This window comes from Barbus barbus, assembly GCF_936440315.1.
Source record: "Barbus barbus genome assembly, chromosome: 16".
NCBI lineage: Eukaryota > Metazoa > Chordata > Actinopteri > Cypriniformes > Cyprinidae > Barbus > Barbus barbus.
In genome coordinates, this window is record NC_136744.1 from 7,183,268 (window position 1) to 7,255,356 (window position 72,089).

The following is a 72,089-nucleotide window of genomic DNA, read 5'->3' on the forward strand; positions in this document are numbered from 1 at the left end:
TCCCTCTATCTTTCCATCTCTCCTCTGTATTTCTCTGCATCAGTGACTGTGCTGACACTAGCTATAAAGGACAAAATCCAAACAAAACTAATGCACACCAGGCAAATTGACCTTCAGTCACTGTGGGTTCAACAGCTATGAATCGTAAAAAATTAGTTCTTCACCCTTTTTTCCCCCACCCTGAGTGGAAAAATGAAAACTGTAAGCTATGCATGACCGTTTTCTATAAACATAAATGAAAGTTCATGCTGCGGAAAAGCCAGACATGAGCTCTGGATATTCACAAGACGCACTTCAGATATTGCTGCTCAGCATATTTCATTATAAACACAGTATGACTCAAGAATGAGCTGGACTCCACATGTTTATTGTTTCAAAATGCAACTTTCAGCATTTGTTCACAAATGCTGAACTGATATCATGATTTGTGGCTTAAAAATGCTAACAGATTTCTCAATAGAGTACATTATTGATAATTAATTAAATTGAAATGCGCTACAAATGCTAATATATAACAAAACAGTCATTTGTGTGCTCTCTAAACAACCCGATCTCATGAAAGTGTGTATAAATAGTACGCCAAATAAAAACGAAAACTCATGGTACTGATACGCAAAAATGGACTTTGGCATGTATATGCTACGCCATGGGTAGGATTAGGGTTGTGGGATTGATAGATGCGTATCATATGTACACGAAAACTGAGTATCATATGCACGCGACTCCATAATGCGAAAGTTGCATATCATATGTACGCAAAAGTCAATTTTTGCGTATCAATACCACGAGTTTTCGTTTTTATTTGGCGTACTATTTATACGTATTTTCATGAGGCCGGACTAATGTTGATAAATTTAGACATTGTGAATGATGCTTGACAAATATGTCTTCTAACCGCCTATTATTGCAAACACACAGATGCTCCACCCTTCCACATGCTTTACTAAAGGTGGTGTAAAATGCAAAGGAAATGTGAATGCAAGGGGTCGATAAACTCCCCAATATTCCACTCAATTACAAAAACGTCCGTGCTTGCAGTCACTCAAAATGAATTTATATGCTAACGTGCGTTTAAAAACACAGTGGGTTTTGGGAACACGGTGTTTGCTCCATTGTCTAGGGAAAACCCCCAAGATTTTGAACTTTTCTTAAGGAGGATTAATGTGTCTCCACCTGCCGAGCGAACCCCCCCGGGGTTAGCAATGCTAATTGGTAAATGTCTTAAATATTAAAGCAACATCTGCAAAGTTGAGTAAAATGCCATTTCCTCTCATGTAACGTAGTTTTTCAATTTTATTCTGTTCGACTAGAGTCTAGAAATACACAGCATTAGTTTTATAGCGGTATATTTGCCTCTGGTAGCTATCTGTAGGCTATGCGTCAAATAGGCTATAGCCTATTATATTATAATATATTGTAAATTTTACCAAATTGAATACTCTTTTTTTTCTGAATCAGTCCATTGTCTAAAAAAACAACAACAACAACAACAAAAGATATAAAAATGCAAATGTAGGCAACGCTTCTTGTGTTGTCGTGGGGGTCCTGATATTAATGAACCATTATCATGCAGGCAGATAACATTGTGTGTCTCTCTGCATGAGTCCAAATGTCATGCATAACATTCATTAACAAAACTAACATTGTCTAAACAGGATTATTTAAGCGTGATAGTGATGCTGGACCTATTTGACAAGTAGGCCTATGAGAGAAGTGTATTGGATATGTTTACTGTATAAACTTAAACATTTCATTATTGATGCACTTATTTAATGCAGTAGCACTAGGTATTTTTTAATATACGTTTATTTTGTCTAAATGTTGAATATATTAAGCATAGTTGTCCTGGTCACGTAGTCAGGCCTACAAGAAATGTTGCTCATGTTGAATTTGAATATACAGTATTGCGTTAAGTCAGGCTTTCGGTACACGTTTACATAGCCAAATATTTCTGTTACAGTGCAAGCAACCCACAACAACCATCGCAAGCGTATTTTCTCCAGTCAAGTTTTTCACATTATATTTAAACTAACATCACTTAATTACATTAGCTTAATTAGTGCTATAAATAAAAGTGGACGCATGGCAACATTGAAAGCGGCCCTGAAGCGGGGCTCCTGCTGATCTGCTCTTATTGCTCCAGTTTCCAGGTTGATTGTATTTGTTAATTAGTTGCTAACAGCATGGTAATGCGTGCTTGATGGATAGCCGTGTGTGTCCCTGGCATTCGGCCCTGTGCTATTCCTGGCCAGTAGTTTTCACAAGCCCTTTCGCTACGAGGAAATATATATATTTTTAAATCATTTACATTTAGTCATTTGGCAGACGCTTTTATCCAAAGCGACTTACAATTGCATTGCAAGTATTATCATTGCATAATAATTATAATTGCAATGTATCATAAAGTCAGCTCTTATCCGAAACCGCTGTAGTTTATGACTGTAGTCTTTGCTGAACTTTCGGTGCCCTTACGAAGTTGTTGATTGATTTTGCCATTTATTTACTCCCAGTCTACAAACACAACAGGCTTAATTTTGGTAGTCATGGAATTCCTTATCTCGCGCGAGTTTAACAAAGCTTACAAGTGCCATGTTTCCATCATTTCTCTCCCCCTTTGCCCGCCCGTGTCTGTTTTTCATTTAAACTTTTACTTCTCCGACCCTAGAGACATAATTATACACATTTTTCTTTCCGAAAGTCAGAGGGACTTGCAAACTGAGCCGAGTCTAATGCGGTGAAAAAACACAATTAAATGCTTGCTTAAAACATTTGGTAAACACACAGACATGCAACTAACTGTATCGCGTGGATTTAGTCATGTATAGGCCTATACTTAAAAGAAACAGACAAGGCAACTTCGAGAAGTTTTAACTGTAAAGCTTTACATATATTAAGCAAAATTAGGTGGTTAGTTAAAACCTGAAGGCCTTAATTAAGAAACTAACAAATAAACAAATGTATACTCTTCTCGAAAAAGTTATTCTGTTGCATCAGTAAGGAGTGTTATAATAGCTCATATATATATATATATATATATATATATATATATATAATACATTTATAAAATATTTCCTTGTCCTCCTGTTCCAAACCTGTGCAACTTTCCTCTTTGTAACAAAAGGATACATTTTGAAGAATGTGTTGCTCACTCTTTTTCATGCATTGTCAACGAATAGGGACTGAAAATGTCCAGATCAACATGAAATATAACTAAAGCAGTCAATAAACCGCATAAGGTTCATTGGGTCTTAATTTTAGTCTGCTCCTTACATAATGCTTCCACGATTTGAAATAACCTAACAAGTGATGCTTCGTTCCTTTTTGAGGCTTGATATCAATCGATCACCATTCATTCTTCGGATGCTTTTCACAGAAGAACGAGCGTCATGCTGATTTGGATCAACCTGAGGGCGAGTAAACGATGACAGAACTTTTATTCGAGGGTGAACTATTCCTTTAAAAGTCTGAACCACAGCTTTTCCATAACAGCAGGGCCGAGCCAGCTGCCAATCAAAGTGACGTCAGTCTGGTTCGAGTCGCGCTGAACGAGGCACAGCGCCGGTGCGCGCTCCGAGACCCCGGTTAACTGCGCGCATACGCAAGTGTCACGATGATCAGCCTTATATGGGGTGGATCTTAAATCATAACTGCAAGATGAAGACGTGAACATACGGCACATCCTTCTGAGCGCAGCATCATAGACTTCTCTCGCGATCCTGAACGCTCCGCGCTGCACAATACTACACTACAGACTGCCTACAGCTGCCAGGCGGCTAGGCGGAGGCTGGAAGGGGGAACGCATCTATTTTTTGCTGATAATAATAAGCAACAAAATGAAGCGGAGAAAGATGGTGGTGGCGGCGGGCTTCTGCCTCTCGTTCCTCATGGGCACGCTGATGAATTTATTGTTTATACCAGGATTTGAGCCACACGGCGAGCGCGTCCATCGCCACCACCACCACCACGAGAACCGGCAGCAACAGCCCGACGCGGACGCTCCTGCCCGGCTTCACGTCGACGAGCTGTCTCCCGTCGAAACAGCGACCGTCGGGCGACTCCCGGAGCTCCAGCGGCAAATACGCGAGCGACTGGACGAGGTTCTGCGGTACCGGCAGAGACGGGCGCACTGGGTCGGCACCGGACCGCTGGAGCGCAGGCGACTCATGGACCTGGAGCAACACGGCGAGGGGGAAACATACAAAGGGATCGGGAAAAACACTAATTACGATCAGTCTCAACCGACTGTATCCATAGCAACAAAATCACACCGAGAGATTACGCGCGAGTCGGTGCTCGGCTGCAGCAGTATTGATAACGTTACCAATGTCCAGTATCTGGGCTCAGGATACACAAAGGCAGTGTATAAGGCGACTCTGAACAGCAGCTTCTCCGTCGCACTGAAATCGGTGGATTTTGGGGGTCACGATATGGAGAATTGTGTGAAGAAATATGGGTCGTCTACAGAATGCTACAAACTCGCATCCTTCAAAATTGTGAAGGAAATGACGCTGATGGAGAGACTGCAGCACCCTAATATTCTCAAGGTAATGCAATTGACTTTATTTTAATAAAGCACAATTATATCACATTAGCTCATTTATAACCACACTTTATATAGCGTGCACACTTTAAATAGTCACAATAATTTATATTAGCTCTACCAAATTTTCAGTTCATTTTACAAGAATTTCTAAACCAGTAATATAGCCCATGAACTCATTACTTAGATTATACTAAAAGGACAAAACTAGTTTAAAATTTTAGTGGATTATTATTATTATTATTATTATTACAGTGTTTATTTACATGAGTAACATTAATATAAACAACATTCATGTAATAGCCTATGGAATTAGGTTGAATTGCTTGCATTTTATCAGTTAATGAGCTCATTAAAGCAATTCTAAAGCAATATCCAAAGACTATAACCCAACAGGCATTTCTAATGTAGGCTAAACTCAGGTGTTTATTACTGTGTGAATCTCAAGTGTGAATATTTACACCTAGAGTATCAAAATCAACACTAGTTCAAGGTGTGTGTTTTAGTAACTAGCCTATCGTTCAATCAATAATGACTAAAAATGGGCTGGTTGTCTGCGTATTTAGTCCCCAATTTTAGGGCGCTCAGAAACCTAAAATGCTTTGCCTTGTGTGTCATTTATTTGACATGAGCGGTTGTGTAGTTGTTGAAGTCGTAATCAGCTCTTGTAAACATAAGCGAACGAGACTCTGAAATTAAAAGCCCTCGTTTATCTTCTGCCTCTGTCTTCAGCTCCGCCAGCCTCAGAAATTAACCAGGCTATGTCCAAAGAAAAATAAATACAATTATACTTACAGACTTACTTAAAAGGTGTATTTGAATTTAATCTATCAATGAATTTAATTAATGAATTTATTCGGTTATCTGAATTTAACCTTTAGAAAATTATTTTGTAGGCCTTTCTAGTTGGGTTAGGGTTAGGGTTGGGTTTAGTGCTTCTACGGACAAAGTGCAGCTAATATGAAGTGGATCAATCAAATTAAGTTTATATGCCCCTGAATTTTTTTTTTACTTTTTTGGGGGTAAAAATGCCCCTGAACAGTTCCAAAAGGTACATTTCACCTTTTAATGAACATGCGTTTTCAGTCCAACCACTGCAGAATCCATAGATTAAAACAGTTTACATGTTAGAATTTAATTTCAAAAGCTGTAACCGTTGAGGTCCTGTTACTGAAGGCTTTATCAGAATCTGTATATAGATTGGGGCCGCCGACCTGATTTCATTCTGTGTGCTCACAGCAGGGGACCAACGGTGCAAGACCCCAGTTAATGAACTCACACAAAAGACACAGTTTATGGGCAAAAGAACATCATCATCATTATATCTCACCACTTACACAAATACATAATTCTCTGAAGAGATCACAGACAGCTGCCACAAATTTGTAATTTTTTAGTTTCTAAAAATTTTAACATAAAACAGAATAAATTCACAAGCAGACATTCTTGGTTTGACTCAACATTCCTATGCTATGTATATATATATATGCATTAGGGAATAACATAATATTTATGTATTTTTTAACTATTGCGTGAAACCAAATTAAATGCGGCCACAGTTAGGTTTTGTTATTTTTATCGTAAGCCTACACCTTTTGCTTGACTTGAATTCAAAGATACGCAATACGGATATGGAAAATATTTCATGTTTAGAACAAAGCATAATTATCATCATTACAAAGCATATTTATTAAGTTTTTATTTTTAAGCTTTTTTCTTATTTGTCAAAGAAAGAAATGATCTTAATTTAAAGAAAGAACCAAAGAAACCTATAAAGTATAAACAAAATTATTTTGGTTTAAATGCAAAGGATTTTCCAGTGTAAAGTTTCTTATATTTGTTTATGATCTATTTATATACTCTCTATTTTACATTTGAAATGAATTTGTAAGGCTTGACATAATAACGCTTGATTTAGTCGTCCATAACAGTGGCATTGTTGGAATAGCCAGTTGACATGTTTTAAAAACTTTAGTTGTTATTAAACAAGCTCAGACAGATTTTTTTCCCATTACATTTGAAGTCTTTTACAAATATCAGTATGTGTAATTGTTGACTTGAATATGGGCGTCAGCTCTAATGTGTGCCTCATTCTGCAGTCAAGTGCCACGTTTCCCTTTAAATTTATCACCGCTAAGAGCTTCAGAGCAGGCGGTTAGCTGCGATCAGGCCCGGATTTTTAAAACTTTATTAAATCAGCAACATTACTACCGCTCTCTATAAGCCTATAATGATGAAACACATACACAGATATTCCTCACATGTAAGTATTAATAAACAACCCATGCAGTCGGCATCTTGCTTGGTTCTTCGCCATCGCACCAGGCCCAGAAGTGTTGCTTTTCATTTGCTTTGGCAGCCGCCACATCAGACAAAAATAAATGGCTCTTATTTTATAAGTTGTGAGGTCAGAGGTGAGAAGATATGATACGGCGGGCTGATTAGCACCAGGCTGGGTTCACCCAGAGTGCACACAGAAACGATCTACACAGGTCTGCCTGCCGTTGGCCTGAAGGAGGGAGGTCAACACTGCAGTGCCGTCTCTGCTTTCCAGGGCAGATTCTGAAGTTTTCAACTAACATGTCTATCAAGCAGATCCCCGTCTTCCTCTTACAAGTGAGGGCAACACCTGTTATATAAACAGTCCTGATTGGTGGTGGTGGTGGTGCTGGAGTGTGTGGACAGGGAGAGTGGGCTTATTCATCTACGTTTGCCTTGTCAGCACTGATGTACACAGGATGAATTTGAAGACACTAGAGAGAAAGATGCAAACGGCATGTGCCTGTTTAATGATCACTGAGCATCTCTAGTTAGTAGTCCAAGTAATAAATTAAAAGAATATTTTGCACAAAAAGGACAGTTTTTTTTGTCATCTTTTAGTTAATTCATGATGTTTCAAACCCATATGACTTTCTCGCTTCTTTTAAAACTCAAAAGGAGATATTGGTCAGAATGTTTGAGCTGCTCTTTTCCATACAACAAAAGTGGATGGTGATGTAAGCCAGTAGTATATATATAAATATATATATATATATTTGCTCTGTTTTGTTTGTCCACAAGGTGGCAACACTGCTGATTTACAGTCGAAAAACAAACGCATGAGACGGAGAAAAAACAATAGACACGCATGTTGTGTGAGAGGTTTAAGAGATACTCGCAACTCTTTTTTAAACGAGTGACAAAGACATGTTTATCAGTCATAACTTATGGAGAGAAATAGTGCAGACGCTGGACACTGATGAAACCTAGTGTGCATATGTCTTTTTGAGCTTTTGCATCAAAACTGAAGCGTAGTTTGGGCTTGGCACTGCCAAACGCTGTCAGTCATAGAGTCATATGGACTAATTTTATAATGCTTTTCTAGAGCATGACAGTAAAAATTACCATCGACTTTCCTTTTGCGATTAAAAAAATCAGCTCAGATATTCTGTCTAACATTTAGTTTTCTGTTTCATGGATGTAAAAGTAATAATATAGGGTTGGAACAACATGAAAGCAAAGAAGTGATGCCAAAATGTTAAGTTTATGTGTGAAAGTTCCCTTGAGTGTTTGTATATAAGGCATTTGAAATGGTGCGTTGGGTAATCTGTAACACAGCTTGGGGGCCTGATTAGGGTGGTCTTGCACTGGGATTATGTTTACATTAGCATGTCATTCTGTTAACTCTTCAGATTCTTAGTCAAGTCCCAAAATACACTCACACACACTCTGCAGGGTAATCAGTAACCTGCTAATGTGAGCATGTAACATGCGAATGTGAAAGCTGGGTGTCCTAAACACAGAGGCCCCCAGGGTCATTTTTAAGATGGGAGTGAGACGGAGAGTTTTAGTGCTAGACGCAATTAAACACGGGTTAATACTTCAACCTCTTAGTTTGTCAGGAAGGAGAAGGTGGCTGGGATCCAGTCAGCAACTATTGCGTATCTACATTTAAAGCGATAGTTCAGCCAAAAATTAAAATTCCCTTATTATTTAATCACCCTTGTGTCATTCTGAAACTTTATGATGTCATTTTTCCGTGGAATACAGAACCAGTGTAGAACTCAAACTGATTTTAACTTGTTCTTTTGTGCAAAAATAACATGATTGGTTGGACATCTTTATGTCATTGTGTGTTTGTGGAATTTCTGAGGTTGGGATTGTTAAAGGCTTGTTAAAGGCTGAGAAAGAGTTCAGAATAGGAGGATTGTGGGAGGAAATGAGTCGAAGAATGAAGAAGGGGATGAATTGTGCTGGAAGAACTCTGAACGCATTCTACATCGCTCTGCCCTCTGTTTATTTTACTAGGCAGGAACAGGTTGATGAGGAAATCAGCTTGTCTCTTTCCATCGTGTGATCGTTTTACTAAAAAGATCCATGTGACTTTCAAAGGGCAGATTCACAGATTGAGGATTCAGAAAATAAATAAATCATGTAAACAGTTCAAGATTAATAAATGTAATTGCGCTTCTGTCATAGTGTTAGTTTATTGGAATTTAGATTAGAGGTGTTAGTCATTTCTACCTTGAAAGATGCCAAACCCGTCAGCATTAACAACTGCTGAGTCACGTGAAGCACACACCAGGCACAGAACCAGGCACTTGAGTGAAAACTTCTGAAGCCTTTGAACACTTTGGCAGCAAGATTTAACAATTTTGCATTTCTCTGTTAGGGCCTTAATAAGTCTCAAATCTGTTTAATGTTCACTGATCAATTTTAGAGGCAAGGGAAAATGAGTCAGAACTTTTTCCAACGGCGTTCCTTCAGAAACTCTGATTAAAACAAGGTGGTAAAGCTCATTCCCTGAACTCACTTTTATTCACTTTTCTCTCCTTGCACACATTTCAGTCTGATCCCAGCTATAACTCAGCACATGGGCCGTCCGGTCAGTGTCAAGACCCTATTACTGAGCAGCTCTTGTTCCCGTGGACAGTCCTGTCCTCACCGTAGACGTTGGCTTTCACTGCCCACCACTATTTCATCTCTGGGCAAACATGGCCGTCTCTGTGGCCATTTTGATTTGTTGCCAGGGTGTCCTCATTAAACGATCGCAGTAGGGTTGCGAGTGAATGTGTGTTAGTATATTAATGGCATCTAACAGAAATGCTTTTGTGAAGGCTATTGAGCATCTGTATGTCGGCACACGTGGCACCACTGAGGAAAATGTTTGAAGAACAAGAGCTGATGAAGATGCTAGTAAAAGTTAGCGTGAAATATAAAATAGCTTACACTTCAGAATAGGGAACACATATTTACTATAAACTAGGAGTTTTCCCTCAATAAACTCCTAATTTGCTGCTCATTAATAGTTAGTAAGGTAGTTGTTGAGTTTAGGTATTGGGTCGGGTTAAGGGATCTAGAATAAGGAACTAATATTAGCCTAGTAAGCACTAATAAATAGCTAATACGCTGGTAATATGCATGCTAATAAGCAACTAGTTAATAGTGAGAATTGGGAAGTGTTACCCATGTTGTTAATCTCAATGTGTATATATTGTGCATGTTTAATTTTTTAATCTCATAATTCTTAATCAAAATTTAATAACTGAATCTTTCAGTGACAACAGATTCTCTGGTGACGTATGCTGGACATTTAGTCCACTTAAAGCTTACTTACAAATTGACAACAATTTCACATTCAGATCTGCCTTCATCTAATCAGCAAACGAAAGACAGAAGCAAGTTTTTGCTCCACATTTTTCTTCTTTTTCGATGATCCACTTCAATTGGATGTGCATCACAATTACGGAAGAAAAGATGTGTCACTAGACTCGCTATTTTTGTTTCATCGTGACTTTAACATTGTATATATATATATATATATATATATATATATATATATATGTATGTATTAAAAGAGTACTCTTTTTTTTGCAAAGAGAAGTTTTTTAACCAAAATGCACTATTTAAAATTCCTAAAATATTATTTTTAATAATTGTTTTTTTTTTTTCGTGCATTTAATTTTGGAAAATGATTTAGATCGTGATTAGAATAAAAGTGTAGCAGAAACAAAAAATGTTTATAAAACTTGAAGACAAAAAGATCACTAAATTCAGATTAGATGTTGTTGTAAAATGCCAATTAATACACAGCTGTAATCATGTTATTAGTGATATTAATTTCTGATTTTAAACAGTCTACAGTTAATGAACCATAAATATGTTATTCTGATTATTAACAACTGCATTTTTTATTGATTTGGTATCTTTTATCATATTGCCATATTGCTGTTGTTTTATAAAAGAAGTAAGCCATGTTGCATTACAGTGATTTTATTCTTTACCACTTACCTGTGGAAAAACCATGGCAACATACAAACTATTGTAGCTCACTGCTTCAATGGCTGCACTTCAGATGCCTCTATCTGATGGTGTAATGGTAATATGATATAAACCATAGTAATGAATGGTGACCATATTGATATACCACTTCAAGGAACACCATGGTATGTGGCAAGAAAAAGAGGGAAATCAAGTCTGCAAAAGTCGCTAATTTTGTTTAGTTTTTTTTCCGGATCAGACTAGGACATAGTCTGTTGGCCACCATCCTTCACTCCTCCCTTAATGATCCCGCTTGCAGACTGCAAAACAAACAAATAAATACTAACTTCACCCATCTCTTTTGTATTGCTTACATGCACAAAAATGAAACAGATCTGGAATTCAGTCAGTGCAGCTGGATGAAAACTTTCAGACCAAAAACTAGCTGAAATGAAAAAAATATTTCTGGTGCCCTTGGTGACATTAGCATCTGTTACAAAGCAGCTCTGGACAGATACAAAGTCTTCGTTGTAAATGAAGCGGACAGGGGAGTTGACCTTTGAGCTTGCGTCAGTCAAAACGGCACCGTGTGGCTAGACAGACAACAGCGTTCCTCCATGTGCAGATCTGTTTTATTTCCAGCAAGCAGCCGTGGAGTCTGCAGCACAAACACACACAGTCGCTCACATTTTAGAGGAATCGTGCTGATAATTGCCATTAGAGTGCATTTAATCTCAGATAGGGTCTTTGCTTTCTCGGAAAGGCTTGCTCTGCACACAGATCTTAGATCAGATTGGTCCGGTTCCTGCTTCATATCAGATGCTAAACTTGTTCAAGATCCTCCCACAGGGACAGCTATAAAGATCCAGAGTTTTTGTCCTAAAGTTGACATAGGTGGAGATAGCCAAATGAGATTGTATCTCGGGGGCTGTCAGAAATCACATTGCTGATTTATACGTTGCACACTACGAGCCAAAACCGTTTCTGAATTTGAGTGTACCGCAGCTTCTAGTGATCACCAATTAAATCTGCTGCCAAGACGAAATGGTTAAAGAGCCAGTAGAACCAGCTTCCAATAGTTATTTTCTAGTGTTTTTTTGTGTGCCACCAACAGACATCTATAGCTTCGGCTGAGATGCCCACATTAATTAAACAAGCAAAAATAATATCAGCACTGCAAAAGAAATGTCAAAAAAAAAATTATCTGCAAAAACATCATTAAATAAATTTATATTGGTCTAATTGTTGGTATATTGCTATATTTTGATATATTTGGTATACTGGCCTTTTGCTTGTTCTTAAATAATAATCTATTAAAAATCAGTTTTTGCTTTTAAAAAAAAAATCCAACTGGGTTCAAATTTATCCGAATTATAGAATTCGGGTCAATTTTAACCCAGTTGGATTTTTTTTCCTAAGCAAAAACTGAATTTTGTTAGATTATATAATATTTATATAATACTCCATCGGCATATTGGCATCTTGTTTTAAGTGTTAATCTAATAAAATTCTGTTTATGCTCAAGACAAAAAAAATCCAATGGGGTAAAATCTTTCTCAGTTCTAATTATTTTATTTTATTAGATTTTATTAGATTATTTGAGTTTATTTTCAGTATTTAACTCAATTAAAATGCTTTTTGCTGTGTGTGTGTAAACCATTAATAAATACATTTATAAATTATTATATTGAAATGAATGCAGCACTTTACATATGAATGTTTTTAGAAACAGAAATTCCTGCTGTTGGTGTTTCTGGAATAAGGCCTAGTGTGCATGGACTTCGCTAGGCAACATAACATCAAGTGTGTCGTCATCTGACAATTTTAGCATTGCCAGTGTACCAGACAGAGGGGTTATGCATTGTTAGCAAATGTGAATGATGCGACTAAATTAAGGAGTAGATGTTTGCACGTACCGATGCAGATTTTGAAGGTTATAATTATGACACAGATGAACATGGAAACTAACTTGTTAACTCACACAACCGAAGCACCCATTTGGCTGTGCAGGAATATAATGGGCCGTTTCTCCGTCCGACCTCCCGACATTATTGGCCGGCGTTTCTCCTTTGATGCTGGTGATGGCTCTCGCGGTACAGCCGATCACACAGCCATAGGTTGTTTTCTTTTTAGATGAAATTTCATGCTGTTTAATTTTAACTAGCTTCTTTGGCTTGAATTAGCTTAGGGAAATGTTTCTGTAAGCAAAGAGCCAAATTCTGCACCGCTAAGAGCCCGTCATGGCAGGCCGAAGGAAACAGCCTGATATCAGCGGCCGTAACATATAGACCTCCCCTACAAAACAAACAAGCACATACCAGCGCAACGTTTCCTGATTACAAGCTGCAGTACGTCTGTCTGTCCGCTCCCATAACGCCTGCTACAATCCCATTTATTTGCTTTGATTTACTGAACATTTTCAATTCTAGCATTTTGTCTCGTGAAATGCTTTAGTCAGCTTGGCTTCTCCAGTCGAATCTGGGGTCAAAAGAGTGCGTGTCAACACAATGCTGTTATCTGATGGATGCTCTCGTGTCTGCGCTTTCTCCTGCAGCTGTACGGCTACTGCTACCAGGATAACAATGATATAAAGGACACGGTGACGGCCATCACAGAGCTGGGCAGCCCTCTGGAGATGATCCAGCTGCTGCAGACGCCCTGGGAGGAGAGGTTCAGGGTGAGTCACTGCTCATATCACACATTCCATCTCGTGCCTGTCTGGAGCTCCAGGGAGAAACACGGGGCTTCAATTAGCCTTATCAACATGAACAACAGCCAACAAATTGAGTCCGTGATTTTTCTAACATTACTGTAATGAAGGAATTAAAGGTTGTCGTCAGTTAAAGATTATTCATGATATTGTAAAATATGATTTACAGTGGGGCTTAAAAGTCTGAAACCATATTAAAAATCAGATTATTTATTTAAACCCAGAAATAAATAAAGTTTTAGAATTTAGAAAAAAATCCATTCATGTTAATTTTTTTTTATTCAAATTTCTTATGCAATGTAATAAAAGAAAATAAATGTTATTGTCAATTAAAGATTATTCATGACATGTAAACTATTGTATACAATAACGCCCAAAAGTTTGTATCCTAATGAACATCTGATTGATTGATTGATTGATTGATTGATTGATTGGTTAGTTATTTATTTATTTAAACCTAGAAATAAACAGAATTTTTAAGAAATTTTGGAACAAAAGTAAACAAAACACCTTGATAATTTTTCAATTTAATGTTTTTTTCCCTACATTCAACGTATTAAATTAATTAAAGCTTATTGAGAATTTTAGATTATTTATGACATTGTAAATAATTATATACAGTGTGGCCCAAAAGTCTGAAACCATACAAAAAATCTGATTGATTGATTGATTGACTAAATGAATGATTGATTTAGACTCAGTAATAAGTAGAAAATTTCAAAAGTTTGAAATCTGAATTTTGAATTTTGAAGAAAAAAACAACAACTTTTTTTCATTCAACTTATTAAAAGAATTAAAGGTTATAGTGAATTAAAGTTTATTTATTACATTGAAAAATATACAGTGGGTCCCCAATGTCTGAAGCTACATTGAAAATCTTATTTATTTATTTATTTATAAATAAATAGAATATTTTAGAATTTTGAAAAAAAAACAACAACAAAACAAAAAACGTTGATTTTTCTACTTTTCATGGACATTATGCTGATAATATAATTTGTGGCAGGAAAAAAATACATTTGAACCCCACTTAATATTATTTGAGAAAGATGAATAAATTGGGAGAGGCCCGAAGATACAGCTCATTTACCACAAATAAACAGAAGAACCAAATTACATTAATTTCATAAAATTACTACCATTTCATAATGCACTATATTCTATGAAGCTGTGGGACAGTGGTTCATGCTTTTGCCTCCTACCCAGTGCTCATGTGGGTAATAAATGTGACATATCCTCCTCTCTCTGCCCCTAATAATTCTTTCAGCAGTGTTTCTCTATAATAAAACACTTTCAAAAAAAAAAAGGTCCACGCTGGTAGAGGACAAAAAAAGCTTGTCTGATGCAGCTCTTCTGGAGAGCTGGCTGTGTGGGACGTCCCACACTCTGCTCTCTCTGAGCTTGCCTGATAGACACGTCTGATCGCTATCGCTGTGGCTGCCTCCCATAATGATTTGCTATGACTTCCTGTGTGCCGAGGATGAAATTGAATGAAGTCCCTATGAGCCCTTCCTCTGATAACAGACAGCTGTTAAAAAAACAACATATGATAATCAGTCAACATGGGCTTTAAATGAGAGATGTGTAATGTGTTAGTAATTTAAATGTATGTATATAAAATTCATATGTTCTAATTATGTGATTACAAGCCAACAGAGACTAAAGCCGTCCCTAGAAGTGTATTTTACTGGCCTGTCACACACTTACACACCCAAACACTGATTCACAAACACAGATCAACTCACTCGCTGCACAAAAGCGAAGGCACTGAGTAAACATTCAAGCTTTGATAGGGAACGCAGCACACTCGTCTACATGTCAACACAGCGCTGTTCAGTTCAGCAGAACAATTCATCACTCTGCTTTTAGTTTCAATAGACTTTCAGCATTACCAATTCCTGTCTGTGGCAGCCTTTCCATTTCCATAACTCATTGCTACCATAGTATTCTGCTAAATATATTTATTAGGCTCATATTTCAGAGTTATATTTCAGTCATACTGAATGAATTTCCAGTCTAGAACAAAGAAACCTTTTTAATGAGAATAAGACAAGTGTCTTTCTGTCCCTGCTGTTGATTTTCTCATGGTTTTGATTGCCTGACCTTCTCCTTTCTAGTGTTTCTATTTTTAGACATTTTATGAATTCCTTTATATAATTTACACAACTGTGGGAAAGTAGCCTACGAGTGTGTGTGTGTACGAATTGTTTCATCAGGTATAGTTCTGATTTATTTCAGTCAATCCTTTGAAAAAAAAAGTGTATATATACAGTTATATAGAATTGACTGTAATTTTCATTTTTGGGTGAACTATCCCTTTAAATAATGTATTCAGTATCCATAATATCTACACTGGAGGTCATATTAAAGATGTAGATGTGAACACAATACCAAGAGACTTTCTAATAATGACGAATGAGCCTATAAGTTGTTCTCATTTGTCAGTGTGGAAAATGAGAAACTGGAAATTTTTCCTCTTCTCTTGCCTCTGCAACATCAATATGAGAGACGTTAATGTATTTTAGACATTCAGTCATATGCTGCATCCGAAATCACTCACTAATTTACTCATTCCCTATTTACTATTTATTGAATGTAACACAGTTCACTATATGGGTACGGGAGAGCAAATATGTGTAAACACTACGGCACATTGTGTATGAGGTTACATAAGTGTTGCGTCCCAAATTAAAAGCTTTTGAATTCCAAAGTGACATTTCAGACTGAAGCATTTCCAAATATCAATAATCGGATTTGCAAATTTTGAGATTTCCTGCATTTCTTTACTGTTCAGACTCCAAACAATGGATTTGAGTAAACGGATTTGAGACAGAACCACCCCAAAATCTGATTTGCTGCCTGTCTGAACAAAACCAAGTAGTTACGTTCATTCCACATGTGTTTATAAATGCTAAAGCATCCTGTCTCTTTAAGACTGTCCTCTACAGCCACACTCCCAGTGCGCTGCTGGGCTCTTTTTCTCTGTATGCATGTGGAACAAAGCAGAAACACCCCAGCAAAATTTGAATTGCGTATGAGGCACTAATAGACTCTGGGGAGACCGTTGAATCCGTTGACTTCCAAACAGCTCATTTAGGTCCAAAGTGATTTCCTCTGCACACTGACGAAGGCTTTTATGCCCTCTAGACAACATGGGCCTGGGAGCGACGACACACCCGTTCACACACCAGCTCAACCAAATGCATTACAAACAAGCAAACATTCACATGCTTGCATTGGTGTACCAATGAAAAAAAAATGCTTGGTACATTTTTGAGGAAACCAAATATGTTGGGGTATTTTAGACAGCCTAGCGTCCCTTACAATGGCTTTCTCCTCAATGGTTTTACCAAATCTGCCCCGCGTTAAGCTAGACAGCAACCCGCACGCAGTCACACAGTGTTATGGGGCTGACCTTTCCCAGTAGTTGCTAATCCGGAGTGTATTAAAAGCAGCTTTTGTCTGTTGTGAAAGGCATGGGCAGTGTCTCCTCCACCCCCCCATCTCCTCTCTGTTTGCTTCTCTTTTATGTTCTCCTCTCCTTCTTTCAGTTGCGTTCACTCCTCTTTGCGTCTCCGTCCTCCTCTTCTTTCCCCGCGGTCGTCTAATACTCTGAACTCTGCCCTTAAGAACGTGGTAGATGTAGGTGTCGCTTGAATGCGAGGTGACACCAGCTGCCAGAGCTTCAGCCTCTGTCCTCGTACCCTCATACACAATAAGAGGTCTAATCCTCAAGGAACACACTTGTGGGCTCGCAGACATGCACTGCACAACGGGCCTTGCACACTCAAGTGGCTGCATTGGTCATGCAAGGAGGTGCTTCAAGTCCCTAAAAGCAGTCGCAGGTTTGCCCGTTTTGACAGGGTAAACCTGGTGGTCTCAAATCCGGAACCAGTTAGAGGCAGGTTAAATGTCCCCACTAGGTACAGTTCTCAAAAAACGGCACCAATTTATTAGCGTCCAATGCAGTGGCTTACATTAAGTTGATGGAAACCCTGTTTCTGTTTTTGTTACACAGTACCACAACTCTAGATGCAACATTTTCTCTGTTCATCTGAAATGAAAAATGTGGTAACACTTTAGTGTAGGGACCAATTCTCACTATTAACTGATTGCTTATCAGCATGCCTATTATTAACGTATTGCCTGTTTATTATTACTTTTTGAAGCACATATACTGCATGACCATATTCTACATCCCTAATCCCACCCAATACTTAAACTTAACAACTACCTTACTATCAATCAATCAATAATAATTTTATTCCGGTCTTCACAAACAAATTTTCTAATAATCAACCCTTTTAACAATTCTAATAGCTTTCATTTGCAACCTATATATTGATTTTAAGTTGGTTTTATATGTGTGACCCCACACCTCCACACAATAAGTAATGTATGGAACTATGAGCGCACAATACAATATATATAAAGTTTTTTCATTCAAAATATGTTTTATTCTATTTAATATTGCAATGGATTTAGACAGTTTTGTTTTTACATGATTAATATGTGATTTCCAACATAATTTATGATCAATTATAACACCCAAACATTTATTTTCATACACTCTATTTCCTCATTATTAATAATTACTTTCACTTTATTGTTACTTTGTCGAGTACTGAATATTATAAACTTTGTTTTACTTAAATTCAGTGAAAGTCTGTTATCATCAAACCATTTTTGAAAACCCTCAATTCTATTTCCACTGTATTCAGAAGCTGTTCCAAACTTTTTCCAGAACAATATAAATTAGTATCATCAGCAAACAAAACCCTTTTTAATACTTTAGACACTTTACCAAATATAATTTATGTACAGTACAAACAATTTATGGCCTAGCACTGAACCTTGCGGCACACCACAAGTAACTTTCATTAAATCTTATTTAACATTATTAATTTGTACAAATTGATGTCTGTCATCGAGGTAACTTTTTATCCAAGCAAAAGCTTTCCCTCTTATACCATATCTCTCCAGTTTCATCATTAATAATCCATAATCGATAGTGTCAAAAGCTTTTTTTTAATCTAGGAACACCCACATGGTATATTCATTATCCATTGAAGAAGAAATCTCTTCTACCAGTTCCATCACAGCCATTGAGGTTGACCTGTTTGTTCTAAAACCATACCGATGATCACGCAATAATTTGTGTTTATAAAATGATCAAGCCTACGCACAAATATTTTCTCTAAAATTTGAGAACTGGGAAAGAAGAGAAATTGATAGGATACTATTAATAAGCAGCAAATTAGGAGTTTATTAAAGCAAAAGTCATAGTTAATGGTTTGTCAATAGCGACAATTGGACCTTAAATTAAAGTGTGATCAAAAATTGTATGTATGATGTGCAATATTTTAATTTACATATAAAGACGAATATTTTTTTATAATATGTATATTTTTTTTAATATGTAATAAAAAAAAAAAAAAGTGTAATTAACCTATAACCGTTACTGCGGGCAGTGATGGCATAATATACAGAATTAATGTATTTCCCTTATTTGTTATTAACTTATGTTACATTAGTTATGATTTTTTATTTAGGTTGCATTTCCCATCATCTAACAGTCACTTAGCATTTACATTAATAATTCAATAACATTGTTAAATGGACTGTAACCTTTTGCAAATCTTAATAAATTTTTATTCTGTATTGTAACGAGGAGGCAGTGTCTTTAAGATCCATGTGCAGCTTTATCATCATCACACAAGAATGGTCATACAAGCATAAGTCAATCACAGGCGTCAGGTACCACGTAGGCAATGCAGAATCATAAACTGAGTTCGGGCTAGAGGTCTGGGCAGGCGGCAGACAGATAACAAAACAGATCAGCAAGGCAGGCAGAGTCAGATTAGGCAGGCAGAGTGCTTTCATAAACGGGTAAACAATCCAGGTCGGCAACAGGAAATTAAACACGGAATAAACGCTCAGAAATGTCTGCATGGCAAGAACAAGACTTTGCAATGAGAGCAAGGGTGGAGCAGATTAAATAGACCAGTCAATGGGGAACACCTGTGCAGGTAATCAGTCTCAGGTACGGGGTGTGAAGGTAAATGAAGTTCGAATGACAGAGTTAATACTCAGGTGAGGGTTCCCTCTGGTGGTGATCGGAGGGAGCCACAGAGGCTGAGTTCGTGACAGAGCCCCTCCCCTGGGAGCGGCTCCTGACACGAAGAGGCAAATGACGCCGGGGTCTTCCACGGGGTCGGACTATCTGGACGGTCTCGATGAAAGTCTGCGGTAAGAGAAGGGTCCTAGATGTCCTCCGCACTGACCCATGATTGTTCCTCCGGGCCGTACCCCTCCCAGTCCACTAGATACTGAAGTATCCTGCCCCAGCGACGAGAGTCCAGAATCTCTCGGACTTGATATGCCTCCTCGCCATCTGTGATCATGGGAGGAGCCCTCTTGTCACCAGCCTCCTCCTGGACCTCCGCTCCTCTCGGACCACCAGCGGGCTTGAGCAGGAAGACATGAAAAGTGGGTGAGATACGGTAATGAGCAGGTAGAGCCAAACGAAAGGAAACAGGAGTTATTTGTCTGAGGATTTTGAATGGACCCACGTACCTGGGACTGAGCTTCTTGCAGGGTATTCAGAGACAAAAGGTCCCGAGTAGACAGCCAGACCCACTGACCAGGTTGATAATTGGGATTGATGCGTCGGCGACGATTGGCTTGTTCAGTGGAACAACGAACTGCTCTCTGGAGATGTGTATGAGCCGCATTCCATGTCGCTGTAACCATGTGTTGACTGCAGAGAGTTCTGAGGGTTCCCCCGACCAGGGGAAGAGAGGAGGTTGGAATCCCAGAGTGCATTGGAAGGGAGTGATTCCAGTAGCAGGTTTGTGGAGTGAGTTGTGCATATTCGGCCCAGAATAGGTAGCGGCTCCAGTCGGACTGGTTTCTATGGCAGTATGAGCGAAGGAATCGAGTGAGTTCCTGATTGAGACGTTCCACCTGGCCATTGGATTGGGGATGATAACCGGAAGTGAGACTTACATTGAGTTTCTGGCAGATTGCGGTCCATACTCGTGAGGTGAATTGGGGACCTCGATCCGAGACCACATCCTCAGGAATACCGTAAAACCTGAAGACGTAATTGCACAGAGACTTGGCGGTCTCGAAGGCTGTGGGCAGTTTGGGTAAAGGGATCAGAGGCAGGCTTTGGAAAAGCGATCAATAACGGTGATGATGGTGGTATGGCCCTGTGAGGCTGGGAGGTCCATTACGAAAGTCGATGGCTGTATGTGACCATGGACGTTGTGGTATGGGTAATGGATGGAGCAGACCAGCGGGCAATTGATGAGGTGATTTGGAGATGTAACAGTTCTTGACGAAGGCGATCGTTTCAGGCTGAATGGAAGGCCACCAAAACCGGTTATTCATTAGTTGAAGTGTGACTGTTATACCTGGATCTCCTGAACTGGGGGTTGAATGGACCAAACTAAGGACTCGTTGTCGTAGAGCTTGGGGCACATATGTGAGGTTAGGTGGAGTCTCGGCTGGTGGAGGTTCAGTGTTGTGGGCGTTAGTGATTTCCGTCATAATATCCCATTGAATGGGTGCGAGGATGGAATGATGAGTTCTTTAGTGAGTTCCTCAATATATAATTTCATGGAATCTGCTTCAGGTTGGGACAGGGGGAAGATTCTCCCCTTGGGCGGTTGTGAACCTGGTTGAAGGTTAATGGCACAATCACCTGTTCTGTAAGGTGGAAGCTGGGTGGCTTTGGTTTTACTGAATGCCTCTGCGAGATCGTGGTATTCGGCAGGGAGTGGTAATTCGTGCGTGCATGTCACTTTTTTGGCTGAGGTAGAAGGGAGGCAATTCTGTCGGCAGGATTCTGACCACTGAGTAATTCGCCTTTCGGACCATGAGATTGAAGGATTGTGTTTCTCTAGCCAGGATAATCCCAGGATGATTGGAGTCTGCGGTGGTGAGAAAACAAATAGTCTGATGGATTCGGTGTGGAGAACTCCAACGCTTAATTGGACGTCTTCGGTGATGAATTGAACCTGGCTAGAACCCAGCGGCCGACCGTCTAGCGCTGCCACTGCCAGATGAGATACACAGGGGACAAGAGGAATGTTGTGAGCTTTGGCAAAACTAGCATCAATGAAAATTCCTGCAGCTTCAGAATCTATTAAAGCCTTAGCCTCCGTAATCTGCCCGTCGAATGTTAGAGTGACTGGTATTTCTAGAACAGTGGATGGATTCAAATTAAAACTCAATACATACATAGATTCCTGCGCATGCATCTCTCTCTCTCCTCCTCACTGAGGTGAGTGAATCCGATCTGCATGGGTTCAGAGTTAGAGAATGGAACTGGAGTGCCGACTGGAGCAGAGGAGAAATGAGGTTGACGTCGGAAACTAATAAGATTGTCAATCCGAATGGCCAGGTCAATGAACTTATCCAAGGTTTTGCCATCATCCCGACATGCTAACTCTGATTGTAGTTCCGTACTCAGACCCTTGCGAAAGTGAAGTTTTAACGGATCGTCTGGCCATCCTGTTTGAGCTGCGAGTGTGCGAAAGGAGAGGGCATAATCCGCTGCCGAACTTCTTCCCTGCTTTAGTGAAATCAGTTGCTCACCCGCCTCCTTCCCACCAGCGGGATGTTCAAACACCTCCTTAAACCGCTGGATAAAGGCAGTGAAAGTGGGAAAGACAGGATGATCATCACTCCATACAGCAGTGGCCCACTCCAGTGCTCTGCCTGTGAGCAGCAAGCAAACAAATGCGATGCGGCTATCATCGGTGGGATATAGCATGGGTTGTTGACTAACAAACATCGAGCATTGCAATAGGAAGCCTTTACACTTCGTGGGTGAGCCATCAAACTTATCTGGGAACGCCAGTCGAGGACTGGTGGATGTAGATGGGGTAAGGGCTTGGAGAGGTGAGCTTGAGGGAGATGTTTGGACTGCGGGTGTCTGGTGACGAAGATCCCGCAATGCCTGTAACATTTCTTCGGTCAACAGCATCAGGTGATTAAGTTGTTGCTGATGCATGGTTAAGATCGTAGCTTGGGCAGTTACCTCAGTGGTGAAATGGTAAAACGCTGCTGGATCGATTTCTGGCGAAGTCTTCTGTAACGAGGAGGCAGTGTCTTTAAGATCCATGTGCAGCTTTATCATCACACAAGAATGGTCATACAAGCATAAGTCAATCACAGGCGTCAGGTACCACGTAGGCAGTGCAGAATCATAAACTGAGTTTGGGCTAGAGGTCTGGGCAGGTGGCAGACAGATAACAAAACAGATCAGCAAGGCAGGCAGAGTCAGATTATGCAGGCAGAGTTCTTTCATAAACGGGTAAACAGTCTAGGTCGGCAACAGGAAATCAAACACGGGATAAACGCTCAGAAATGTCTGCATGGCAAGAACAAGACTTTGCAATGAGAGCAAGGGTGGAGCAGATAAAATAGACCAGTCAATGGGGAACACCTGTGCAGGTAATCAGTCTCAGGTACGGGGTGTGAAGGGAAATGAAGTCCGAATGACAGAGTTAATACTCAGGTGAGGGTTCCCTCTGGTGGTGATCGGAGGGAGCCACAGAGGCTGAGTTCGTGACATGTATAATGTTGTGATGCCTAAATTTACTTTTAAAATTTAAAATGCCATTAGATTTTAATGCTCAATTTTATATTTATTTAGATATAATAATGTAGAACATTTTCATTGGCCTTTTTGTGGATAACATGAAAATAATTATTGTCTTATCGATATAATAATTGTAATATTTGTGCATATACTTTTTATATAGATCCCCGCACATGACATGTGAAAGTAAAAATAAGTTAGTATGGCCACAAATGAGAAGATTTTTTCCCACAACTTATGTACTTGTATTTAAATAGTGGCCACATTAAATTTGTTGCCTCATTTTAATTCAATTGTGGCCGTGTTTTTTTTTTCTTGCATGTCATGTGTGGGTTAGGGTTATTATACACTCTCCATAATATATTCCATAATACAAAACAAAAGATTGCTTTCCATATTGACATTATTGCGTGTCTCTGCAGATCTGTCTGAGTCTGATGAGGCTGCTGCATTATTTGGCCCATTCGCCGCTCGGGTCCGTCACCCTGCTGGACTTCAGGCCGCGGCAGTTCGTACTGGTCGGGGGCGTGTTGAAAGTGACCGACCTGGACGACGCCAGTGTTGAGGAGACGCCTTGCTCCCCATCTTCTCCTTCAGACTGTCTCATGGAGTTCCCTGCCCGCAACTTCACCCTCCCCTGCCACAAGGGCCATTGCGAGGGTGTCAATGAAAAGAGAAACCTCTACAATGCTTACAGGTGTGCATTCATAACCTGAAATCTGTGCCAACTTCTGCTTTATTTGTGAGTTGTTGAAATATATATACTTTTTTTTTTGTTTTTTTCAATTGTGCCAGATTTTTCTTCACGTACTTGTTACCTCACAGTGCCCCCTCAGCACTGAGACCCCTCCTGGACAAAATCGTCAACTCTACAGGTGAGTGTGATTTCATTTAGATTGAAAACTGGGTCATATCAGCTTAAGCTGGCTTTAGTAACTTGTCTAAGGTGGTCTATCAGCCCTAACAGTCAAAACTAGATCCAGCAGATGGTAGTTCAACTGATCAGCCATCTAAGCCAGCTTGGACCAACTAATGACCATAAATGACTAGCTTGGACAAGTTAGAAGCCATGCAAACCCACATACAGTACCACCTGAAGCTTGTTTAACTTCAGGGCTCGACAGTGCTAGCCTTTAATTCACATTTAAATTAAAAATTAATTTCTGTGAACTGTAAAATTTATTTATAAGCATGTATGTGAATAAAGTCCCTGCAGGTAAAAAATAATAATAAAAAATAATAATAATAATTCCAGTTTTATCAAATATAACATCATTAAAAGTCTTAAATATCTTGAATGATATATAACAAACATCTTAAAAGCTGCACATTTTGGGCTTGCTTATAATTAATCCTGCATTATGCATGCATAAAGATGTTTTTCCCCTAGTTATTATTAGTATTTATGTTACACAATAAACTGTGTCTGCTATTTAATTCCATGCAAACTGTAAAAAGAAAGACTAAGCACATTATTTAAAATTTATTATTCTCTCTCGCTCTCTCTCTAGTGTTTATGTAGTTTAAAGTAGATCTATAACTATTTACATAATTATTAAAGACAGTTGAAGCAGTGTAAAGTTTGTAATTGGTGTACTTTGTTTGCATGGAAATGTCTCCTTTAATATGTGATATTAAGGAATAACACATATTAATTGATGCATTTTCATTTCATCCCATTTTTCAACTTTCATGTGCTGCTTGGGAAAAAAAGTAAGTGTCAAGCAATGTTTTTTTTTGCTTGCTCAAACATTCTCTCCCAACATTCCCTCCCAGATGCTTTTTATCTCTGCCCTTAATTCCTTTCCTCATGCGCTCTATCGTCATGTTCATCAGTATAATGGCATGTCAGATAGCGTTTGAAATCTGTTTTTCTAGGACACAACAGTCCGTGAAGCCACGGGTAGCGTGGGTGGCCTGGACTCGATCCCATCTTTCTCTCCCAGTGTCACGAAACTCCCACTTCAGCATCATTATGGAGGATGTTTTCTTAATGACAAACTGTAAAGCGTTATTAGTTGTTAATGCTGTATGAATGTGTTTCAGGGGAGCTGATATGGGGCACAGACGAAACTCTGGTTCACCTCGAAAAAGTGCTGGATGTCTACAGGAATGGACATTACCTCAAGAATAATACACAGACACACAAAACAGGTGAGTGACCTGAACAGATACCAATATACCTTGACCTTTGACATTAAATCAACACACTTGATGACAGCTCAGATGCTCATTCAGAAAGACAGTCTCATACACAGTTCTTACTCTGGTCGGCAGGAAAATTATGCTGCCTTTTAAGACTTTAAGACTTTTACGCATTGGCAGCATCATATATGTTATTCACAGATTAAGCAAATCCAGAATGCACTACAATGAACACACTTTTAATCCAAAACTGCAGACAGAGTTGAGAGAAATGTTTACTATATAGTAAATAGATTTCAGTTAATACTGAGCAATTTTCATTTAATTTGTAAAATTACTTTTTTGTTTTAACATGATTGATTTTCTTTTTTTCTTTTTTTTCTATGTGGTAGCACCAAAATCTATTAAAAATACTGTCTGTGAGAGTTATTTGGATCGGCCTTTTGTGTGTTTCTTACAATGAGCTGTAAATTGACATGAAAAGTCAGCAAAAAGGTTTTCAGATCAAGTTAAGTGCAGTCCACATTCAGAAAACTTAAATATACAAAATTTTTTTTTTTTTTTTTTTTTACTCAGTATTGTTGTCCAGTACAAATATTTGGAATCATTTACTTGATGAGAAAAATTACATTTAGGTATATTTTTCTATTTTAAAAAACAAAAAAGAGGTTTTACTTTAAACAAGAAAAAGTGTCTTATATGGGGTAAGAAACTTCATTAAATATATATATATATATATATATATATATATATATATATATATATATTTTTTTTTTTTTTTTTTTTTTTTTCATAAGAAAATCCTCTGTTTCCCACTTGTAATTGTGGTTGTGTTCATCTGCTCATCTCATAAATACAGTACAATTATTCTGAAATGACTAGACGGCAGCAGAATCCTGGCAGTGAATGGGTTTCCTCAAAGCTCCGTGGTATTAAACAGTTGTTCTGTCAGCATGGAGAGAGAGGGAGATTTTGTGTATGCATGTAAGGACAAATGAGAAGAGATTTAGAAGATTAGAGTTTATATAACTGGTGAGCAGAGGGGCTGCTCATAGGCTTGACGGACAAAACAGCCGTCTCTGCACTGAGAAACACCTCAGCCTCTCTCCTACTTGCTCCACCCCTGTTTTTACCATCTTGTCCCTATTCTGTTTTTCTTTCTTTGCTTTCTCTCCTGCTCTTCTCTATGCTTCATTGGCCGTCTATAGCAGACAAACTTGTTGACTGATGAGAGCTTTAAGCAAGTAAGGGCCATCTTCTCCAGAGCCATTTAACTCTTTCCTCTCTCATCGGTCCCTGTCTTTGCCGTCTATAGTCTAGAAATTCCATTTAAAAGAGTATTGTACTGCACTAAGAAATATCCTGCTTTATACCCCGTTTGAAAAATGCTGTAATCCCATCATTTCTTTGTAGACCAGTTACATTTTTTTTTTTTATTAACGAAAAGCCATTCAGTACTATTAATGAAAATGGTTAGCATTCAATATCAAACTTGGTATTAATAGTTCTGTAATGGAAAAAATGCAAATAACTAATAGTGATGTTACTATAACAATTGTGCTGATATTCACAGTACAACACAATACAAAACTACCCTTATTTATAGTGCATATTTAAAAACAAGAGAAGCTGACCCAAAGTGTTTTACAGTCAGATCAATAAAACAATAAACTGAAACATTTAAATGCAGCATATTATGATATTTGGCTATTTAGATGTGATCAGTTTTAAGTAAATGTGTAAAAACATTCAATTCAATTCAGGTTTATTTGTACAGCACTTTTCACGATACAAATCATTGCAAAGCAGCTCTACAGAAAATAAACCATCGGTTTCACAGACAAGGCTTAAGGCTAGTCCTAGACTAAAATGTAAATCTGAGCGGTTTCATTTGAAATAAATTTGCATTGACTGATCTTAAAACATGTCAGTGCCTTTGTTTTGTCTTAAGATGTACACCAGTAATGTTTTTTTTTCTAAGGCATGTTTATAAAAATTACTTAAATGTCTTAATTGAACTATGGCTTAATCCTGTCTTAGGCTAAGCCCTATCTATGAAACCAGGCCTAAGGTTTCTACATTATATTTAGGAGTAGCGTATCAGTGGTGACTGTTAAGTTGATGTGCATATCATGCAGTTAGTTAATGTCATGTATTCAAACGGACGGTAAAAACTATCAACAGCAATGATTATATTAAAACATAAAAAAATCTGGCATTATATCAGACATTCTTCTCTCTAGTTATTGGTTTTGGCATCAGCCATTAAATAACTCACATTGGTTGACCTCTAATATTCATGCATTTTATCACACTGCATGTGAACAGGCCTTCATAATCTCTTGTCTAGTCCAGTGTGACCGGACACATCTCTGCGGCGCTTGGTGTTGTCTGGATACAGATGAGGCTTCCCTGTGGAATTCACTCCATCACGACACACATTAAAAGCTCAGCATGCCTCTGGCTCACTACATCACCTTCTCTCTCATTTCTCCTGCGTCTTACAGGAACATTCAAAGAAAGCAAGAGCACCATAAAGCATTAATTAGGGTAATAAAGAGTCTAATGGTAGCTCTTATTTACTGGCTTCTAGCTCCTTTTACTTGCCACGTGCGGCCCTCGCTCTCCTCGATCCCACCACGCTCACTCATCAGAAAGACCTCATCGAGGGCAGCTTGCCCAGTGACCTTCATTCAGAACCGAAGAGAAATAGTGAATCACATCAGTAAAGCCCATCCAGCCATATCCCTGAAGAGCCAGAGAAGGAAAATTCAGAGACTCAGAGATTCCAACATTTATAGCCTAGTAGTTGAGACATTTGTAGTGCACCGTTAACTTGTGTCTTTTAAAAGCTGTTCTCCTTTTATCAGACCCATTGTCACAGTCCTGTGAATGAGGTCTTGAGTTTACGTAACATCCTTCTCAGAGAGCGTAAAATCCAAGAAAAACTCTACAAACCATTTGAGATGCTTTCCAGAACCAGCAATGCAGTAATACCATATTGACAGCTCTCCAATTGATATATCCTGTCCACAAAGTGGACTACCCTGGGATCATTTTTCGCAAAAGCGTACGAATACATGACCACATTGTCAGCATTTTTGCCAAAGGCATGCGGTCCATGATAATGTATCCATCGCCATTCCACTTCCAAACTGCACACTGTAAAAGAGCCGCATATGGATTGTGAAAACGCAGACTGGCTACATTTCAGCGCGGTTGACCGGCGGTTGGCGTGTAATCAAAGCCGTCCTTCAATGGTCTGTAACAATAATATTGATGGTGCATTAGCATGAAAAAGAGGAACTTCACACAAAGTACTGTCAACAACTCAGTTTGATGATAGTAGATGAGTATGCGATGCAGGTTTGCTTGCTGGGTCTTGTTACGATGTGCTAGCGAAGGGCTGTGTTCATATACTTTAAAGACAAGTGAAGTTCCTTTAAACTCAATAATGCAGACCATGCTGACTGTTTAAAGGTAAAAAATCCAGAAAATCTGGCTTTTTCTAAGTTTAAGTGCTATAATCAGTTCCCCAGTGCATCTACCAACCCAGAAAACCCTAAAAAAAAATTGTAAGCCTTTCCCTGCAAGCTTGTGAAAAAACGAGCCGCTTAGATTTCGCTTCCCCTGTGACATAGAAAGGGGATCTTATTATAATATTACCACCCCTTAATCTGCATGTTTCCACCCACAGTGCTGCGATTATGTTTTCACAAGCGACAACAGTTCTAACGTCATGGCGAAAGTTCAAGCAAAGCATGCTAACGGTTCTGTCATTGGCACAGATGAACACAGAACTATGTTTAGAGTCCCAGCCTCGGAGACAAGAAAGCAGTGGATTTATTGATTTAGTTACTGTATATTACACTGCTGCCACACAGATCTAATATAAACATGCAATTTCTTTCCCAGCTTTTTACCTTCACAGACATAACGACAGATATATTACTCATGTGTGTTGTAAACATAAACCTGTGTGTATTTGACAGTTTAAGTGCAATAAGACAAGAAAGAGAACTGATGCTTTCTGTGTGCATGCTTCGGATGTGTGCAATTTAAACTAATATGGTTTGAAATGCATAATTTCAGCACGATAGATATGATAATCAAAACCAAACAGATGTTTTTTAGCATAGTATCTGGGGTACTAGCTGTGAAGGCACAGCCCTATTCTGGAAAAGGGGACGGGGAGCAGCAGCAGATTTGCATTGCAAAGAGACATGCACGAAAACAGCGTGATTCTGCTTTCATTCAAAATAGACATTTTAAAAATTATATAATACATTATGTGTGGGCTATTTTGAGCTGAAACTTCACAGACACATTCTGGGGACACCTGAGACTTATATTACATCTTGTAAAAAGGGGCATAATAGGTCTCCTTTAAATGATATTGGCAAAATTCAAGTTGCTTTTATTTCTGTAGAGCTTTATACAATACAGTGTCAAAGCAGTTTCACAGCAGAATCAATTATGGAAAATCAAATATGGAAACAATTCAGATTCTGCTGTAAAAGACAATAGTGTCATTATTTTGCTCAAGTCAGTTAAGTTTTGGTTCAGAAATGTAACCATGTTTAGTGACTTTTTACCAAAGTCTGCCTTTCAGCAAATCAGTTAAGCGTGAACGGCATGTCTTGTTATGAATATTTGTTTTGTTGTATAATGTGCCCCTTCCACACACACTTTTCAGATTGTTCCTACTCGCCCGTTTTCATCAAATCGAGCTGCTCGCAGCTGTTGAATTCATACGGGCTGCAACATATATTCTTTCGTTCATCTGAGAGAGAACAGCTGCCCCTTTTCAGTAATGTAATGTCATACATTCAGTATTACGAACACAATGTTGTGTTAATGTGAATCACGTCTTGTAATGTTGACTTGATTCAACATGACCGAGATGAGAAACAGACAGCTGCAGTTTTTATGACAAAAACCACATTAAATGTCTGGCCATAATAGCTGTTGTGAGGAGAATGTTGGCAGCGTTACAGTGGTCTGTTCCTCACACTTCTCTTCTCATTAGTTACTTTTGACGTGTACTGAACTCCCGACTCTACCGTCCACTTCAGTTTAATATCATACTGTTTCACCAGACGTGACATTATAATGGGCAATCGATTAGGATGTGTCTCTTTAAACCCCACCTATAGTGAAATCTAATTTTGTTTGCAAGTTCTGCTGTACATTATCTAATTTGCGCATATTGGTTATGATTTTGACACAGTATTTTTATGTTTAGTGTGGACAGACAAATTACTGGTCAGGACTTGCTGGTACGAACTATGGAGGCATTAATATATTGAAACAATATAATCATCAAAATTAAATAATTAACAATAACAATATCGTTATTACAGTTAATTATCTTTATTAACTTAAAAAACGGGCATTGTCATTATTGTAATGCTATAATGATATTATGTAATTTTTAAAATAAAATATTTATTTGACATTATTATTATATAACATTTCACAATATTTATTAAAATTATTTAATAACAGTATTTATTATTTTATTTAATTTTTATGTTATATATTATTATCCATTCTTCAACCGTGTATCCTCTGCAGGGTCACAAAGAACCTAAAGCCTATGTAATATTGTATTTATATGATTTTATAATTCTAATAATTCTAATATGTTAATAATATATAATAATATTATAGTTATTTAAATGAAAGAACTTTTACATCATGGTAGTATTAATTAATTAATTTATTAATTTTGTTGTATTTGTTTGTTCTTTGTTGTGTTTTATTGCATTTATGCTAATATTATTAATTAAAATAGTTAAAAGTAAAAAATACTATATTTCAGTAAAGATAATCAAATGAGAATCACCATTACAAATAATAGGAATTACATAAATTAAATTAAATTAAAACTTGCAAGTAAACTGTCCAGATACATTATGGTATGAAGAGAACACAATTTTACTGCATAACAGTAAGGAGAATTTTGTGATTAATTTTTTTTTTTCTTTCTCTAAAACGTTATCTGGGTTTCAAAGCAGGATTTGTTTCTTTAGGTCAGCGCTGTGATAAGTAACAGAACGAGAGAGACGGGGCAGTGTGGGTGGGACAGATGGGAGGGACATTGTTAGTTTAGTTTTCTTTTGGTCGTCACTCCTCACATTGCCCTCTATTTATCTGCCTTTCTCTTTTTTATCTGCTTCCCTCTTTCTCTTGGCCTCCCTCTGACTGTGACGGAGGCATTTATTGCAGTTGGGGTCATGTCGAGTTGCTTTTAAAGTGTGTGTATGAGTTACTGAGAAAGCAAAAGATAAAGGCAGAATCAGAAGACACATGTCAAACTCTGACTAACAACAGCCTGAAGACTCCCCTCGTCAAAGAACAAGACAGCCCCCTGTGTTAACACAATGACGGAGATTGTTTCACTGTGGGTTAACCTCCTGCACACAAAGACACTATGCTTTTCTTGGACAGTTGTTATGCATTTGATTTATTGAGCAGTGTGTCAGTGCTGTCATGGGGATGTTAGTTTGGCTAGAAAGCATTGAACATGAACGATTTTCTTAGTCACATTCAGAACAGTAACAATGCAATGCAATGCAATGCAATGCAATGCAATAAAATAAAAATAAAAATCTGTTAGGTATTTCTCATAAATAACTATTTATTCATTAGAATCTTCATTACTTTATTATTCATTAGATATATTTTCCCAGATCGAATTCTTCTTTTTCTCTTTTGACAGAGTATAAACGTGTGTCAGATGCCTCGATAGCAGCGGAAAACTACCGCTGCTGGCCATCCTATCAGCATGATGGATGCCTGCTGTCAGTCTTCAGCGTCGATGAAGCTATTGAAGTGTGTGAGAGCCATGCCCAATGCCGGGCCTTCATTATGACCAATCAGAGCACATGGACAGGTAATGTTGCACAGTGTCGCTCTGTTTCTATATGTGAACCTAGACCACAAAACCAGTCATAAGGGTCAATTTTTTGAAACTGAGATTTATACATCAGCAATAAATCAGCTTTCCATTGATGTATGGTTTGTTAGGATAGGACAATATTTGGCCGGGATACAATTATTTGAAAATCTGGAATCTGAGGGTGCAAAAAAATCTAAATGTTGAGAAAATTGCCTTTAAAGTTGTCCAAGTCCTTAGCAATTGCATATTACTAATCAAAAATTAAGTTTTGATATATTTATGGTAGGAAATTTACAAAATATCTTCATGGAACATGATCTTTACTTAATATCCTAATGATTTTTGGCATTAAAGAAAAATCAATAAAAATCTAAATTGATTTTAAAAATCAATTTTGACCCATACAATGTATTTCTGGCTATTGCTACAAACATACCCGTGCGACTTATGACTGGTTTTGTGGTCCAGGGTCACATATGTGTAGGACAGCTCAGTACATTATACATCAAGTAACTTTTTTTTATTTAAAATCAGTTTATTTTGTCCAAAGTGACTTAGAAATAAGGAATGCAACAAAGCTATTCATCCTAGAGTGGCAATAATGTGTTAATACAGAGTTTAAAAACTTGTCTGCATCTGAAATCGCTTACTTTCTGAGTAGGTACTTCTTTTTAACAAGTAATTACTTTGTAGCTACAAAAAGTATGTTCTATATCCTGACCCTATTTACTAACGCCATAGACTGTTAAAAAAAAGATATACAATGCGTCTCCACTTCCTTTCACTATAGAATAGTGAAGGAAAAATATCCCAGTATGGCTGCTGTCATCTTGTGCCGATGACCTCATTTGGCCGAGGCAGTGCAGCAGTGATTCATTTGGAGTGCAAGTCTGCACAGAAGTTATTCATTTGGAGGCTGAGTCTGCGCAGAAGTTATTCATTTGGAGCCTGAGTCTGCGCAGAAGTGATTCATTTGGAGTGCAAGTCTGCGCAGAAGTGATTCATTTGGAGCCCAATTCTGCGCAGAAGTGATTCATTTGGAGCCAGAGTCTGTGCAGAAGTGATTCATTTGGAGCGCAAGTCTGCACAGAAGTGGTTCATTTGGAGCGGGAGTCTGCGCAGAAGTGGTTCATTTGAAGCCAGAGTCTGCGCAGAAGTGATTCATTTGGAGCCCGAGTCTGCACAGAAGTGGTTCATTTTGAGCCCGAGTCTGCGCAGAAGTGGTTCATTTGGAGCGCGAGTCTGCGCCGAAGTGGTTCATTTGGAGCCCGAGTCTGCACAGAAGTGATTAATTTGGAGCCCGAGTCTGCGCAGTAGTGATTCATTTGGAGCCCAAGTCTGCGCAGAAGTGATTCATTTGGAGCCCGAGTCTGCGCAGTAGTGATTCATTTGGAGCCCAAGTCTGCGCAGAAGTGGTTCATTTGGAGCGCGAGTCTGCATAGAAGTGGTTCACTTAGAGCCCGAGTCTGCACAGAAGTGGTTCATTTAGAGCCCGAGTCTGCACAGAAGTGGTTCATTTGGAGCCCGAGTCTGCACAGAAGTGATTCATTTGGAGCCCGAGTTTGGACAGAAGTGGTTCATTTGGAGCCCGAGTCTGCGCAGAAGTGATTCATTTGGAGCCCGAGTCTGCGCAGAAGTGATTCATTTGGAGCCCGAGTCTGCACAGAAGTGGTTCATTTGGAGCGAGTCTGCGCAGAAGTGGTTCATTTGGAGCCCGAGTCTGCGCAGAAGTGGTTCATTTGGAGCCCGAGTCTGCGCAGAAGTGGTTCATTTGGAGCCCGAGTCTGCGCAGAAGTGGTTCATTTGGAGCCCGAGTCTGCGCAGAAGTGGTTCATTTGGAGCCCGAGTCTGCGCAGAAGTGGTTCATTTGGAGCCCGAGTCTGCGCAGAAGTGGTTCATTTGGAGCCCGAGTCTGCACAGAAGTGGTTCATTTGGAGCGAGTCTGCGCAGAAGTGGTTCATTTGGAGCCCGAGTCTGCGCAGAAGTGATTAATTTGGAGCCCGAGTTTGGACAGAAGTGGTTCATTTGGAGCCCGAGTCTGCGCAGAAGTGATTCATTTGGAGCCCGAGTCTGCACAGAAGTGATTCATTTGGAGTCCGAGTCTGTACAGTAGTGATTATCAGCTGGAGCCAGGGTGTCAAAGTCCCATTCAAACTTCCACAGACCCGATCACAAGCTCACAATCATGACACTATACTCTGTTTTTATAGCATCAGATAACTTACTAAAAGCAAAGCTATTAGAAAAAGCGAACACTTGAACATAGATTGGCGTGTTAAGAACCGTCTAAAATGACGCAAACCAATTATTTGAGGGAAAATTTTATTTAAAGTGATAGTTCACCCAAAAAGAACTTCCCTGTGAGAACTTCATTCATCTTTGGAACACAAATTAAGATAGTTTGGATGAAATCCGAGAGCTGTCAGACCCTCCCATAGACAGCAAGGGTCAAGAAACTTTCAAAGTGTATGAGTTACTGAGAAAGCAAAAGATAAAGGCAGAATCAGAAGACAGTGATAAAGGCAGAATCAGAAGACTTTGAAAGTTTCATGTCCAATTGGCTCATGTCCCATTCATTTACATGGAGAGGGCGGGGTTTATGACCTATACTGCAGCTGGCCATCAGATGGCGATCAAAATGTTTTGGCTTCACTTTTTTATGTCTTGTGAGGCACACTTAGTTAGTGCACACTCCTAGTCTTCTGGTGATCAATTAATCAGGGGTGCATTTTCCAAACACTTTGTTACCCAACTATGGGCATAAGTTCTGTTGAACTCTGCTGATAATGTTGAGAACTTGCGACCATAGTAACTTTTGGGAAACACACCCCTGGACAGTTATAACAGATGGTTAATCCAGAGAAAAAAACTCTGAAATACTCAGAAATACATCACAATACTAAAGTAAAGTTGGTCGCAACTTCTGGTTTATGTTGACTTTAATGTTTAATATGCTACCATGTGTGGACTTGCTAAAATCAAACTATAAAATGCAATCGTGAATAGAGTTGGCACTATTTATATGTTGCACAGAGTTGCTGCCTATGTAGAGTGTTTCAAACCGGTCACTTGTGAGGATCCATTTCAGTTAGGATGCCTTAGAGACAGCTGCCTATGTAGACAATAGACAGCATGGCAGCTCACTAAATTTTGGAACAGAGCCACTGTAGTGTGTTGTAATGTAAATGTGTGCATGGATTTGTGTTAATGCACGTCCTTTGGTAAATGATAAATGTCGTACGGATGAGTGCTCTAACTGCTGTGACTGTTCACTCCTCACACCCCGCTCTCATTCCTCTCTTCTCTCAGCACCACACACAGCAAAGGCATGTAGACCAGCGGTTCTCGACTGGTTGATCACAAACCCCAATATGAGCCGGAGATCTGTTCTTACAGTCCAGTGGAACATTTAATGGCTCAGAAGTTACTCTTTCAAAGCTCAAGAGATGTCAGCAAGATATTTCAACTAAAGGTTCTTAAGAGGAATAAAACTAGACACAAATGGGACTATGGTTGACATATACAGTGGTGTGAAAAAGTTTGTGCTTTTTTTTTTTGGCATAATTGTTACACTTAAATGATTCAGATCATCAAAACAAATTTTAACATTACACTAAGATAACCTGAGTAAATACAAAATACAGTTTTGAAATAATAATTTCATTTATTAAAGGAAAAAAACTGTATAAACCTGACTGGAACTACGTGAAAAAGTAATTGCCCCCTAAATCTAATAACTGGTTGTGCCACCCTTTGCAGCAACAACTGTAATCAAGCGTTTGCGATAACTGGCAATGAGTCTTTCACATCGCTGTGGAGGAATGTTGGCCCACTCTTCATTGCAGAATTGTTTTAATTCAGCCACATTGGAGGGTTTTCGAGCATGAATGGACTGTTTAAGGTCATGCCACAGCATCTCAATCGGATTTAAGTCTGGACTTTGATCTGGCCATTCCAAAACCTTAGTTTTTCTTCAGCCATTCAGAGGTGGACTTGCTGGTGTGTTTGGGATCATTGTCCTGCTGCATAACCCAAGTGCGCTTGAGCTTGGGGTCACAAACTGATGGCCGGACATTCTCCTTCAGGATTTTCTGATAGACAGCTGAATTCATGGTTCCATCAATTATGGCAAGTCATTCAGGTCCTGAAGCTACAAAGCAGCCCCAGACCATCACACTACCACCACCATGTTTGATTGTTGGTATGATGTTCTTTTTATGAAATGCTGTGTTGGTTTTACACCAGATGTAACGGGACACACACCTTTCAAAAAGTTCAACTTTTGTCTCACCAGTCCACAGAATATTTGCTCAAAAGTCTTGGGGATTATCAAGATATTTTTTGGCAAATGTGAGACGAGCCTTTGTGTACTTTTTGGTCAGCAGTGGCTTTTGCCTTGGAACTCTCCAATGGATGTCGTTTTTGCCCAGTCTCTTTCTTATTGTTGAATATTTTGTTTCTCATCTGTTCTTGAATTTCTTTAGATCGCGGCATGATGTGTTGCTCTTTAAGCATGCTTCACTTTGTCAGACAGGTTCTATTTAAGTGATTTCTTGATTCAACAGGTCTGACAGTAATCAGGCTTGGGTTTGGCTACTGAAATTTAACTCAGCTTTCTAAAATAATGTGGTTAATCACAGTTCTTTGATGATTTAACAGGAGGGGACAATAGATTTTTTACGTAGGGCCAGGTAGGTTTGGACAACTTTTTTACCTTAATGAATGAAACCATTTAAAAACTGAATTTTGTATTTACTTGCATTATCTGTGTGTAATATTAAAATTTGTTTGATGATCTGAATCTTTTTAAGCGTGACAAATATGCAAAAAAAAACAAAAACAGGAAGGGGGCAAAAACCTTTTCATGGCACTGTAGAATAAGTATAGAGCTATGAGATTGATGTGGATAGCATTTATCTGAACATTTCTCTTGAAAGAACTAGATGAGTTCATAATGAAATCACTGACTTTTGATTAAAGTCTTTGTCCTGGAATCTGAAGAGTGATCATATCGGATTATTGGGTATTTTTGTCAGGGGAAACATCTGAGAAGGAGGTTCCCCATTCCATAAACTCATTGTTGTCTATAAGATATTCAAATATTGAAGATATTTTGTTTGCAATCCTTTTTGTTGTTGATCTCAAAACCTACAATATTTTGGCTCAAATTTATCCATCGCTTGATAGAAGCTAGACATATTAGTTGTTATTAAGTTGCAAAATTATAGCGAAATTCCAAATTCATGCAGAAATCACTTTTAAACCAAGCAGCTTTCTGTTGGTCAATGCTATGAATCTGCATGACCAACTTGAACCTGTTAAGAAATCTGCGTCCTGCACATTTTTCGCCTTCACTCGAAATTCACTATTGCATGGATTCCTATTGAAATTACTTGATTTCTACTGTGAAAATTCACCGAACATCAGTAAATGTGTCCACACCTTTAGATTCGATGTTTTAGATCCACAGCACTCTCATATTTCTATTTCTCTCATTTCCTGTTTCTCACATCCTGTCCGTCCCATTTGTCCTGTCTTCCATCTGCTGTTTTGTAGCAGGAAATGGCCATTCTTTCTCACAGCCTGTTTCACTCTGCTTGCTCTCTGCAGGTCATCAGCTTGTGCTCTTCAAAACCGGTGCAACCAGCATGACCACGGCTCCAGGTAAACTCGCGTACATACGACTGGGGGTAGCTGAGAGCTGAGATGAGAGAGCGCCATACAGCAGTGGTCAAACATCATCAGTATCTTGAGATCGTCTACCTCTGAAGACGCTCATGTGCTGTCGCTCCTGAGGGCATGTTGCTCAGGATTCTGGAGGACGGTCAAAAGAGAAAGCACCTCTCAGAAAGTTGGAGACTCGCTCAGGCGGAGGTCAGCTGTCAACTATGTGCAATACTGCCTCTCTGAACCTGGGATTGGACTGTGAATGTGTTTGTGTACCTGGCAGAGATGCAGAGAGGCTGTTTGTGCTTGTCATGGCAAAATGTGTGTGTGTTTAATGAGATCTCCTGTCAATATCTCTTTCTTTCTTTCTTTCAATCTGTCATTGTTTCTCTTTCTGTTTCTGCCCACACATATTCCTCCTTTATTTGCTCTCATATTCAGCACTTTTTCACCACGTGATACAGGGTCAATTTGTTGAGCTTTTAAAAGCATTCGCTTTGATTTTTTAAGATCTTTTTAAATATTTGCTCACGTAAAACAAATTTGTCTGACAATTGATTCCAAATGCTCACTTAGACAGGTCTAAACAAGTAATTTATTGATTTAACGAATGAAAATGCCTCTTCCAAATTATGAAATCATTTTTAAAGTTTTTTCTGAAACACAAACAGATCAGCAGCATATCTGGAATTTTATATTAAAAATCAAAGTTATTTTGTTTTATTTTTTTTCCTTTTTTGGTGTTGTCATTTAAGCTTTTCATGTTTGTTTTGATTTTTTGTTATTATTTTCAATGGCAGAATGTAATGACACATTTGGGAGGTTAGTTGTGGTACGTCATTGTTAGATGGTGGTTTGTCAGCCAATCCCCTTGTGGTGTAATAAAGTTTCCCAAGGAAATGTCATGTCAATCTATTACTTGACAGGTGAAGGAGTTCAAGAGTTTTCTGCTTTCAGCGAAAGCACTGAGATGTACATGTATGTGTTTTCTAATGAGTCTTATGGTTGTGTTGTATATGAGAGTGATATTTTTATATTGAAATATAAGGTCATGAGACTTAAAAATGTGTCCTGGTCATTTTTGTGTGTGATTAACATTTTCACGGTCAGAGAGGGTAATAAAAGACTGAAATATGATATTTTGGATTTGGAAAATTCTTACACAACCCAAAAGTTTAGGGTCAGTAAGCTTTTATTTTTGAAAGAAATGTGTACTTCTTAAGCAAGGACATATAAAATTAATCAAAAGTAAGCTATCCATTTATAATGTTATAAAATATTTCTACTTCAAATAAATGCTGTTCTTTTGAACTTTTTATTCATCAAACAATACTGAAAACAATTATTACCACAGAATATTAACCAGCAAAAACTGTTTTCCACATTGATAATAATAAGAAATGTTTCTTGAGCAGCAAATCAGTATATTAGAATAATTTCTGAAGGATCGTGTGACACTAAATACTGGAGTAATAATGCTGAAAATTCAGCTTTACATCACAGAAATAAATTACATTTTAAAATATTTGAAAATAGAAAACTTTTATTGTAAAAACGTATAAATATTACCAATACCAGACTTTTGAACAGTTGCACACGGTTCCACTTTTCAAACTCAATATTTTGCTTTTTCAAATTTTTAAGAAGTAAACTACTTTCATACTTTAAAAAAGACTAAATAAGTGTATGTGAGAAATATGTGTTTAAAAGTAATTTACGCAATACAAGCGTAATGATTGAAGTAGTGATTGTCCCTTTAAATATTTGTCAGATGGTCTCTTCCTGTCTAAGTGGCTGGTTCTTGAACAGAATAAGCAACAAAATGGACTAGACTTCATACCAAAAGTCAAAAGCCTGATAACAGGAAACTGACCCTCAGCACAGCCAGATAAGAGAGGCACAAGACTTTAACCCTTGATAAATTTTGTGCATATGCAAGATAAACAGGTGCTTGCTGTTTTGTTGTTTGTTGATTTGGACAAACACCTGCACAGAGCTTGTGGACTTCCTGTTCCAGTTTCCTGTGAGGATCCCAAGACCAAAATCAAATAAACTTCAGTCAACAGAGTAATTTGTTAACCCGAATCACCTGCTCTGTCCAGAGGAGCGAGAACATCAGCCTAACATTCCCAGCGGTCCTCAGCAGGTACAGAATCAGTGCCAATTCACCTCCTGACACACAGCTGCTCTCCATATGCCACCATCCAAATCCTATTTCTACCAGGGCTCATTTCTACATCATGACTGATAGGTAAAGATGGATCCACAAAGATCAGATCTTTAGAAAGGGGTGTGTGGGGACTCGATGCTCAAGTGTGTGTTAATGTGTATGTGTCAGACTAAGAGATAAGGAGAGAAAGTGAGACAAAAAGACTGAGAGAGAGCGAGGGACACATCTGTCTTCTATTGGCCTGAGGGATTATGGCTTTTCCTGAGACACTGCTCCAGGCTGTGAGAGAGACGGGGCGAAGGAAGGGCTTACACATGAAGAAAGGGTGAGAGGGATTGTTAGCTGCAGCCCTGGTAATTATGAGACAAACCCCATGTTAAAAAGTCACCTCAGTGCTGTAATGTGCAGTGGTTTTCTGAAATGAGGAGAAAACATCCACCTTTCTGCATTTGGGTTGTTAGTTCAACATGTTTGAGTGTTTCATTGGTCTTGAAGGTGAGGGTGACTAAATGATGACAGTTTTCAACTGTGAACTATTGCTTTAAGTCCACATGTCCTAGTGCTGATATCATTCATCATAGTATATCATGCCAACTAGAGTGACTCATTCAAGTGGAAGGAATTTCTACCAATATAAAGAAGCAATGGAAGAAATTATGTAGAGTGAACGCCAGCTGGAATATTAGCAAAACTTAGGCAGGGTTAGTTGTAATGAATTTTACATTGATTTTTCTTTTCTCTCTTCTGTTGAACACACAAGATGATGTTTTGAAGAATGTAGGTAACCAAACAGTTGTTGGTAGCCATTTACTAGCCATTGACTTCCATAAGTATTTATTTTTATTTTTTCAGTACTGTGGAAGTCAATGGCTACACCAACTCTTTGGTTACCAACATTTTTCAAAATATATTATTTTATGATCAGCTGAATAAAAAACTCTTATGGGTTTGGAACAACTTAAGGGTAAGAAAATGATGACAGAATTTTAACTTTTGGGTGAACTTTCCCTTTAAAGGAGTCATATCATCTTTTATTATTGTATTTTCCAACTTATTTTGTTGTTTTGCACCAGTAACAGTCATAAATGAGTTTTCTCTGACCTTCAGAATTAAACGAGCTGTTTTGCTAGTTTGCCATTTAGACCTTTATATAAATGCCTTCTTCATGTGTCCAAGAAATAAAAGCCCTTATTTGAGGCATAGGTACATTAATATGAAAACCATAAAATAATCAAAAATATAATACATGTAGTCCATTCAAGTTTGTGCACTATATTATAGAACTATATTTTATGTGTGCAACGTCCTTTCAAAGACATTCAGTAGTTGTTTAGCTAACACTGGCATTACTGTTCTTCATGTACTTTAAACCAACTGAACTCTATTTAAGTTTTTTACCTTGAAATACCATTTTCAAGATCATTCTGATGGTACACTGACTTCTAATAAGGTGAATGGCTTCTTTTTCTTTCCCAATTAATTATCTTTCCTGTTAAACAAAAAGAAGAAATGTGGGCATTACTACTCACAATTCTCTGTGTTATTAAATCTTTCCAACTTGTGTTTTTCATACCAATGTTTATGCTCATGTTTACGCTCACTGCTGATTGAGGGATTCCTGAATTTTTTTGTCAGCCAACATTAACATTTGGGAAACCCTGGGTCCTGTATCATGAAGCCGGATTTTCTGGCTAGCCAGGTAAGTTTCAGTTTAGTTTACACCAATCCTGGGTTTTAGGTACCATGAAAGTGGCTTGACTTTTAGCTGCATTCATTGCCATAGTAACTTACACTGCACGGCTATCCTGCTCCGGGGGAGGGTATGTTCTGAGTTAGAGATCTCAAACTGAAATTGGACCAATCAGATTTTAGCAAAGTGACACATGTCTGACACAAAAAAAGTCACTCCCCCAGTTTATCTTGCTCCAAATTAAAGGTTACTAGTACTAAAAAAAAAAAAAAAAAATGTCTGGCTTTAATGATAATTACTTAGTTATTTTATATAATTTATATGCCTCTGTGCCACAGATGCCCACAGTTGCTCAGGGCTCTCGACATGGGAACAAAGCATTGAATTATTTATATTATTATTAATCCATTAAACACAAGCAATTTTAGTTTAACAGTTATTATAAATTATGTTAAATGAATGTAATATAAATGTAATATAAATAAGTTGCAGAATCAATAGATATTGCTTTAATAATGACTACATGTGACCTTACATGTTCGAGTCTCTATCGCTGTATATTTCCAACTATATAAACTAATTTAACAAGTTTCACTTGTGACTGCACTGATAAGGCAAGATACTTTCTTTTATTGTTCCTCTTTCATAAACAACTACTTTTTTCATTGTAAATGCATTTAAATTCATCATATTCTTCAATCTCATAACCTTTAGCAAAACCTTTAACCTTAAGGCTCATGATTGGCTGGTCGCCAGTGATGTCACACATTCATGCACATGCTCCACAAACTCAGGATCAAAGCCTAAGTTGACAAAGAAAGTTGATGATCAGCATCATGGTACCAACAAAGCCGGATTGGAGTGGTTTGGTTTTGTCAACTCGAAACTAATCCTGTAACTGAATTTGTACAGGCCCATGGTGTAATGTAATGTTTAATGCACTGGACATAAAATGAGTGATCTAACAGATTGCATTCCTAACTACAATTTTCATCATGTAATTTGTAATCAGTAATGGACCACAGTTTTCCAGTAAACTACCCAGCACTCTACATCCAGTATTATTTTAATATCATGGACACATTATTATAGTTTTTTTTTTTATAAATATACTGATTTAGATTTTATTTTAATATTTTCTGTTTACATTAAAATTTTTGCTGTGTATTTTTATTTGATATATATATGTCACGTTATGCTGGAGCAAGGGAACGAGTAGTTCTTCAGAATACAATATATTTTAATGATACAATCCATCAGGACTCCAACAAAGGAAGACATATAACAGTGGACGCTGGACACAGGGAAACACAGGGCTTAAGTAGTGAGGACTAAACGAGGATAATTAATTCAACACAGGTGGAACTGATCGAACTAGATGAGGACAGGAACAGGAAAACCAAACGTGGGCAAGACAACACGCGGGAGAAACTAGGTCGAGGAGCAACATGGCACAAAGACAAACACAAAACAGGTCCATAACCCTGACATATAGTTTTATTGAGTTTTTATGGAAGCCCGTTTCCGCCACTGAATAAAAAATTTAAAAAGGTAATTATGTGTTATAAATGTGCAATTCTGAGAAATAAACTCACAATATAAAGTCAGAATTGTGTGATATAAAGTCGCAATTCTAAGAACACAGTCTTTTTTCCCCCTCAAAATTGGACTTTATATCTCACAATTTTGAGAAAAAAGTCAGAAATGCAAGATATAAACTCGCAATTCCAAGAAAAAAGTCAGAATTGCGACTTTGTCACACAATTGTGAGTTATAAAGTCAGAATTCTGAGATTTAAAGTTGCAATTCTGACTTTATAACTCGCAATTGTGACTTTATATTTCACAATTCTAAGAAAAAAAGTCAGAATTGCGAATTTGTATAACGCAATTCTGAGAAAAAAAGTCTTGTGAGAATTGTGAGATAAGAAGTCGCAATAACTTTTTACATTTTTATTCAGTGGAGGAAACGGGCTTCCATAAGTTTTAGTTATTTGTGTTTTTTTTTTTTTTACGTTATTATTTTTTTTAGGGTTTATGTTTTGGTTAACAGTATTAACCCGGAGTACAGTACATAAAAACATTTCAAAATTTCAAAATGTTATTTTTTAAGACGCGACCCCTATAAAGAAACATGAAATGTTGCTCTTAAGTATAATAGCAGGTTTGTGGTGCAGCTGAGTTTTTGTCCCGGTCATGTGCATTCAGACGTTTGGCTTAGCAGAGTCGGAGCAAAGCAGGTCAACGTGATGGAGCAGGAATGCGAGAGGAATGCAGACACAGTGGTCATCTCAGCATGAAAGAAACGCGGGGGGATGAGAGAGAGAAACAGTGAGGGATGGAAAGTAATACAACGATAAAGGTCTTTTAGGAGGCACAGACAGTGAGCTTCTGTTGACTGGACATACACAAGAGACAGCCAGATGGGAAGAGCTCCAAATGGGGAAAATGGACACACACACGCACATACAGCTTTGAGATTTTATCCAGTTGTACCAGTGTCTAAAAGGGAACCAGCCAATAAGGGCGGCAGTACAAGTGAAAGTGAAGTGGAGGACAGTGTAGTGTATTAAATCTGTCACTCACACACACACAGTCTGCTGAGGTTGTCCAGAGGTCATCTGGCTGCCTACCAGACCTCATGGGCTCTCCTTCCATCACAATAGAGAGAGAGAAGAAAGAGAGTTTGCCATTCCATATGTATAAAAGTTTTCTTTAAAATCTCAATTATGGAGTAAATGGAGAAAATTGCTCAAACGTGGAGTTTGTGCATACGACGTACATAAGACAAGCGATGTGGAGAAAGGATGATTATTGTCAAGCAGGTTTCCTGAACACTCCCACCATCTGCCATTGATCAGACTAATAAATAATCCAAAGTCACACCATTGGTTGAATAAGTGTTGCTGTTGTGTTCAGCTGGTTGAATACTCAAACAAAGTTTATGAATGAGTGTATGGTTTATTTAAAGTCGTTTCAACGTTAGAGGTAGAGTTTGTCCAAAAATACAAATATTGTCATCAGTTTTTCATCCTCATATCATTCTTACTTATGGCATATTTCAATAGTTTGAACTTCCATTTACCATATTTGATGAGCTCTATGTATGCACATTGATAAACTGTTTTGATGTGAATAAAAGCCTAAATGAAATCTGTTCATTGTATGAAGTGACCATCTTCAGAAGACATGGATTAAACTGCTCAAATCATGTGGATTACTTTTAGGGCCTGTTTACACCTGGTCACTTCATGCGTTTTCTCTGATCGGATATCTATCTGATTTGTTAAAACGTTTCCATTTACACTTGACCAAATAAATGTGTCTTCATAAAACGGATATAAATCCGATCTTCAATCTATATTTAAATTTAACGGAGTTCACGTCAACGAAATCAAAAGTGCTGCATTTGATTAATTATCAACTCATTTCAAGATCAAAGACCCCAATAGTAGAGCACTGGAAAAATAAGTTTGTCTTACTACTTTTAATGAAGATGATTGTGTGTTGACCGTCTGTGTCATTCGTGGCAGTTTGCGTGTCGGCTTGCTGAAGAGATGCTCAGCTACTCATCCGCGGCGATGCGTGTTGCATTAGCGCAGTCATATCTGACTATAATGTCATATAGCCTATAACACGCTCTCACACATTTATTATTTTAACATTTTGAGAGGAGTAAAATTTACATATGTGGTTTCAACAACCAGATGCATTTACACATGTCCAGTTTCGTCTGGAATGTGGCCCAGACCACCTCCTGAAGTGGTTTGAGTGATCGGATTTATATCCGTCTCGAATGCATTTCAGAGGGCATTACATCTGGTCTTTTCACGATCGGATAGCTATCCGATCAGACAAAACACATGAAGTGACCAGGTGTAAATAGCCCCTTACTATGTTTTAATTGACCTTTTGAAACATCAACATTTTGGTTGCCTGGACTCAAGGGAGGGACAGAAATATGTCAGGTTTTATTAAAAAGATTTCCATTCAAATTTTGAAGATTAATTAAAGTGTTATGGGTTTGGAACAAAGTGAGGGTGAGTAAATTAATAAACTGTTTGGGGGATGTGCCAATTCGAGCCCATTCAGACCATAAGCATTGTTCATAAGCTTATGAACAAACCTAACCTTTGCAAACACAGATTTTACAGGATGTTTCAGAGTGGTATGTTTTTGTTGCAATTTTCTTATATATTTTAGATACAATGTTATATGCCATTTAATAGTACCGGTATAACAGTGAGGCTCTGTGACTAGAGACTTTTATTATGAAAAAGACTCTTACATTGACACGGGACTGTGAACATTTACATTTACATTTAGTCATTTGGCAGACGCTTTTATCCAAAGCGACTTACAATTGGGGAATACAAAAAGCGATTAATCTTGAAGCGGCAATCAGACAGAGGAAGTGCTCGTAACACCAAGTCTCAGTCATTGTTCAAATAAGTACAAGCTAGTAAGGGAGGGAGAGAAAGAGGGAAAGAGTTTTTTTTTTAGTTTAGGATGAAGTCAAGTACTACCGAAAGAGATGAGTTTTCAGTTGTTGCTTGAAGATTGCCAGGGATCCGGCATTCCGGATAGGGGTGGGAAGATTATTCCACCAGCCAGGAATGGTGAACGAGAATGTTCTGGAGAGTGATTTTGAGCCTCTCTGTGATGGTACCACAAGGCGTCGCTCACTAGCAGATCTCAAACCTCTGGAGGGGATGTAGGATCGTAATAGTGAGTGGAAGTAGGTGGGTGCTGAGCCTGTGGTAGTTCTGTACGCAAGCATCAGTGTCTTGAACTGGATGTGAGCTGCCACTGGTAGCCAGTGCAAAGAGATGAAGAGAGGTGTAACGTGCGCTCTTTTGGGCTCGTTGAAGATCAGTCGTGCCGCTGCATTCTGAATCATTTGTAGAGGTTTGATTGTATTTGATGGCAGACCAGCCAGAAGAGCATTGCAGTAGTCAAGTCCAGAAACAACAAGGGCCTGGACAAGAAGTTGCGCAGCATGCTCTGTCAGAAAGGGCCTGATCTTTCTGATGTTGTGTAGTGCAAACCTGCAGGATCGAGCAGTCTTTGCAATGTGCTCTTTGAAGGTCAGCTGGTCATCAAAGATTACACCAAGATTTCTGAAAAGATTTCTAAAGCGAGACCGGTGATCAGGTTAAATGTTATTTTTTTCTGTATAACAAATGACATATTATAAATAATCATACTTACGAACTGGAACAGTTTCCCATGCCAAACAGACAAAACTCGGTCACAGTAAATGCTCACCATTTTGAAGATCCCATTCCCGCCAATAGTTGGCATGGTTCATTGTACTCATGTAGGAAGGGGAATGTTGGTGATCTGCTTAATTCTGGGTTGAGCATTGTTAAGCATTAATAATTAATTGAGTTTGTTTTGTTCCAAATTTCTGTGTTGTGTGCTATTATAAAGGTTTAATTCTTTGTTACTGTTAAAGTACATTTAATTGTTTTACTTAAGTTTCTTTATTACCTTTAATTACCAAATGGTTTAGTCCAAGTAGGAGGGGCTTTGTCTTTTTAAGATGGCTTCTCAGATTTGTTAAAGTCGCTGTCGTTTGGGTCAATTAGTTTGATATAGCCAAATTATAGTTTGAACAGTTTTGTGCGTGTGCATGTATTTTCATTGTAAATTTCACATAATTTACCTTTATTTAGAGATGTGACTGGCTAAACCGCATCTAGTGCGCGTCTGAACACACTGGATCAGCTAACCAATCTGAGCCCATTGCTTATTTCTGAGGGAGGGGCTTTATAAAAGCAGGAAATGATCTGCGCGTTTATCAGAGAAGGGACAGAGCGGTGTGGAATAAAGGTAAATTATGTGAAAAATAATGCCATAAACAAAAAAAATAAGTCAACCACCCCTTTAAATAATGCCCACTCACGAAATACAGAGAAAATAAAAAAGTAGCAGCATGTTTTCAAAGAAACAGTTTTTTCCACCCTGGTTCCAAAACCCCTTCGTTTGGCCTTCCTAAGGCATGCAAACTTATTAAGACTGTTCTTCAATATTATAACCCCAACCTTTATCTGTGTGCTGTGCATTTTATGGAGGCCAGCTTGCAGAACCTAAGAGAGTATGTGTGTTCCCTGGAAACCAAACCCATGGCAGTGCTAGTGACCTCTGAACAGTAAAATGCTCCTCTGAGAGAGGAAAAGATGAATGCATGCTGAGTGATTTAAAAAAGAAATAGCATTTTAAACTGCTTATGTCATACTTAATGCTGTACTTAATCCTTTTAATAGTTAGTTAGGTTTCAAACGCTCTTAATGCTGTATCGAATGTCTCAGCTGAACAGTAGCAGATTTCATTAAACTAAATGAAACCGAGTTAAATTAAACTGATTCGCCTAAAATTGCATTGCCCATGAAAATGTGAATAATTTCAGGAAAGACCTTTATGTTGACACAAAACAAAAGGAAATAGAAAGCAAGACCAACACTGTCATAAAGAGGAATTTACTGAAGTCATGAGGAAACCACGTTGGAGATTAGAAATAAAAGCTTGTTTGTGGAAAACCAGCATGTGTACGTAACGAGCAATGCTTGAGTCTAGTGTGTTTTCTTTTGTTTCTCAGGTTTGAGTTTCATTTATTCAATGACATCTGGCTTCCTGTCAGATAGTGTAGAGGGCTCAGACTCTTATATGGGTGAGTTCATCTACACAAGGAGCAATCAGGGCATTGTGAGGGTACAGCGGGCACAGCATCACGCTCCAGGTGCAGGTTATCTGAGGCTAATTGACCCTTCAAGGTAAGCGAATGCTAAACTGAATTGACTTCCCTATGACTACAGACAAAAATTGTATTGTTGTTGTAAAGGTGTGGAATTTTTCACTGGCAAAATCCAGTCATTTTAATAGGATTCCACACAATCAGGAATTTCGTGAAGAATCCCCCATGCAAATTTCACAACAGAGTCAGTATCTGTTAGGCCATAACTCCATTGAAGCCCATTTTAAATGTGCATGTATGTGTTCGCGCTCAGTCTGGTTTAGGATGTCACATAGAAATAAAGATTAATAATATGAAACATAATGCGTACGCACACACACACACACACACACACACGGGACAAACTTTTGTATCTCCTATCCAAACTCCTGTCCTCTCTTTTCATAAAAAATCTGCCAGCTCAGTGTTTCTTCTCTGTGTTCACTACTGAATTTAAGCCTTCCCATATCCAAGATAAGCTTCTATAAATACAAATACATCATGTAGATGTTTTAATCTGTTCAAGACGTGAAATCCCTCAGAGAATGCTGCTGAGAGCTGCAGGAGAACAAAGGCTGTTTTCCATTTGTTTTCAGCACAGTAACACCCTGACCTGAAATATTAAGCACACACTCAAACACACACGCACGCAGACACACACACACGTTTGCATGTTAGCCATCTAAACAGGGAAATACTTTATTGTTTTTATACAGTTAATTAAAAATTATAGACATAGCCCAAACGTAACTTTTTTCTATTTCCAGACGCACCCAGATGAAGGGTGTGTTAGGTTTAGCTAATTTCTAGTGACAAATTGATCTATATTGTACTTGTGATGACATCTGATTTGTACATACATTTTAATGCACACTACCATTCAAACTTCTTAATCTGTAAGATTTTTAAAAATGTTTTGGTCGCCAAGGCTGCAATTTATTTTATCAAAATACAGCAGTGTTTAATTTGTAAATGGATAATTGCTAAATATTTGAATAACATTCAATGATGTCCCTAAACGGTGATGTCACAATTATAGCATCCTTCACAATTTCTGCATGGACCTAATAGGGCAAAGGATTTCAAACCCTGGGTCAAAAATGGGTCGCCAGGATGATTTAAGAAAAATGTATATCTAAGATAGGCTACATTAAAAATAAAAACAATTTGTTTTCATAAAAATAAAATTCAAACACAGTATATATATAAAAGGTATAGCTTAATATGCAAAAAATATGACTTAAATAATTAACATGAACAGATGCGAGGCGCGGCGCTCCACAAACGTGCATCCTTGCTTTATTTTACAAAAGCACGAATGTTCTATTGTTATTTTGAGTGTGCAAAAATAAAAGTAAACACTTTGTGTTTTCGAATTATGTCTTACTCTTATCTGTATGACCAAAAATGTTATATTTGTGACCCTAGACCACAAAACCAGTCATAAGGGTAAATTTTTTCTATTGCTACAAATATACCTGTGCTACTTATGACTGGTTTTGTGGTCCAGGGTAACATTTTATGTTTCATCTGTTCGGTGCCTCGCGCACCTTTTGGGGACATTTTTTGGTCCTTGCAATGAAAACAGCTCATAAATCACACAGAATGTAGTGTTTTGAATCTAAAAATCTAGAAAGTTTTATGTAAGGGGTAGGGGTAGGGTTAGTGTGTGTGTGTGTGTGTGTGTGTTTGTGTGCATGTTCAAGTGGTTTATGAGGACACAAATTTATATAATGACATGGGTATAACATACTGTAGATATTACAACGTGAAGATGATTTATGAGGACAGCATCGGTGTCCCCGTAATTCAAAAGTCTTATAAATCATTCAGAGTTAGTTTTTTTTTTTTTTTTTTTTTTGGAAAATATAAGAATAGACAAAGTTTCCCGTGAGGGGTAGGTTTAGGGGTAATGTTTGTGTCTGTCTGTGTGTGTGTAGACGAGTGCTTATCACCTGTAACCTTCTCTATCTATGGGCACAAACATGTGTCACTGAGAGGTTCAGACACCCACAGCACTATGTTCTGTGAATCAGTTCTGACCGTCTTGATTTATCAATCTGCCCCAAAACAAGTTTAATTCAGTGATAACACACAGTCCAATCTTTGTGGATACCACCTCTTGACCTCCTTATCTTTTCTGCATTACACGGGGAATGTCTGTTGGGAGGACAGAACTGCTAAAGGGCAAAGGTTGTGATTTGGTGTGGGTGTCTCCGTCAGTGTAATTGACCCCTCTAAGACCTGCGTTTATCTACCTTTACTATCTTACCCTTAAGAGTGTGAGAGCACAGATTTACAACAAGGTCACTTCCTTTCCAAGCAGTCACAATTATCTCAAAAATAAAAATGACATCTGAAAGGTTCATTTGGTGGTCAATTTGTGTGTAAATATACATTTTCAACAAACTTCTTCCACTTTTGATGTCATCTGATGTCATTTAAAGTAAGAAATAAGTTATCACCAAAGCACTCTCTATTTTGTTGTTTATCTATAAACCTTTATGTTGTTTTTGGAACTCTGTCGGAAATCAGTTTAGTAAGGTAGCTTTGTGCATGAATGAAGCCATTAATTATAAATATATTTATATATAATTTGGGTAACACTTTTGTTTAGGGACCAATTCTCAATATTAATTATTTGCTTATTAGCATGCATATTACTAGCATATTGGCTGTTTATTAGTACTAATTAAGTACGTCTTATTCTGCATGACCATATTTTAAATCTCTTAACCCTACACCTGAACTTAACAACTACAGTTGAAACCAGAGGACCGTGTAGCAGCCGGAGGGATGGAGGAGCCTGATGGAGCCGGAGGGATGAGGAGCAGCCGGTGGAGTGCAGTTCCGAGGCGATGAATGGTCGTCTGCACTCGGGGACCGTGTCTGTCTCTGAGCAGGACGTGGAAACAGGAGCCCTCTCTGGGCTAAACTCAGGAACGTGAGCCCTCTCTGGGCTGGACGGGGGGACAGGAACCCTCTCTGGGCTAAACTCAGGAACAGAAGCCTTCTCTGGAATGTACAGAGAAACAGGAGCACTCTCCTGGCTAAACTCAGGAACGGGAGTCCTCTCTTGGCTTAACGTGGGAACTGGAGCCTTCTCTGGGCTAAACTTAGGAACTGGAGCCCTCTCTTGGCTTAACGTGGGAACTGGAGCCCTCTTTGGGTAGGACATGGAAACAGGAGCCCTCCTTGGGCTACATTCGGGATCTGAGGACCTCCCTGGGGCAGACGTGGGAACAAGAGCCCTCTCTGGGCTGGATGTGGGGACAGGAGCGACAGAGGGCTCAGACGAGGGAGGGAGGAGAGGGGGTTTGTCGCATACAAGTCTATAAGGTCTCCCTCCGCTTTCCATTCACCCAGATCCATTAATAGCTCACCCTCAGCCCTGGTGCAGTGGGCAAAGCTCCTCTCTGCGATCTCACTGGTCACAGCTTTCTCCCTCATGGCAGGCATGGTAGCCAGCTCTCGCACCTGGTCTGACGTTACACGCAGCTCTGGCTCCACGGTGATCCTCAGCTCTGTCGCTCCTAGATGCGATGGCTCGTCGGTCATGGCGGGTTTCGGCTCTCCGTTATCGGAGGGCTCATGCTTCTGCTCCACGCAGTGGGGAGATTGTAGGCTGGGCTCTGGGTTGGGAGTGGAACTGGCGAAATCATCTATGGGACAGATGGAGAGATGCGATCCATTTCTCGCCAGTATCCACTCCACAAAGGCGCCGAAATCCGCTAGAGGACCATCTTTGGATGACAGCGCTCCACACGCGGGGTTCAAGCTGGTGTCATAGAACGCAAAGAGCGTGTTGTTCGGATAGCTGGTCAGATAAGCCAGGGCCAGGAACAGTCTGATATGGTCCTGGAGCGATCTTTCCCCCTGCTACAGCAGCAGGAGGAGGTATTCGGGGCGGGTGAAGTCATCCATAGGTGAAACAACAGAAACAAAAAACACTGAATCAAACACCGGGAACAAAATGGAGGGGAATCACACAGTTTAACTGTTTGTTGGTCCGGGATTCTGTCACGGTTGCCTATGGAGAGGAGCGAGGAACGAGGAGACGAGGAGTAAACTCAAACAGCAGTCCTTTAATCAACATCCAAGGGGTAACACAGGGCAGACAGGAACACACTTAGCACAAAATAGACTTTCAATCCCGGACAAAGACTGGAACTTAAATCCAAGGGGTAATGAGGGATAATCAACGAACATAGGTAAATCAAATGACTAATCATATATGGGGAAACTGGGTCGCAGGGAGCATGTGGGGAGAAAACGTCCCAAGTTACGTATGTAACCATGGCTCCCCGAAGGGAACGAGATGCTGCTTCGGAGAACACTATGGGGACGCCTCCAGCGTGACCGCGCTCTGAACCATGTGTGAAATATGTCCAATGGATGAGCGAGACGTCACGGGCGGGTGACGTAATCGACCAGGAAGCTTAAAAGCATGTGCGGTGGAACCGGCGTCAGCTTCTAGGAATGAAACAAGCGCTCGCAGGGATGCCAAAAGTATGGCTTCAAGATGCAGTGTCTCGTTCCCTTCGGTGAAGCATGGTTACATACGTAACCTGGGACGGTCCCCTTCAGGAACTTGAGCTGCATCGGAGAACACTATGGGAACGAGATGCCCACGCCGCCAGACTTACAAATCCCTGCCTAGTGTGGATGTTGCACAGCTAGGGCGAGAGAAAAAGGGCCATGAGTGGCTAAAGTGGGCGGGGCCTGCGTCCCAAAGGCCAACTTCTGAGAAGTGAGTCTTGATCCCCAAGAAGAGGGGAGAGCAGAGGACTCGAGGCTATGGAATAGCATCCTGATCCACCACATAACAGAAGCACTGACTGGCCACCGAAAGGGGCGCGGTAGGCCGGTAAAGCCGCCATGTAGATCTTCAAGGTGGAGTGGGTTAAACAGGCACAGGCCTGTACGAACTCCAGAACTGTACCAATCGACTGACACTTCCACTTTATGGCGTACAGTTTCCTCGTACTCCGGAGGCCTCTAACTCTCAGTAGCGAGAGGAGGCCTGACGACACTCACCAAGACAGCCGAGCTCTTAGAGCGGAGGCCTCAGCATGACGACTCTCTAGAACAAGAGGAGGCCTACTTCACTCCATACACTGGGCATCCTGTGAGGAGGCTAACCTACTATTCACACAACTGCCCCAGCGGAGCTCCACTGTGGAGGAAATGTGTAACTAGGGGGTGTCTACCTACTGACTGACCACTGAGAGGCGCACGGTAGGCCGGTAAAGCCGCCACGTAGACCTTCAGGGTGGAGTGGGTTAACCCTGCTGAGGAACAGGCCCGCGAGAACTCAAGAGATTCAAGATTCAAGATTTTTTATTTGTCACATACACAATTATACAGAGTATAACCAGCAGTGAAATGTAGGTCAGGTCCGCTCCAAGGACAGTGCAATTATATAGAATACAAATATTAAGAAAGAAAAGTAGAAAAAAAAAAGAATAAAATAAAATAAAAGATAAAAAATATAAATGTGCAGGTCAGTATGTTGTTGACTTAAATAGTAATAAAGAGGAATGTGCAAAAAAAATTGTACAGGGTATTTAAATAGCAGCAATATGAGGTAGAGAAAAATTATGAATAGCTTATTGATAGGGTGATATTTACATAATTCCCATTGTTGCTGTCCATGTGTGTGAGGGAAGAGTGGAGGACGTGAGAGATGGCATCGTCAGTGGCTCTATTTGGGCGATAGGCAAACTGAAGAGGGTCCAAAGTATCAGGGATGGAGGAGCAAATGCGGCTCTTTACAAGTCTCTCAAAAACCTTCATGACTATAGATGTGAGGGCAACTGGGCGATAGTCATTCAGGCAAGAGGGTTTATTGTTCTTTGGCACAGGGATAATGATGGATTTTTTGAATCAGGTGGGAACCACGGAGGTAGCAAGGGACTCATTAAAGATGAAAGTGAACAAACCAGCGAGCTGATCAGCGCAGGATCTCAGAACACGGCCGGTTATCCCATCAGGTCCGACTGCTTTCCTGACGTTCACTTTCTTTCACTTTATCACTGCTCTGCCTGCTGCTTCCTGACGCGCTGGACAGCAGAGTTGCGCCGCCGCCGTTGCAATCGAAGCGGCCATAGAAGATGTTTAACTTGTCGGCCAGCAACGGATCTGCTCTCACCTCCGTGGAGGATTTGTTTCCGAAGGCACAGATGGTCCTCAGTCCCTGGCACATCCGTCGAGAGTCATTGAGCTAGAAATGAGACTCAATTCTCTCTCTGTATCTGTGTTTAGCGGCTCTTACTGCGCGTCGGAGAGCATAGCACGATGCTTTGTACTCGCTCATATTCCCGGTCAGAAGAGCCTCATTGTAAGCGGCAGTGCGTGTGTTAACCGCAGCACGGATTGTTCTGTCCACCCATGGTTTCTGATTGGAGAAGGTCCTTACAGTTATTGTTTCTGTAGCTTGCTCGGGTTAGCGTGTTTACAAAGCTTAATGCTACATCCGTGAACTCGCTGACGTCAGAAGAACTCACCCGGAACATGTCCCATTCGACGTCATCAAGAGCCGCCTGCAACATAGTATCTGAGTGGGAGGACCAGCGCGCCACTACTCTCTGCACCGGGGGATCCTGAACGAGCCTTTGTTTATATTCCGGTGTGAGGAAAATGATGGCATGGTCCGATTTGCCAAAAGCCGGTAGTGAGCGGGCTTTGAAGGCATTCTTGAACTGAGTGTAGCAATGATCCAGTGTGTTTGGTCCTCTAGTTGGACAGGATACATGTTGATAAAAGTTCGGCATGACCTGCCTGAGGTTGGCTTTGTTAAAGTCTCCCCCGATGATAAAGGCAGCGTCAGGATGTTTGTTAATGTAGCTGCTGAGCACATCATGGAGCTTAGACAAAGCCAAGCCGGTGTCCGCCTGTCGTGGAATGTACACAGCAACAAACAAAGGATGTTACAGTCCCTTATGTTCCATTGGAAACTAATCCTGGCTCTAAGATCGTCCATCTTATTCTCCAAGGATTGGACATTTGTGAGCAGAATGCTCGGAAGAGGAGGACTGTGAGCCCTTTTCCTGAGTCTGTCTCGAATCCCAGCACGTTTCCCATGGTGTTTCTTGATCCGTCGCCTCGGGGGTTATTGTTTATCTCCGCGTTCTGAAGAATCTCGAGTGGCCACGCTGGATTCGTGGCTAAAGTGTCCTGGAACAGGTTAGTGTAGCGGTTCCCAATGTCCAGAAGTGTTTCTATGTTATAGGTGATCATTGCCGGCGCGTGAAATGTGTAAAAAGAGAAAGTAAAAGTAAGTAAAAATGTAAATTAAAGCTAAATCTAAGCGGAGCGGCCTGGACGGCGCCATTTTGAACCAGAACTGTACCAATCAGGCAGTTGACTGGGTCGAGCCGGCGATCTCCACTTCAGGGCGTACAGTTTCCTTGTGCTCCGGTGAGTGGAGGTCTCTAAAACTCTCTGTAGCCGAAACAGTCGAGCTCTTTGGAGCGGAGCCCTCAGCATGATGACTCTCTGGATCGAAAGGAGGCCTACTACATCCCATACACTGGACATCTTGTAAGGAGACTTACCTAGAGCCTACTACTCACATAACTGTCCCAGCAGAGCTCTAGCGAGTGGAGGTCTAAGTAACTCTCAGAGTGAGAGGATACCTTACGACACTCGCTGAAACGGTCAGGTTCTAGGAGCGGAGGCCTCAGCATGACGACTCTTTATATTGAGAGGAGGCCTACTACACTCCACCCGGAGCTCTGGCAAGCTCAGGCCTACAATGCTTTCCATGACCGTTTTGAAGGGAAGAACCCGATATTGGTACGCTTTACCCCCAAAGCAAACCTCAATAACTCCCTTGTTTGATTACCAGAGCTTGCTCGGGGCCCACAGTGTGGGAGAGACCCCGTTGAAAGCGGCGACGAAGCACCAAACTGCTTCTCCAGTGCGCAGGACCCATGGAAACACATCTGGCAGTAGTTTCCAGTCTCCCAAACTGGTCTCTGGTGTGCTTAGAGCTGCTAGCTCGGTGCTCTGAAGCGGAGGACCGGTAGGAGACGGCCGAACCAGCTGCTCTAGAGACCCCCGGAGGGGTGGCGAGCCTCTCAGCTTCACTACGTTTCCGAGTGCGGAAGAAACTGAAAGAAGCACTCGCTGGAGACCGCTGCGCCCTGGAACACTGGCAGGGTTGGCAGACCGATCTCCTGAAGGCACTGTAATGTGGTGTACACCGCTCTTCCCCAGAGGGGCTGGCCCTCAGAAGTCCTGGGCCATGGGCATCAGGACTGCCTCGGCTGAAATCTCCAATTGAAACGACAGTCCGCAGACCCGCGTCATCTCCTAGGAAGACTAGACTGATAGAACCAGAGCCTGCTCAGGCAGGACCCAATGAGACATGCTTGGCAGGGGCTACCACACCGCCAGGTGACCTACTAAGGGAACCAGTCTCTCGAGACTGGCCTCTAGTGAATTTAGAGCAGCTAGCTCGGTGCCCTGAAGCGGAGGACTGGCAGGAGACGGCCGATCTAGCTGCTCTAGAGACCCCCAAAGGGGCTCCGCTACGTTTATGGGTGGAAGAGACTGAGAGAAGCGCTCGCTGGAGACCGCTGCGCCACTGGCAGGGTTGGCAGACCGATCTCCTGAGGGCACTGAGGAGAGACGGGCACTGTGTAATGCGGTGTACACAGCTCTTTCCCAGAGGGGCCAGCACTCAGAAGTCCTGGTCCATATGCAGCAGGACGTTTAAGCCGAAGATTATCCAGCGAGAATGACGCTCCGCAGATCCGCCTTCTTCTAGAAGCCTGCGGCCTGGGAGCGCCACTCTGACTCCAAAGTAACGGGGAGTACAAGAGATGCTCCCTAAATGAGGAGCTGGAACACGGTTGGGGCTGCTCCTGCCCAGAGAGCCTTCCGGGAGTGAAGTGCACGCAGCGGGAGATGCTCGCAATGCAGGCAGTTGACTCCCTTGAGAGCCGACTCTGCGTTACTCACTCCCAAGAAGATCACACACAGTCTGTAGTGCGATCTGCTCTCGCCCTTAAAGTGCTAGTTTTAGATGCACTTTTGGACATAATGGAGCTTATTATGGATGTGGACTGACAACACTAAATAAGACTCACAACAAATAGCGACATACACACACACACACACAGAGTAGTGGTTTGCTGAATGACAAAAAGCTGACACCGGTTCCAACGCACTTGCTTTTAAGCTTCCTGGGCGATTACGTCACCCGCCCGTGATGTCTCGCCCATCCATTTTTCATATTTCACACGTGGTTCAGAGCGCGGTCACGCTGGAGGCCTTCCCATAGCATTCTCCGACGCAGCTCGAGTTCCTGAAGTGGAAACACACACAGACAGTCCATAATCCTGACAGCTACACAGTTGACAATATATAATGGACCTTTTTAGCCACACAATTTAGCAAAATTTTAATAATGTGACTGCACATTTATAGGCCCTATGTTTCTATGTAGACCAGGGGTCACCAAGTTCGGTACTGGAGGGCCGATGTCCTGCAGAGTTTAGCTCTAACCCTAATCAAACACACCTGAACCAGCTAATCAAGGTCTTACTAGGTAAAATTGAAACTTCCTGGCAGGTGTGTTGAGGCAAGTTGGAGAACTCTGCACGACACCGGCCCTCCAGGATCAAGTTTGATGACCCCAGATATAGACCGTAGACAACAAAGCATCTCACTAAATATAAAAAAGAACCCTAATGAATAAAAAAAATTGTACACTTTCTTGGAGATTTATTTTAGTTGTATTTATTTTTCATTGCTCTATTTCTCCAGACCTTTGGATGAGGAGCAGCCAGTATTATATCATTGCACTGGCTGTAGTTCCAGACATAAGCGGCAGTCCCTCACACGTTCAGACACTGCCATGCTGATATACACACGCTCATCCATCAATACGCCAATTCAGCCAGGTGCTCCGTCCACAAAGTCTCACACATCTTTTGTGTCAGACACAGGGCTGACTTGGCTGCAGCCTCCAGAACCTCTCAGATGTCAAGCAGACCTGTGTATAATGCACATGTACATGCATGCATATTTTCATATTGTGGAGAAAAAAAGAATAATGAAAAGCAAAACAAAATCCCACTCCTCACATACTGTACATGTGTAGGCTTGCCAAAATTTACACAGATGTGGTATAACAACTGTAGCACAGTTTGTGTTTAATAACTTTATCAAACTGGTAGTTTCAGAAAGGCATATTCTTTTGATGAGCATTTTCAAAACAGTACAGTTTGTGCATGAGGTGCACAAGAGTTTCAAACAAATACTTTGAAACTCTTCGCTTTTCCCAGAGGTTTGCAAGTGAACAGCTACCCTAGATAGGATTTCTCTTTCTCATGACTTAGCATGCAAGCTTTCCCCTCTATGGACTTTGAAATGGTCTGAGGAATCTGTGTTTGTATAAGCCAAAGGGACACAAGTTGCCTGAAAGCCGGCACATTTAATTTGATCATCTTGTTCCGCATCCTTTCACATGCTGGAACCAGTAGACTGACCTTTATTTTGGTTCACTGCATGCAGTCATTTTTAAGAAGGAACTGGTTGGAACTGTCATAAATCTGCGAACAATTAAAAAATAAATCTGAAAAAAAACCTCTGTTTTGCTTCTATCTTTTTTTTTTTTTGTAAATTGTGAAAAAGTAAATTTCGAGGGGTGAAAACCAGAAGGGCGTAAGTGACGTTTTTGGTGAAATGGAGATATATCAAATGAAAGCTCTTTATGAGCTCTTTCTACTGGCAAAAGTACTGTCATCCATGAGTGTACACATTTTTATTATAAATAATTGAAATCAGTACATAAAGTGAGATCAAACTATGGTAAGATTTTTGTTTTGGCTCTCCTGTAAAGTTGGTGAAATGTCACTTACGCCTTTCTGGTTCTCACCCCTCGATTTACCCTTGTGAAAAAGCACAATAATAAGTGTTAACTGGATGTATTGTTTTCATACATTTATTTACATGTTTAGTTTAGTTTAGTTTAGTTTAGTTTAGTTTATTTATTTATATAGCACTACTAAAAGAACCCCCAGGGTTACCCACAGTGCTTTACATAAGAAACAAACAACTAAGACAACTTCACACACACATATAAACAATCTGACAATCATATAGTTTAACTCCCATAAGCTGCCACCCCAAAGTGAGCTTTCAGAAGTTTCTTAAACGTTGACAGAGATTTAGCAGATCTGATATGTAGCGGCAACTCATTCCACAATCTCGGCCCCATTACTGAGAAAGCTCTATCGCCTTTTTGATGACGAATTGTCCTAGGCACTACCAGAAGTTTATAATTTTCTGAGCGCAAGGCTCTAGGGGGGTTATAAGGTGTCAAAAGGTTTGTGAGGTACACCGGTGCCTGGTTGTTTAATGATTTATATACAAAAATTAAAATTTTGTATTTGACTCTAAAACACACAGGAAGCCAGTGCAGGTTTGCAAGTACCGGGGAAATGGAGTCAAATTTCTTTACCCTTTTTAGAAGCCTCACCGCCGCATTCTGGACTGATTGTAATCGAGCCAAGGATGCAGCCGAGATGCCCCCATACAGCGAATTGCAAAAATCAAGTCGTGATAAAACAAACATATGAATGACTCTTTCGAAGTCGGCATTTGACAAAAAAAATTTGGTTTTAGCTATGAGACGCAAATTATAAAAGCAAGCACGTACCACAGAATTTATTTGTTTTTCCATTTTTAAATTATTATCGATTTGAAAACCTAAATCTCTTACCGATGTTTTAAAATATGGTGCTAACGGGCTTACGTCTAAAACTGATATAGTGGAGTCTTTTGGTTGGCCAAAAGAACATGTTGTTTAAAATTAAAAAGTATTATAATTAAAATGTATATTAAATGCAATTTAAAATAAGTAGGACGTAAGTACATATTTATATGTGATTTCATAATAATTTAAATAAAAATTTCCTGATAATTTACTCACCCCCATGTCATCCAAGATGTTTATGTATTTCTTTCTTCAGTCAAAAATAAATTAAGGTTTTTAATGAAAACATTCCAGGAATTTTCTCCATATGCTGAACTTAAATGGACTCCAAACTAGGGCTGTATACCTTGGAGAACCTGGCGATACGATACATACCTCGATACACAGGTCACGATTCGATACGTACCTCGATACAGAGCTGTCTCGATACGATTTGATACAATGTGACACGATTCGATACGATTCAATACAAATACATGGGCCAGAGCCAATTAGTTAATGCTGAACACATTTACTCAACAAACAGAACTCTGCATTTTTCTTCAATTTATTGAAGACAAAAGTGCATTATAACAAAGTGCATTTTGCTTAAATATTTGCAACTTTAAGTGCTCTGATTAATTGTACACAAATTGTATTAATCTGGAAATTACCACAAGTCAACATTTAACTTTCCAAGGGTACAGTCTGAGCTCACACAAGCACACAATCTTCTTCTTATTATTCTTAACTTCTTATTAAATCTTCTTATAATTCTTTTTTGTGACACCATGTACTGCCATAACATATTTCACTATGAAATCACTTAAATTCTACATCTTGCTTTAACATTTTCCATGAGTTTTTTTGAAACTCGCGGGCGCCGCTGCGCCCCCTAATGGCTGGGCGGAGTATCGATACTAAGGGCTAGAATATCGATACTGTATCTTTTTTTAGTATATCGGTATGTATCTAAGAATCGATATTTTGAGCACACCCCTACTCCAAACGGATGAAGATCAAAATTACAGTTTCAGTGCATCTTCAAAGGGCTATAAACGATACCAAACAATGAATAAAGGTATTATCTAGCGAAACGATCGGCCATTAAAAAAAAAAAAAAAGTATATGCTTTATAAACACAAATGCTCGCCTGTTCTGTGATACGCCTTCATGACTTCACGTAATACGTAATTACGTTGAAAAGGTCACTCTTGACGTAGACGGAAGTACAGAGTCAGAATCAGAATCAGAATCAGAATGACCTTTATTGGCCAAGTATGTTTACACATACAAGGAATTTGTTGTAGTGACAGAAGCTCCACAGTGCAACAGAAGGACAGTAACAGGACAGGACACAGGTAATGAAACAAAATAACAGGAAATAGCCAATGACCAATGTACAAAGCAGCAAAAAAATATAAAAAATACACAATATATAATATAGGCGACTATGTATGTACAGGTCAAGTATGTGCAAATTAGAAATGAAAAAATAAAATAAAATAAGTGAGTGTGGTGAATGGATAATGTATTAGATGTGTGTTCTACGTTTATTTATTGAGTGTTCATGAGATGTATTGACTGAGGGAAGAAACTGTTCCTGTGTCTGGTCGTTCTGGTGCTCAGAGCTCTGTAGCGTCGACCAGACGGTAACAGTTCAAAGAGGTTGTGTGCTGGATGTGAGGGGTCCAGAGTGATTTTACCAGCCCTTTTGCTCACTCTGGATAAGTACAGTTCTTGGAGAGTGGGGAGGGTTGTACCAATGATTCGCTCAGCAGTCCGGACTACCCTCCGTAGTCTTCTGAGGTCAGATTTGGTAGCTGAGCTGAACCAGACAGTTATTGAGGTGCAGAGTATGGATTCAATGATGGCAGAGTAGAACTGTTTCAGTAAGTCCTGTGGCAGGTTGAACTTCCTCAGCTGGCGAAGAAAGTACAACCTCTGCTGGGCCTTCCTGACAATGGAGTCAATGTGAATATCCCACTTCAGGTCCTGAGAGATGGTGGTGCCCAGGAATCTGAATGACTCCACTGCAGTCACAGTGCTGTTCATGATGGTGAGTGGGGGGAGAGCAGGGGGGTTTCTCCTGAAGTCCACGATCATCTCCACCGTTTTGAGCGTGTTAAGCTCCAGGTTGTTGAGACTGCACCAGACAGCCAGCTCCTTAACCTCCTGTCTGTAAGCAGACTCGTCACCGTCCTGGATGAGGCCGATCAGTGTGGTGTCGTCTGCGAACTTCAGGAGCTTGACAGAGGGGTCTTTAGATGTGCAGTCGTTGGTGTAGAGGGAGAAGAGCAGTGGGGAGAGTATGCAGCCCTGAGGAGCTCCAGTGCTGATGATTCGAGTGCTGGATGTGAATTTGGAGTCAGTGCTTACAAGTTGAATGTGCAAATACTAACGTTAAGTCAATCGCCGTTTACAAAAAAAAGGGAGTTAAAAGATAAAACAACGATGTCGGACGACTGTAAATTTGGAGGAGAAGATGAGATGTAGCGTACGCCAAGCGTGACCTTTTCAACGTAATTACGTATTACGTGAAGTCATGGACGCGCGTCACAAAACAAGCGAGCATTTGTGTTTATAAAGCATATAATTTTTTTCAGATCGTTTCGCTAGATAATACCCTTATTCATCGTCTGGTATCGTTTATAGCCCTTCGAAGCTTCAATGAAACTGTAATTTTGACCTTCAACTGTTTGGAGTCCATTGAAGTTCAGCATATGGAGAAAATTCCTTTTCGACTGAAGAAAGAAATACATAAACATCTTGGATGACATGGGGGCGAGTAAAATTATCAGGAAATTTTAATTTGAAAGTGAACTAATCCTTTAAGTGTGTTAAGAAACAGTCATGAAAGTGTAGAATTAACACTGGACCTTTTATTTAATGAATGTTATATCTGCAAGTGCAGTTAAAAGCACAATTTGAGGTACATTCAAATCAGTTATGCACACTTCCTTTTCACTAATTAGTTCATATTTAGCCTGTGTTTTGATTCTATATTCAATTTTAAAACGCCATTGCCATAAGTCTTGAGTAATGCATGCTGTGAATTAAATAAACAACATAATTATGGACACATACTTATTTGTTATATTAGGCAATAACTTCAGTTAGGATTCAGTTTAGACAAGTAAACTTTTTATACACATTCATAGCCACAGACATAAACTGTGACTAGTGTTTCTGTTTGTTTACATTGTACTTGACTGTCACATACCACCAACGGTTTACTTAAATTACAAAGTGCATATGTGGTATTAAGAAAATGAGTGTCCCTTTTTGTTCTCTGCTGAAGTTGGCAACCTTAGCTTCAACAATGTGCATCGAAATCATTTTGTGACCATTTCAAACATTTCGAGTTGCAAACAAGAAACAAGTGGAGTCTTTGATGCTAATGCTAACCATGTGCACTAGTCAATAGGCCTCCGACATTTGTATACACTATTTGATGTTCTGAGCAAAGAGAAATGTAGGGTTATTCCAATGTTTTTGAGACCTCGGTGCCAAGTTATTCCTGGTTTTTGTCAGTCAAGGAGACACATTCCCCCCTTTCACAAAGCATAAAAACACATTTAATGGCCTGCCATAACACAATTCATGTATCTAGAGTCCCACGGCCCAGTAAATGTTAAACAAACCGAGGAGTGTGTACACTTGATGGGCAAACTGAAGCGAATTTGATGGATCAATGAAAAAGTATGCAGAAAAAAAGCTACTAGTTGCAGTGGCGTACTTCATCCAAACAGTGTGAACATGCTTTATCCCTAATGACCTGAAAATACTGATAAAATCAGGCATCTGCGGCTTACAGCATCTAAGTGAAATCAAATCATGAGTCACTTAGCCATAAATCAAATCCAGCTTAGAAAGGGAGGCTTTCATCAGTGACAATCAGCCAGGCAGAAACACATGGCTGTAGAATGCAGACGGCATTGACAGCTGAACATCTCACTACCTGCTTTTATAAAGCTAATGTAACCTATCATGTTGTTCTTGCTCAACAATAGCAGCCCCCCAAGTGGCACGGGCCGTTCAGTGATGCAGGTCTCATAACGGGCGTGAAATTCCCCATTACTAAGCCTCTTTCACTGGCCATAGTCAGGCTTGTCTGCTGCATGACTTCCAGCCCGCTCCTGTGGACAAGATCAACATTGTGCTCTGTGTGGGACTGTCTTTATGGAGTCTTTAAGATGGGCCCTCATGCAGAGCAAAGGCTGAAAGGAAATTAACATCACATGATAAGCTGACACCAGGGCTGTAGGAACTATCCTACTTGATTTACTGAAAGGCAGAGCTTGGTAAATATGCACCAGGATTGACATTTACTGCTTGCACAATGCTGATGCAGTGGTTTCTGCTGTTTTTTTTTTTTCTTGTTCCCTAAAATCAGACTCCTAAAATTAGTGCTATCAATTTAATAATTTATAGCTTTTTATAAAAAGTATACACATTTAATCATTTTAAATTACCATCAGCACTTTTAGCTTACCACCTTAATACTAAATGTTTTTGTGAATCCAGCACACCCAGAAGCTCTTTTATATGGGGTGCCAAGTGTAGCCCAGAGAATATTCTCACAACTTTCACTAATATCTAATAAGTTATATAAATGTTAGAACAAAACATTCTTAAAGTAATGTTTATGGAACCTTCCTATATGTGCCAGAGAAACAAGCGTGTTGCCATCTATGGAATTCTGTCTTTGAATTTATTTTTTTTATTTTTAACAAACAAGTTTTAAAACGAGTAACTAAGGAGTAACGAGTTTTTAAAACGTTCATTAATAAATTTGTGCGACCTTACAATCAAGCTCTGGAAATACAAACAGGATATAGACGATAACAAGCACATCATTGAAATGGGACTGAGCTACAGAAGGTCTATAACTTTTATTAATGTTTGATATATACGTTCTAGGAACACTTAGAACCTTTAAATACTGCTAGAATCACATTAAGAAAATGGGACATTTTAATGTTCTTTTTAGAACTATTCACTGAAATGTTCTTTGAGAAACCAAAAATGATTATCCTATGATATCACTTTTATAACTCTTGTTTTTAAGAGGATCAATACTGAAATTAAGGGTTTTTTAACTGGAAGTGTTTTTGAAAGGACAAGACTTGCTAGCATTTAATGTTCAGCTATGTTGAAGATTTAGAAGATTTTCTGTTGTAGTTTTTGTTGTTAGCATTGTGCTTAGAAGTAGTGCTTGTTTTTATGGGTGGCTAGACTATGACTACAACTATAGCTGTGCTAATACTAGTGCAGTGACAACTCTCTTTCCATACATCGGATTTAGTAATAACAAAGCACAGAACATGTTGTGATGGGAAGATTAATTAATTTCCGCAAACTAATTATTTTGGACAGTTCATTCACTGAAACATTCTTTTGAATGTTTATTTTATATCATTGTGCAGTGTATGTGTTTTGTATGTATTTCTAACACCTCAGTGTCATATTTCACACTGGGACAGTTAAATAAAGCCTATGTGTGAACTCAAATAGCTGATAATTACCTATCATTCACTTAAGCTAACAGTGTTTGTTTTCAGTTTCATTCTAGCCCCTTTCACACAGAGATTCCAGAAAATACACGGGTAATGTGTTCCGGCAATTGCTCCCAGATCGTTAGATTTTGGTTCATTCACACTGCCAGTGATTTTCCGGAATCTGTGCATACACACACATCACTGAAATTGTGATGAAACGATGAGTTTGATGGGACCACAAGCAGTTCTGTCTTGGCAAGGGTGAGTTGAAGGTGATGGTCCTTCATCCAGCAAGAAATGTCTGTTAGACAAGCTGAGATTCGAGCAGCTATCGTCGGATCATCAGGATGGAATGAGAGGTAGAGTTGAGTGTCATCAGCATAGCAGTGATATGAAAACCCATGTTTCTGAATGAGAGAACCTAGTGATGCCATGTGGACAGAGAAGAGAAGCGGTCCAAGAACTGAGCCTTGAGGCACCCCAGTAGTTAGATGTTGCATCTTGGATACCTCACCTCTCCAAGATACCTTGAAGGACCTATCTGAGAGGTAAGACTCAAACCACTGGACTGCGGTTCCTGAGATGCCCTTTGCCAATAGGGTTGACAGGAGGACCTGGTGTTAACAGTGTCAAAAGCAGCGGACAGATCCAGCAAGATAAGTATTGAAGATTTGGAATCCTCTCTTGCAAGTCTTAAGGCTTCAACAACTGAGAGCAAGGCAGTCTCGGCTGAATGTCCACTTCTGAAACCAGACTGATTGCTGTCGAGGAGGTTATTCTGTGTGAGAAAGGCAGAGACTTGGTTGAACACAGCTCGTTGAAGTGTTTTTGCAATGAAAGGAAGAAGGGAAATACGGGAAGAAGTCTGTATTTCTCTAAAAGAGATGGGTTAAGGGTGGGTTTCTTGAGTAGTGGGGTTATACGAGCCTGTCTAAATGCTGAGGGGAAAACACCAGTGTGAAGGGATGTGTTAATGAGTGAGTGCAGGTACAACTGCAGGAGAAATGGCTTGAAGGAGATGAGATGGAATAGGATCAAGCGGACAAGTAGTAGGATGATTAGAAAGGATGAGTTTGGAGACTTCTGCCTCAGGGGCCATATTACAGAAAGATCCTAACTTTAAAATCTTATCTTATCTGTTTGGTAACCATGGAAATTTCAGTTAGGACCACATTTAGGACAAAAGCTATTACAAAACAGCATTTAGCATTTATTTACATAGGAACTGCAACCAGCATTATAGCGACCAAAAAAATTGTCACGAGCATTACTGGTTGTAGTGCAAGTGACTAATGCCTTAAAAAAATGTTTTTTTTTTGCAAAAGGCGATTTTCAAAGCGAAGTAGCTTTTGTTTACCTCATCAGCAGTGTTGGTTGCTTGGTAACAGACCTGAGAGTGGATTGTAGAGCTTGATAATGCCATTTAAGATTCCCTAACTATAGATACGATACTATTTTGTAAGATAGGATAAGAATCCCAAATCAAGTTAAGATTTGCTTCTGTAATACGAATTTGCGAAAAATCCTAATTTAACATATCATATTTTAAGTTAAGACCTAAGATAAGAAACTGTCTGTAATATGCCTCCAGAGAGTGAAGAGAAGGATGTGAACAAGTGTATGTTTGCTAGCAAGATGTGCTTGACGGATTGTGGTGTGGAAAATTGTGCACTGATGGTTTTAATTTTATTAATGAAGAACGTAGGAAAGTCGTCAGCTGTTATAGTTGATGAAGGAGGGGGAGAATGAGGACAAAGGAGCGAGGCAAATGTTTTAAAGAGCATGCAAGAGTTAGACGAATTGTTAATTTTGTTATGATAATATGTCCTTTTAGCAGTGGAAACATTAGCAGAGAAGGAAGCGAGGAGTGACTGATACACATTAAGGTCAGTAGGATTTTTTGATTTGTGCCACACCCTTTCAGCAGCCCTGAGCTTAGAACGATGTTCGTGGGTAACATCAGACAGCCAAGGGGCAGAAGGGGTGGTATGGGCTGGCCTGGAAGACAAGGGGCAGACAGTGTCTAAACAAGATGTAAGAGTGGAGAAGAAAGTATCAGTAGCACTGTTAGCATCAAGAGATGCTAACTGTTTAGGGAGAGGAAGCAAACATGAAACCATAGCAGATACCCGAATTACCAATTACAGGGAATAATATTGTAAAAAATCTTTAGTTTCTTGCACAAACCAATCGTTTTGCATCATAAGTCCTAAATATATTTGGTGTTTTGGGGGCGTATTACAGAAAGTTTCTTATCTTAGGTCTTAACTTAAGATATGATATGTTAAATTAGGTCAAATTCGTATTACAGAAGCAAATCTTAACTTGATTTGGGATTATTATCCTATCTTAGAAAATAGTGTCTTATCTCTAGTTAGAAAGTCTTAAATGGCATTATCAAGCTCTACAATCCACTCTCAGGTCTGTTACCAAGCAATCAACACTGCTGATGAGGGAAACAAAAGCTACTTCACTTTGAAAATCGCCTTTTGAAAAAAAAAAAGGCATTATTCACTTGCACTACAACCAGTAGCTCCTATATTTATGTTCAGTTATTTCACTTTAATTGCCTAGAAAAGCACCTGTACATTGCCATTAGAGTAAAATTACTGAACCTAAACATAGGAGCCTGAAAAAAATTCTCATTTTAGATGAAAATTTCAGATGGCACTTAGAGGTGCCATCTGAAATTTTCATCTAAAATTATATTTTTATATATATATATATATATATATATATATATATAAATATTATTATATGTTATATATAATGAAAATAATCAAGTAGATAGAATAGAAAAAGTATAGAGAAGGCTAGTGTTTTTTTATGGAAAGTAATGCATTACGTTACTTTTGTGTTACTTTTTGTCACCCGAGCTGTGCTTGCTTATTTATTTTTAATAACAAAAAATCCAAAAGTTATATTTTTGGCAACTGTAAAGGGCCTTTAATGCCAAAAGTGAAATTAACAAGCCTCAGGAGAAAGGAAGTGCCTCTGCCTCTACACATCACCCCCAATTTCTCTCAACACGGACAGGAGGGGTGTCAATTAATAAATGCAAAAACTTGCGTTACTTGTTTGGAAAAGTAACTCTTCTTGTAAATTTGAAAGTAATGCATTACTTTACTATAGTTCCAGGAAAAAAAATTATCTGATTACGTAATTTGTAATTTGTGTAACCCCTAACACTGGTTACATACATAAACAAACTCACAAAAAACTCCCATATGAGTAGGAAGAAGGCATATAAATCCCCATAAAGTAAAACATTATGTTATATGTGAATTCAACATGAGTATTGTTTGTGAAATACAGCTTTTCCGCAGCTGTGCCTCCCATCGCAGAGGCCCCCTTGTCCGTTCTGCCTCTTGGGATCTTGGGATGGTGGAGCTGCATTTGTGAGTCTGAGTTGAAGGATTGTTTCCCATAGCAGTGAGTGTTGTGCACTGTGTTTCCGGCTGGTGTGACTGGGCCCGTGGCATGATGGATGAGGTCCTGAAAGCTCTCGCCTTGCTGCGCGTCGGGGCCAGTTAGCTGCACAACTCTCGCTCTCATGCACACGCACTCCCTTCCGCAGCTGGGCCTGGTTGTAGCGCTCACCAATGGCCATTATTCACAGAGTTACAGTAACGACCTCTGTCAGCACTGCCAGCCTGCTCCCACATCACTATCCACAGGCTCAATTACAAACATTTGTATCCTTCCAGCTACGCCAGCTTTTCCACATACTCGCATGTGTGTTTGCTGGGATAATGTTGCGTGGAAGGCATGCCACATCACTTGACTTGTTGTCTGGACCAGCGCGATTCCAGAACAAGCCAATGGAAAGGAATCAATTATTGATACAAGGTGCAATTTGGCTGCTTCACTTCACTGGCCACCACACTTTCTCAGTTCATGCCTCTGGTTAGTGTCTACGGTGAAAGCTGAGTTTTTTTGTTTTTTTTTGCTGGAAGAGGTGAAAAACCTCCTCTCACATTCTCTCTCGCACTCATTCTTTCCTCTGTTTCACGCTTTCCCTTGTTCCCTCGCTTCTGTACGGTCCAAGAAATTTGACTCCTGTACTCCTTCCAGTGAAATGAGGAGTTGTTAGCATGCTGTTGCTAGGGAGCCAGCGTTTGAGAGGGAATGTTTTGGAGCTCAACCACAAGGTCTCGGAGGATTACTGAGGATTACCCTCACACTGTAAACTCTGTTTACAGGGTTAATCTTGTCTTTTATATATTTTCACACAGAGTGGACCTACAATGCGTCTGAGGAAGTTCTGAGATCTGAGAAGTTCAAAGCCGCGCGTAACACACAGCATGCGGCTGTACTAAGCAAACACTGCGCTTTGCCCCTGGGCTAGTAAGGTCCAGATGTGCCTGAATGACTGTGTAGTGGTGAACGGAGTACTACTAAATGCAGTGTGATGAAATGTAAGCTAAATTTCAATGTAATCTAAGTGTATATACAAATAAACATATTCCAATTTGTAAATTCTAGAATAGTTTTCAGTATAAATTCAAGATTATGATATTATAATTATAAAATAATCTTCAAATGACTTTCATTCAATTGTCTTATAGGACTTTATTCTACTACTACTACTACTACCAGTGGTGGACGAAGTACACAAATCAAGTACTACAGTAAAAGTACAGATACGTATAGTAAAATATTACTAAAGTAAAAGTACTGCTTTTTCAAATTTACTCAAGTGAAAGTACAAAAGTAGTCGATTTGTTTATGTATATACACAAGTAAAAATGTAGCGTACTGATAGATAGATTTATTTTGCAATTTTATACAGGCTACTTAATTTAATTTTATATTAGCACGTATTTTTATAATCCTACTGCTCAAAATACCTGGGATTTTCCCCAAATAACCATTATATGGAGTCAAGATATATTTTTGTTGTTGATATTGACTACACTGATGAGAGTGATGTAGTAATGTTCACTCTGAAGCTTACATTGCGATGCACCTGAGAGAAGCCAGATTTGACCATGTAATTTTCACCTGTAAGAAAAAAGTGTTTTAAAGCTTGTTGTTTTGCAGAACGTTACAGTTATACAGTGCTGCTTGATAGTTTGTGAAGACCTTTTCTAGCCTGATGAGCAACATCAACTCTTTTTCCGAGGTCCTGAGTAATCTCCTTTGTTCGTGACATGATTCACTTCCATAAACATGATCAGACTTTGATAGATCCCTGTTCTTTGAATAAAATCATTGCACTGACTGAAAACACCTCTGCACAGGGGAAAACCTCATAGGGGGAAAAACAGGCAAGGCACACATAACTTTCAATGACGAACTCGCACGGGACTGCAAACACAAGGAGATTATAAAGGGAGAAAATGAGGAGGGTAACAAGATAACACAGGTAGGGCAATTAACCAATAATCAGGAAACAAGATGGGTGGGGTCAAGATAATTGACATGACAGCACATGGTACCCAGAAAACTGAAACAAAAGCCATGTGCTCAAAACAAGACAACGAAACAAAACAACAAAAAAGCACGCTGCCGAACCCGAACCGCGTGCCGAACAAAACACACACAGACAGAGGAGCGCACAGCCCAAGCGAACTCGAGACCAAATGCTCCCACAGCAAGACCAAACCTGGAGCGTGAGTGTCCGAACCCCGACACAAAACCAGAACTGAGCCTGAACAAGACAGGAGTGCCGGGATCTGAACACCACGCTCCAACATGAAACAGAGCACAAAAGCGGAAACAAGATGGGTGGGGTCAAGACAATTGACATGAGAGCACATGGCACCCAGAAAATTTAAACAAAAGCCATGTGCTCACACAAAACAAAAACACAAGCACGTGGCCAGCAAAACAAATCACCAGCCATGTACTAAACAGGACACGAGCACGCTGCTAATGACAATACTCACAAGCTGCGTGTTCACACAAAACATAACAAACATAAAAGCACCCAGCCGAAGAATGAGCTGCGTGCAACAAAACAAGACAACAAAAAAGCACGCGGCCGAACCCGAACTGCGTGCCGAACAAAACACACACGGACAGAGGAGCGCACTGCCCAAGCGAACTCGAGACCGCATGCTCCCACAGCAAGACCAAACCTGGAGCGTTAGTGTCCAAACCCCGACACGAAACCAGAACTGAGCCTGAACAAGACAGGAGTGCCGAGATCCGAACACCACGCTCCAACATGAAACAGAGCACAAAAGCGGAAGCAGGTATGAGTAGCTGAAGTCACAGTCCGAGTCGATGTGAATGGAGCAGTCGAGCGCGTGCTAGCTGTTCTATTTTTAGATCCCCCAACGCCGCGTCCATGAACTTTTGCATGTCATTGCATACTCACATTCTGTACAGAAAAGTTCTGTGTATTCGTTATTGCTTTAGCATGTTCTCCAGCAGATTCAACTTGTTGTGCAATTGTAACAGCATCGGCTAATGTTAATTTGTCCTGCAGCAAAAGTCTCTCTTGGATACGCAGATTAGTT

General features: G+C 39.6%; 1 protein-coding gene across 1 annotated transcript; it reads left to right on the forward strand.

Annotated features, from left to right (window-relative positions):
* The first annotated feature begins 3,523 nt into the window (after window positions 1–3,523).
* On the forward strand, window positions 3,524–38,955 carry LOC306882021 (extracellular tyrosine-protein kinase PKDCC-like). Its single transcript, XM_079436448.1, has 7 exons — window positions 3,524–4,544; window positions 13,335–13,457; window positions 23,526–23,800; window positions 23,899–23,978; window positions 25,150–25,257; window positions 31,973–32,146; window positions 37,763–38,955. The coding sequence occupies exons 1-7, from the start codon at window positions 3,834–3,836 to the stop codon at window positions 37,855–37,857; spliced, it is 1,566 nt and encodes a 521-aa protein (XP_079292574.1). The 5' UTR covers window positions 3,524–3,833; the 3' UTR covers window positions 37,858–38,955.
* Window positions 38,956–72,089: the final 33,134 nt, after the last annotated feature.

Excerpts from the sequence above, each read along its gene's own strand:
- LOC306882021 (XM_079436448.1), top strand. The coding sequence starts at position 3,834 with ATGAAGCGGAGAAAGATGGTGGTGGCGGCGGGCTTCTGCCTCTCGTTC. Across the intron at positions 23,979-25,149 it reads CAAAATCGTCAACTCTACAG|GGGAGCTGATATGGGGCACA; the intron begins GTGAGTGTGATT and ends AATGTGTTTCAG. Across the intron at positions 32,147-37,762 it reads CAATCAGAGCACATGGACAG|GTCATCAGCTTGTGCTCTTC; the intron begins GTAATGTTGCAC and ends TGCTCTCTGCAG.